A 72089-nucleotide genomic window follows, 5' to 3' on the forward strand; every position below is an offset into this window, starting at 1 on the left:
CAGTGGCTTTGGTGGGAGAGCTGGATATGAAGCAAGCATGGAGAGGGGCCTTTTCTGGGGCACACCAGGGCTATCACTGGCACGGGCTGGAGCTGGGGGGTGGGGTGAGCTAGAGTTGGAGCCTGGTATGGGGCTTCTCCTGAGGTGTGTGGGGGCTGCTGCCTTGGCGAGGGGTGGGGACTAGAGCTGAGCCAATCACAGGCCAGGGCTTCTTCTGGGGCATGCTGGGGGTGCAGCCTTGGTAGGTGCAGGCTGGAGCCAGGGGGGCTAGAGCTGGAGTCTGGCACAGGCCAGGGCTTTTCCTGGGGCATATGAGGACTACTGCCTTGACAGGGGTGGAGCTGGAGCAGTGCAGGGTCTCCCTCATGGGTGTGGGTCCTGACTAGATCACTTCTCTTCCCCTCCTATTCACCTTGGTGTATTTTTTTTTTTTATATCCTTAGTTATAGATGAGCCATTCTGCTGGTCTTCAGGTCATTCTCAGAGAGAGTTGTTCTATATGTAGCTGTAGTTTTAGTGTGTCTGTGGGAGGAGGTGAGCTTAGGGTCCTCCTACTCTGCCATCTTGGTCCTGCCTCTACCCCTGAGTTTCAAATTCTCAAAATATTCACCAAGAAGACACTAAAAATATGAATTATTCACTACCTTTATATGATGTCAATAGTGTGAGCAGCCAGTGTTCTCTGTTCATCAGCCAGGCAGCAATGGAAACATGGGAAAGGGTTGAAAATATTAAATTGCAAATATTTTCTAAGGAAAATCATAATTTCTCATGTTTATTCAGAAATGAGTATCCTGGAGTTCCAACAGTTCCTGAGGCTCAGCGTTATTTTGTCTTGTTGAGGATCTATTACGTACCAAGCTTTGTCACTCTCAGACTGTGAACTTAAGAACCGGATGTGTACTAGATGCTGTGGACTCTTACTTCTGGATCCACAGCATCTAGTACAAACATGTAAAAATAAAACTAAACCAGGAGTAGCATACAAAGAGAGTGAGTAACTCTGTTCACCATGGTTGGGTATGGATCAGGTTTTTACAGAACATATGCTTAAGGAAGTTGCATAAGGGCAGAATTTTAAAAGAGCAGTAGGAAATTCCAGGAGAACATAGGCATTCCAGGCAAAAAACATACTGTACACAAAAGCACAGAGGAGTAAATATTGCTTGAATTTGTGGAAATATAAATGGTTGAGGGTTAAACTGAAGTATCAAAAGATAAGCCTAGAGTAGAAGGCAAAAACCAGATCAAATGGCTTCATCTTGCTGAAGAGCTTGAGCCAGCCCTGGAGGTAGTATGGAGCCAAAGAAGGATATGAAATATTGGAGCGACTGGAAGTGGCATTTTAGATGGCTTGCTTTGGCATCACTCTCGCACAGGTGGACTGCAAAGTAGGTATGTCTAGAACCAGGGAGAACAATTCATGGTAGTCCATAGAGGCCAGCTGACAGAACTAGAGAATAGGAAGGACAAGATGGAGTTAGCTCTGGAGGGACAAGCTAAGAATACCCAGCAGAGTCCCTGTTCTAAGAGCTCGGTCCAGTGAGGAATTACCTGCACAGTTAGAAATATACTTCTTACGTGCAAGAAAAGAGACTCTGTCTTGAAAGAGAGATTAAGAAGTGGTTGAGACCATGAAATTAGCAGAGACTGCCACGGTGTAGATAGTGACAAGGACGTAACTCCAGCACTCATGAGGTCAGCAGAGGAAGATCACTGAGTTTAAAAGGCTGATAACCATAGCAACATTCTTGAGTGATCACCGTCAGGCTGTAGGAGTTAAAAACCAGGTGTGTCACCTCCCTAGCTGGCCCAGGCTTAGGTCTCCTGAAGCCTAAGCTTAACCTTGGTGGGAGACTTTGAAATAGTGGTAGTAAAGCTTTTAATAAACTCCACAGTACAAATATCTCATTGCTTTCCAAAAGGTATTTTCAAAGATATTTCTAGGTGTAACTTAGAAAATTCATTTGAAAATTTTGTTTTCATTAATCTTTACTTTTCTATTCTGTTTTTAGATGGCCTTCGTAAAAAGCAAAGGGAAAACGTTTCACTCTCGTGTAAACATGAAAACAGTTTTTTCCTACCAAATGAAGATTTCAGGGTCACTTGGTCCAGGGTGGACAGTGGGAATTCTTTGGTCCTGGCTCAATTTCTGAACTCCTCACAAGAAACAATTATCAATGAACCCCTACTTTCACGGAACAAAGATCTGATAAACCTGCATGACTTCTCTTTGACTTTGAAGGATCTTCGTCTTTCAGACAGTGGAGAATACCTGTGCAACATTTCTTCAAGCAAATATACTTTACTCACCATCCAAACACTGCATGTAGGTAAGTTACAAGTAGGGTTGCATAATGGGTTTCGGGTACAGCGTTAGAGATTGTGAACATCAAACAGGAAAACTAGGTTGCCATTTCAAGAATACCTTTGAATAGAATTTCTGAAAATACTGTCTACAGGGATGCTTCCAGTCAAGACAATCTCCTTCCTTCAACCACAGGCAAGTCTTGCATTGAAAAAAAAAAAAAGAAATTACTCCCAGAAGATTTCCTTTTTAGGGTTTCAGGGCTTCAGAAATGAAGAGGGAACCTATATGTTTTGTTACTCTGTGGGCTGAGCATCTTCAGTTCCTGCTTACCACTGTGCCTCAGGGTCTGGGTTTGGGGAGTTGAAGCTGTGTAGGTACAGGAGGAAGTTAGAATTTGGACTCTGCTGGATGCTGGGGAAGCATGGTCTGTGAATCTGGTGAAAACAGTTACCAAAGGGCATTTGAAACATTACGTGTATGCCTGATTCGGCTCATTTTTTTTTTTTTACCTCTATTGGTAGCTAACTGGTAAAACTCATTAATTAAAATATTTCTAGTCCAGTATCCATAGAGTCATAGACTGTGTACTCATGAAGTTGACTTTCAAGATGGGCTGATCACCCTTACCCTTAAGTGATCAACTTGACATCATGGGAGACCATGGCACTTCTCTTTCTATTCTTTATTAAAATATAAGTCAGTGGAACGTATGTTTTAGAAATATTTTTATCATTATAGTTATGAAAATTAGGAGAAATAACAGATTTGAAGGTTTGGAGATTCTATGTAGTGCGTTTTGGAGATAAGAATACAGAGTTGTCCTTGGGTCAAGGACAACTTCAAATAGATAGAAACTTCAAGACACTGAGTGATAACACTCCCTTTGCAGAGTTGCTACTTTGAGGGTACTGAAAACTGAGATGCAGATGAAGCTCCTGTTTTTCCCCAAAATAGGACTGTCACTTTTACATAAAATACAGTTAAGCTTTAATTCTATTTTCTTAAATGTTGGATTCATTTTGGAGTTTAGAAAAATAATCAGGAAGAAACAGTCTGAAGACCACATCTGGCCCATCTTTCTAATTAGAGGTCTAATTTTCAGTTTACACAAAGTGAAGCAGGATGACCATTCCATCTCTGTCAAAGAAAAGCTTTTCAGAACCTCTCATTCTGAAGTAAAATACCGGTCAGTTGAGACTGCAAGAGGGTTTGCCCATACTTCCCCCCAGAAAGAGGTCTATAGCAGGAACTACCCCATCAGGGCAGGGAACAGGAGAAACACTCTTTCAAGGAAACTTGCTGTTCTGTACTGAATTGCAATTTTCTGCTTGCTGCCTTGCCCAGGAAATACTGCAGTATTTGAAAAGGAGGCCCAGATAGCGGGGCTTATGATTCCTAGAGTCTGGATCTTCTCTAGAAAGGTTGCACTGAATTGAATGAAATTAAATAATTCTTGCTAAATTTTGCTGCTGAATCAATATGTGATCTTGGACAAATCCCTTTACAGATGGGGGAACTGAGGGTCATGGATAAAGTAAGAAGCTATACATTGCAGAATTTTCTTCAGGAGGAAAAATATGCCTATGAAAACACTTTAGGAAGTCAACATTTCTACTTAATTACTCCTTCTCTATGTGGGTATAGAATTTCAGGATGACAAATGTGTGGAGAGATTAATGTTTTATTGGTTGTAAAACATTAAGTAAAAGTATATTCATAAAAATTGACATCCATTATACAGAGCTGTTCATTTTAAAGAAAAGCCATAATTATCTTCCCCCCTGAATTTGACCTCTGTTCTCTAGTGCTTGCTCCTTACTCTTTGGTAGAACATGGATTATAAGATTAGCTGGTTCTGACTTTGGTTACTCAAGGTCTCCAAGTTTCTGGCGTCTGAGTTCCCCACTTCCTTTAATACCAATTATAACAATGCTAGTTCCAACCAAGATGCTGAAAAGAGTTCTGGCTCCTCCAGTTATTCCTGAGGAGCTCCAAGCACTATTGGTTATCCTGGTGGTCACCTGTCACCTTTTACTCAAGACCATGGCTCCTACTCAACTCTTCTCATCCCCTCTGCACTGCTCATCTCTGTCCCTCTAGGATCCAGCCTTGTCCAAGCCAAGGGTACACTGCAACCTCCCTTCATCCCCCAAGGAATACACTAGGCTGAGGCTAGTTTGTAGTCATAATTATTCCTTTGTAAAAGTGTGTTGATTATCTTATTACAATAAAAAACAATAAAGACTTAAAATACATAGAAGACTCATTGTCTCTCAAGTTTTCAGACTTTTTCTCTCCTGACTCTCATCCCCACTAGGCCCCAAATTGGTTAATATCACAGCTTTGGCAGGTTCCCCACAATAGACGCATTGAGGTTGGGAGTTATTATTTATGCTCATGAACAACTCTGGTCCAGACAGGGCTGCTGTTCATATCTTTAATGGGTCTTTTCACTAGGAAGAGTTTTTTCACTAATATGAAATCTGTCTCCCATCCAGAACGCAGAAATAGCTAGTTATAAAATTAGTAAACATACTCTACTCACCATCTATACATTTTCTTTTATTTTCTGGTAACTTTTCTTCCAGCTTATAGACTTTTTGTTGAAGCAAGTCAAGAAACAGTTGTCGGAACAATTTCAACATTGGTGGCAGTCATGGCGGCAATTTTGTTGCTTTTACCTCTAGCTGTTAAATCAAGAAGATGCAGATATTACTACACAGGTAATATCTCATGGAGGATTTGGTCTTGTGCCTGGGTGTTCAGGTAGAGGTGTATCAAAGATAAACACCTGCAGCTGCACACCTGCACTGCTGCTAGGCATGTAAATAGATCTGAATTTTCTGCAGAGCTGTTTTTAAACTTTTTCAAAAATTCTTTAAAAGGTGCCCACATTTCCACCTAACTATTTACTTCTAGGAAATTATCCTGAGTTAAATGGTCAGAGACACAGCAAGCTATATACAAGCACATCCATTGAATCACACTGCCAGTTTTTCATTGATTTTTTTTTTTTTTTTTTTTTTTTTTTTTGGCGGCACGCGGGCCTCTCACTGTTGTGGCCCTCCCGCCACGGAGCACAGGCTCCGGACGCGCAGGCTCAGCGGCCAAGGCCCACGGGCCCAGCCGCTCCGCGGCATGTGGGATCCTCCCGGACCGGGGCACGAACCCGCGTCCCCTGCATTGGCAGGCGGACCCCCAACCGCTGCGCCACCAGGGAAGCCCCATTGAATATTTTAATAATAACAGGAAATTGATTAAATGAATTGAAAGTCACGTGTTATTTAAGTTGTTTTATTTCTCTTTTTTCTACTAAAGAGAGAAAATTTAGATATGGCAGTAAAATAATACACAGGATGATCTGAATTATCTTGCATTGAAAAATAGCTGGAAAGAAGCCAAAACGTTCTTTGCCTTTGTAGAGAGGTACTACACATCTCTCCACCACACATCTGCCCAGGTACTTCTATTATGTCTGGACGTCCTTAAGTCCCTGGGCTCTGTTTTCGCTTTCTTTGAGTTTCGCCTACAGTTGCTACTGCTCAAAACAGCATTGTCCTTGATGGGCTATTTTATTTTAATCCTTGTTAAGTTTTTAAAAAAACTGTTTTCTAAGTTTTCTGCTAGAAAACTGTGTTACTTATAGCAGTTTAATTACTTGTAGTAATTTAACATGATACATTAAGATTCCATGGTCACAGGACTTCTAAAAAGACTTTGCTTTTATCAACAGAATTAGATCTATGAAAAGCTTGAATTTACTTATTTCCACATTCTACAGGTCAGAAAACTAGAATCCAGAAAGTTAACACAAATTCTAAGTAGGTATGTGAAACAGACTCTTATAAGCACCACCTAAGATGACCCAGCTAACCAGTGGCAGAGGTAGATCTAGGCCCCAAGAAGCTCTCCCTCCTTTCATAATCTCTCCGAGAAAGCTCTGAGTGTCCTGGGAGGTTTAAATAGATCCCATGTCCCTTCTTTTGATTGACATTTGCCTATTGCCCCCGCTGAAGTTAGGGTTATTTGATATAGCGGACACCATTATTGAAGGTAGGATGTTAAGGGTGATGGTGAGTGAGGATTTCACCAGTTGTAGCCCTGTGATTGTTTATACTAATAGGTCAGTCCCCTTACTTGTTGCTCCTCTTAGCTGCCAGAAGTAGAAAAAGATGGGAGGTTGCAGGTAGTCTAGTTTGTCCCCCACATGTAAACCCTAATATAATGATACTTGTGATTAGATTAGGTTCCAATTATAGGACAGGGGGCACTACATACTGCTCAAGAAGGATGGTTTAGTTTCTATATTGGAAGTGTGCACAAGTCCAGCACAAAGTACCTGGCACACTCAAAACTGGACAAAGGGGAGCACAGAACATAGTGCATTCCCCCAGAACTTTGCTAGAAAACCTGAACTTGAAGGGACAAGAAGAAAGAGCAGTGCCCAAAACCTGCAAGGAGAGTCATGGAACAAGCTGTGTTGTAAGGAGGGCGACCTTCACTCAGAGGACACAGATAGACTATAGGGAAGGAGCTAGAATAAGTACCTGATTTTGCCCTTCCCTCCCTTTGATCTCCACCCCAACTGGAAACCAGAGGGCAGAGAAGCCCTGCAGGTAGAACCCATCCAGGTCAGCTTCCCGTGGCAGAGAGCAGGATGGATCCTGATTCTGGAGGAGCAGTCCGGAGATATCAGAAAAAACCACGTTAGGGTATTGACCACTTAAAATAAAAAGAAGTTCCACAGTTCTGTAGTTAGGTGGGCTGAAAATATATTTCAAGCTGTTAAACTAAAAGTCACAAAACCTCCAGTTCCCAGGCTGTTGTTTCATATGACCATGGCTTGTATGTCTTCTTTTTAAAGTCCCTTTTCTATTACTCTGTTTTAAAATGCCCTTAGTATAAATTATCCTAGATTTTAGCAAGACCCAGAAGGAAGGCCTTCCTTGAGAAATGACATTATGTCTCTTTTTCCTATCCATCACCACCTTGGCTATTTTCCATTGTTTATATCTGGTAGGAATCAGGCCAACAATCTTAAAGAGCCAGGAATTCCTGGCCTGGTTGAATTGCCTTTATCCCTGCTTTGGAGGACCCTGAAACAGCCACAAGAATTTACTGCTGTCTGTTTCTGATGAGGTATTTGTACATTAAATGCATTTTTAATGCTGTTTGTTGGAAAAAAGATTTGAAGAGGGGAGTAACTAATGTGCTTCTAATAACTTAATTATACTGAGGAGGGAATAAGGGAGAATTTGGGTGTTTGCAAAGCCATGTTTTTTTACGTTCTGTTTTTTCTTGTAGAGGGGCATCCATCTACTGATCAGAGATCTAGCCATGACGGTACTGCAGAAGAAAACGTGGTGAGGCATTTCCTTTATCAAACTATTTATAGTATAAGGATGCTACCGTAAAAGGTAACTGAAGTTTTGACTGATTCACACATCATCATGCAGGACTTTTACACAGAAAAAAAGGCAGGAGGGATTGCAGGATAATAGAATGGGGAAAAAAATACACTTAGGCTTTTCCCACTGTAATTAAACATGCTCTACTTGCTTAAATAAGTGTGTGCTCTTATCATCTCCAACTGTTATTTGTAAAGATGATTTCAAATGGCACTATGTACCAATATACTTATTATTCTGATGGAAACATGGGATTGCATAGGAGTGGAAGGCAATACAGACAGATAAAGAAGAGAAAAGCAGACTATAATTTCTGCCCGGACTCAGACTGCTGACCTTCTACACTTTTCCAGCCACTTCTAGGTTCCTTCAGAACTTATAATTCACTTACGAATTATAGCTTGATTGCATACTTCCTTTTTGCTGCACACCTTTTATTATTTATGAGTTCCATTAATCAGAATAAATAACAGTAAAGAGTGGGGTAAACTTGTTTTTCTACTTGTTAAAATCTCAGGAACATCTAGCAGGAAAATTAAAATTAACTGATAAGACCCAGACTTCATAACTACTTATTTTATAACTGTCTCATGGATCTTGGATTACAGATGCAAACAGTAGCTTAAAGCTCCCTCCTCCCAAAAAACAAAACAAAACACTACCAGCATTACATACTTAAGATAAAAATGGTTATTCTGACATGAACAACGGTGATTTTGAGTCCATTTTTCTTGGTTCTAGGCTCTTTCAGAATATTCATTCAGTAAAGGAAGTGAAGACAGGAGTTGACAACACAGCACAAACATCCTTAATATCCAGTGATCTCACCTCCCCTTTCTTCACTGCGATTCCAGCAATGGCTTGTCATGACCCAACAATTCTGCCATTGCAAAGACTTGTGATAGTGGAAAGAGAATAATTACCTTCTTTCTCACGCCCTAAGAATCATTCATTCACCCCCCTACATGCATCAAGATTATAAATGCCTGGATGCCAAGGGTTCCAGTTCAGCTTGGAAAAGAACTATCCCATTCATTTACATTCCTGCTGCAATCAGCCCAGGAGGCTACAGTGAGGTTTCCTCCAAGAACTCAGAAGAAATGAATCACTAAGAGATGATTCAAAATCTAATTAACTAATGATGGGTGAGTGGTAGAAGCAGAAGTCACTTTAGTGAAAAGGTGAAAAACCAGAGCCTAGAAAACAGGCAATGGATTTGCTAAAGTATTGTACTCTAGTTTTATATGAATGGTTAATATCAGTTTAATCAACTAGATTTAGTATGGTGAGTCTTAGGGACCCCCAAAGAGTAAGAATGTCAGTATCTCTAAGACTACCCCGGGTGCAAAGGGCCCTATCAACTCAAGAATTGACATCTCTGGGATTGGGTTGTACCCTTCAACACCAGGGTTTGCATAGCTGATTCACTTTGTTATAAAGCAGAAACTAACACATGATTGTAAAGCAATCATACCCCAATAAAGATGTTAAAAACAAAAAATACTACCTGATCCAATTTTCTTTATCAGCTGAACTTCTTTCACAATCTCCTACTTTGCACATAGCTCTGTTGACTTCAGGTATTTGCTACAATGTTGTGACCAGTGTTCATCACAAACGGTAAAGTATTAAGGACGCTTAAAGAAAAACTTTAGAAAAGCACATGAGACACTTGGTGAGGAGAAAGCGCTCAGAATTGCTCTAGTCTACTTACGGTGATGAGGGTGATAAATTTAAAGACCAAAGCCAACACACTGAGGATGGTGGACAAGAAGGACTCTGTGTCCTTTGACGCCGCTGAGTCCCTGAAATTATCTTAGAGCCACCTGTGTGAAGCAGGTTGGATCAGAGAGGCAGACTGCTGAGAACGACAGAATAAGGCTTTATTATAGAGATTCAACATTATAGAACTGTGGGCACTGGTGAAGAAGTCTGCACCAGGCTCTCCCCTCTGCATCTGGTGCTGGGCCTGAGGTCGCTGTCGGTCAGTTGTGCCAGCGGTCAGGAAGGACAGCTGGACACGGACTGAGGATGGACTAGAATTTATAAGAACAAACTGGACCCCATGCAGTCTCTCAGGGCCTCCGAAGTCAACACTATGAGTGACCTGTAAGATGATAAGCTGGCGCCCACTGCCATGGAGCTGCATACCTGCCGGGCGAGGATTCTGAGAGGAGCTGAGAGAGCTGCGGGTCCACAGAGCTGTGGCCCATCCCAGCTAGCTCACCTTTTCAGCCTGGAGTAATATTTGCCAGCTATCACTGTGCCTGGGGCCATACAATGACCTTATGAGCACAGAAAGAACCCAGCTGTTCCTTCACTTCTTCCTCTCAAATCTGGTGCATAGTTCTCTTGTGACCAACTTTAATCCAGAACCACACAGGAAACGTACCTCCAGCTTAGCCAAATTGGTACAATACAAAGACAGCATACCAGCTATCACTGATCTGAACATCTTGAGTGGGTGTTGTTTCAGTATTGCACAAGTATGTAGCCTATATGTAGCCTACATGGTTGTCCAGCAGGAGGGTTTTACCTACAAGTGCAAAATGACCAACTATGACTATATGTAAATCACTATAGAATGCTAAGAAAAACCTGTTGTGTCCCACCATTAGTGGCTAGAAATATAGACTCACGGATGTAGAAAGAAGGCCAGCAGAGTTCACTAACTTCAGTAATAACCATTTACCAATATGCCTTAGTCCCCGTGGACCATAACATAGCTCATGTCTTCTGTGAATATTACTCATTAAGAAGCAATATGGACAAAGTATTTTTTTAACATCAGAATTTAAAAGATTCTTGCATCTATTTAATTTTTCATGGGAAATGTTTACTTGCCTCTGAGGAAAGTTAAAAAAAAATCAAAAAAATCCCCACTACACTTGGAAGCAACAATATTCCCTTTTATTATTTCATTTTCTGATCACCTTGTTTAAACTACTTTTGACACAGCATAAACATGTTTTTTAAAATGTCTGTTTCACAAATGAGTGGATATATCAAAACAGAGACTTATAGACACAGAGAACAAACTAGTGGTCACCAGTAGCGGGAGGAGTAGAGGGAGGGGAAGGGGATTAAGAGGTACAAACTACTAGGTATAAAATAAATGAGACACAAGGATGCAATGTACAGCACAAGGAATATAACCAACATTTTATAATAACTTTAAATGGAGTATAATTTACAAATGTCGACTCACTATGTTGTACACCTGAAACTAATATAACGTTGTAAATCAACTATACTTCAGTAAAAAAATTAAGTGTATGTTTCAAATGCAACTTAAGTTTCTGGCCATAAAACAGTACCTCCTTGTACTTCTCCAGCCTCTGTCCTTTATAAACAAGGACTGGTCATTCTTCATGAACCCGAAAAACAGAATATCAGCGTGTTCTGTGAGATTCCTGTGACTTTCATTAGTGCACCGCATACCAAGAACCAAACCCAGTGCTTTCCAGACGTAAGCAGGACTTAGCCAACTCTTCATTAGCTTCAAAGGGAGGCAGGGAATTGAGGCAATTATCTGCATGAGAGAAAGCAGACACCGGTAATTCACTGCAAGGGTGTGCTCGGTCACTCAATTTTTTGCTCGCCTTGCGTTGCCAGCGAAGGCAGCGCCCTCTATAGAAGACCCCATGAGGGAGACACTAGCCACATCACCGATTTGCTCCACAGACCTGATGCACAGTTCTATGAGAAAACCTTTTCCTTTGGTTTATGACAGTTGAAGGAATTTCAGGCTCTCCTCCTGTGAATGGAAAACAGTTAGTCACTGCACTGCCAAGGACGATTTTCCTATTCATCTCTGGCCTCTCAGAAGCAATTTCTGCTTCACTCATTTTATTCTTTGTTGGAAATAATTGTGACAAAGTCGAATGCATTACATCTGTTTCCGAGGCCCTTCGACCTCCTGCAGCTGAGTGCAATTGCCGCACGTGTGAAGTATTTCCCTAAACAAATCCATTACGTGGGGTTGCTGGGCAGCTTCTGCACAGAAGACCCCAATCTGAGGCCATAACACTTCTCAAACTGAGGCCAGAGTTCAAACCACTTAACTGGATCTCTCCATATAGGCCTTATCCCTGAGACAACTACTTGCTCATTGATAGGAAATTTCTGGAGTCTGCAAATGTCTCACATTTCTCATATTTGGATCCAAATATATTCAATATAACCAGCTAGTCTCTTCTTCAAAAGAGATCCTTCGCCCTCCCATAAGGTAGTATTTATTATTGGCTGCCCTATCTACTTATCTTGAATGGTTATTAGTAATTCATTTATAATAAATAAGAAAGACCAAGCATGTACCATGTTTTTAAAACTGAAATGGCGGTGCCTGTGCTAAGTACTCTGTAGGCATTCTGTGGAGGGTATCCAACCTTCTTTAAAGCCAGATCACACTTTAAAACTGTGTTTCTGGGAACAATCTCAATGAGGAAGCTTAGGCTACTCTAACTGCCACAGTATGAAGTTTGTGTCCCCGCCCACAAAATTCATAGGTTGAAATCCTAACCCCCATGGTGATGGTAGTAGGAGATGAGGCCTTTGGGAAGTGATTAGGTCATGAGGGTTGAGTCCTCGTGACTGGGATTAATGCCCTTATGCACAAAAGACCCCAGAGAGCTTCTTCCTTCTCTTTCTACCCTAGGAGGTTACAGTGGGAAGAGGGCCGTCTACAGGGAAGTGGCCCTCACCAGATACCATATCTGCCAGCACCATGACCTTGGACTTCCCAGCCTCCAGAACCGTGAGAAATATTTGTAGTTTGTAAGCCATTCAGTCTCTGGTATTCTGTTATGGCAGCCTGAACAGACTAAGATAATGACGCTGCCAAGCCTACAGTTTAGTGCTGTCACTCTATCACTTTACCTGGAAAATTAGGGCACTGGCCCCTACTGTTGGATCAGAACTAAAGTTTGGGGACCAGAGATGTAGACAGTCCCTTTCTCTGTTTTAGGGAAGATAGCTAAAAAGCGGGACTCTTGCATTTGTTCTCATTCATGGCCTCAATTTTTTTTTTTTTTTTTTTTTTTTGCTGTACGCAGGCGTCTCACTGTTGTGGCCTCTCCCGTTGCGGAGCACAGGCTCCGGACGCGCAGGCTCAGCGGCCATGGCTCATGGACCCAGCCACTCCGCGGCATGTGGGATCCTCCCGGACCGGGGCACGAACCCGTGTCCCCTGAATCGGCAGGCGGACTCTCAACCACTGCGCCACCGGGGAAGCCCCATGGCCTCAATTTTAAACGTGTCCGCCTGGGGTCTCCATATCAATATGATACAAAGTCACATACTTGCCCACAATAGAAGGAGTTCACTTAGAATTTCAAGCAGATGCATCTGTGCTTCTTTAATCATCTTTGCTCCCTGGACTTCTGACGGTTCTACCCACATGAATCTAGGCCCTGGAGCTCAGAGCCTGCACATTAACCTAGAATTAAGCATTTGAGAATCGTAAATACAGTGTGCATCCCACTCAAATGCTTAGTGCTTCATACTCCCTGGACAAGTAGAATTAATAATTATAGGAAAATTTTGTCAGAACCAGTTTGTTCTTTTTTTTTTTGCGGTACATGGGCCTCTCACTGCTGTGGCCTCTCCTGTTGCAGAGCACAGGCTCCGGACGCGCAGGCTCAGCGGCCATGGCTCACGGGCCCAGCCGCTCCGTGGCATGTGGGATCTTCCCGGACCGGGGCACGAACCCACGTCCCCTGCATCGGCAGGCAGACTCTCAACCACTGTGCCACCAGGGAAGCCCCAGAACCTGTTTTTTAATGTAGTTTTTTAAAAGCCTTTAAGAGAGGAACAAGAAATTTCCATGTGATGACATGAACCTGAAACACAAATGCTTTAAAAGTTAGAGCAGAGCTGAATATCTGACGTACCTTTTCTCCAAACTCTTTTGCTTTAATCTTGAGCTTATTAACTTGAGATTCGGCTATCTCTGCCCTTTACTTAGCTCCATTCTACTCATGTTGCTGCTTCTTATACTTGGAAAGTTATTGACTAGCTTCTGCTTCCTGTAAAAATAAAAAATGAAAAAAAAAAAGGAATCCCTGAGCCTACTAGTCATATTTTTGTTCTTCTCTGACATTAGAAAGTTGAAAAATGTGTGAAAGGAATCAAAACTTCTGAGTATTGAATGGAATATCATATATTGGTATGATATATATGGATTCAGATTCCTAGCAGGCACCAGATCCATTTTATAACTGTTGTTCCCTGGAAATTTAGAACATGGTCAGCACTTTCCACAAACTGGATGTAGTCCAGCTTTCACAGATTTGGTATGTGATAGATTTACCACAGTTATTTGTTTTGTAATCAGTTTAACATCCTATTCTGGGTAGAGGGAGCTTGTCTTTACAATTATAAGGGTCAACAGGTAATTATTAGACATAGCAGTATTTTAGCCCAAAGCATTTAAATAATCAATTCAAAACCCTTCAAGATATATTATTATTAGGCATAAGCCAATATATATGGTGCTCATAAATTACATTCCATGGAGCTATGGCTACTAACCAGGGTTGACAAGTACATTTCAAGAGATGGTAGTTTTGGCCACAGTTATGTCCAGGCACATCAGATAAAACGACTGTGGGCTGCATTTATGCTCAAGCAAGGTTTTAGAGTGAGGAAAGCCCTAGGGTGAGGAAGGTCTCAGGGTGATTACGCAACCAAAAATTTTCCATCTTTACATGATACCATGCTGTTATTTGGCTCATTTTTTTGCCATGCACATGTTTGGGCATAACCACAAGGTCAAGGGAGAGAGCTCTGTCTCCCTGAAGGGAAAAGTTGCACAAATTTTAACGATAGGTAATAATTCTAGCATGAGAAAAAAACAGAATGAGCAGACTTTAAGCTGAGCTGGTCCTCTCTGACAAGCTGCTCATCTAGCTTGGGCCACATACCTCCATTAATCAAAAGTAAATGGGGGAGAGGGGAAGATGACGGAAGAGTACGACGCGGAGATCACCTTCCTCCCCACAGATACATCAGAAATACATCTACACGTGGAACAACTACAGAACACCTACTGAACGCTGGCAGAAGACCTCAGACCTCCCAAAAGGCAAGAAACTCCCCACGTACCTGGGTAGGGCAAAAGAAAAAACAGAGACAAAAGAATAGGGACGGGACCTGCACCAGTGGGAGGGAGCTGTGAAGGAGGAAAGGTTTCCACACACTAGGAAGCCCCTTCGCGGGCGGAGACTGCGGGTGGCGGAAGGGGAAAGCTACGGAGCACCGGAGGAGAGGACAGCAACAGGGGTGCGGAGAGCAAAGCGGGGAGATTCCCGCATAGAGGATCGGTGCCGACTGGCACTCACCAGCCCGAGAGGCTTGTCTGCTCACCTGCCGGGGCGGGCGAGTCTGCGAGCTGAGGCTCCGGCTTCGGTCGGAGCGCAGGGAGAGGACTGGGGTTGGCTGCGTGAACACAGCCTGAAGGGGTTAGTGCACCACGGCTAGCCGGGAGGGAGTCCAGGAAAAGGTCTGGAGCTGGCGAAGAGGCAAGAGACTTTTTCTTCCCTCTTTGTTTCCTGGTGCGCAAGGAGAGGGGATTAAGAGCGCTGCTTAAAGGAGCTCCAGAGACGGGAGCGAGCCAGAACTAAAAGCGCGGACCCCAGAGACGGGCATGAGCATGAGACGCTAAGGCTGCTGCTGCCGCCACCAAGAAGCCTGTGTGCGAGCACAGGTCACTATCCACACCTCCCTTCCGGGGAGCCTGTGCAGCCCGCCACTGACAGGTTCCCGGGATCCAGGGACAACTTCCCGGGGAGAACGCACGACGTGCCTCAGGCTGGTGCAACGTCACGCCGGCCTCTGCCACCGCAGGCTCGCCCCGCACACCGTACCCCTCCCTCAACCCGTCCTGAGTGAGCCAGAGCCCCCGAAACAACGGCTACTTTAACCCCGTCCTGTCTGAGCGGAAAAACAGACGCCCTCCGGGGACCTACACGCAGAGGTGGGGCCAAATGCAAAGCTGAGCCCCTGTGAGCTGTGAGAACAAAGAAGAGAAAGGGAAATCTCTCCCAGCAGCCTCAGAAGCAGCGGATTAAAGCTCCACAATCAACTAGATGTACCTGCATCTGTGGAATACATGAATAGACAACGAATCACTCCAAATTGAGGAGGTGGACTTTGAGAGCAAGATTTATGATTTTTTCCCCTTTTCCTCTTTTTGTGAGTGTGTGTGTATACTTCTGTGTGAGATTTTGTCTGTATGGCATTCTTCCACCATTTGTCTTAGGGTTCTATCCATCGGTTTTTTTAAATTTTTTTTCTTAATACTTAATTTTAATAACTTTATTTTATTTTACTTTACCTTCCTTCCTTCCTTCCTTCCTTCCTTCCTTCCTTCCTTCCTTCCTTCCTTCCTTCCCTCCTTTAGACAATGAATCATCCCAAATTGAGGAGGTGGACTTTGAGAGCAAGATTTATGATTTTTTCCACTTTTCCTCTTTTTGTGAGTGTGTATGTGTATGCTCCTATATGAGATTTTGTCTGTATAGCTTTGCTTCCACCATTTGTCCTAAGGTTCTATCCGTCCATTTTTTTACTTAATAATTATTTTTTAATTTAATAACTTTATTATATTTTATTTTACTTTACCTTTTCTTTCTTTCCTTTTTCCTTCCCTCCTTCCTTCCTTCCTTCCTTCCTCTCTCCCTCCCTCCTTTCTTTCTTTATTCTTTCCTTCCTTCCTTCTTTCTTTCTTCTTTCCTTCCTCCCTTTCTTTCTTTCTTTTTTCTTCCTACTTTACTAATTCTTTCTCTCTACTTTTTCTCCCTTTTATCCTAAGCCGTGTGGATGAAAGGCTCTTGGTGCTGCAGCCAGGAGTCAGTACTGTCCCTCTGAGGTGGGAGAGCCAACTTCAAGACACTGGTCAACAAGAGACCTCCCTGCTCCACATAATATCAAATGGCGAAAATCTCCCAGAGATCTCCATCTCAATGCCAGCACCCAGCTTCACTCAATGACCAGCAAGCTACAGTGCTGGATATCCTATGCCAAACAACTAGCAAGACAGGAACACAACCCCACCCATTAGCAGAGAGGCTGCCTAAAACCATAATAATTCCACAGAAACCCCAAAACACACAACCAGATGTGGACCTGCCCACCAGAGAGACAAGATCCAGCCTCATACACCAGAACACAGGCACTAGTCCCCTCCACCAGGAAGCCTACACAACCCACTGAACCAACCTTAGCCACTGGGGACAGACACCAAAAACAACGGGAACTATGAACCTGCAGCCTGCAAAAAGGAGACCCCAAACACAGTAAGATAAGCAAAATGAGAAGACAGGAAAACACACCACAGATGAAGGAGCAAGATAAAATCCCACCAGACCTAACAAATGAAGAGGAAATAGTCTACCTGAAAAAGAATTCAGAATAATGGTAGTAAAGATGATCCAAAATCTTGGAAATAGAATAGACAAAATGCAAGAAACATTTAACAAGGACCTAGAAGAACTAAAGATGAAACAAACAATGATGAACAACAAAATAAATGAAATTAAAAATACTCTAGATGGGATCAATAGCAGAATAACTGAGGCAGAAGAACGGATAAGTGACCTGGAAGATAAAATAGTGGAAATAACTACTGCAGAGCAGAATAAAGAAAAAAGAATGAAAAGAAATGAGGACAGTCTCAGAGACCTCTGGGACGACATTAAACGCACCAACATTCGAATTATAGGGGTTCCAGAGGAAGAAGAGACAAAGAAAGGGACTGAGAAAATATTTGAAGAGATTATAGTTGAAAACTTCCCTAATATGGGAAAGGAAATAGTTAATCAAGTCCAGGAAGCACAGAGAGTCCCATACAGGATATATCCAAGGAGAAATACACCAAGACACATATTAATCAAACTATCAAAAATTAAATACAAAGAAAGCATATTAAAAGCAGCAAGGGAAAAACAACAAATAACACACAAGGGAATCCCCATAAGGTTAACAGCTGATCTTTCAGCAGAAACTCTACAAGCCAGAAGGGAGTGGCAGGACATACTGAAAGTGATGAAGGAGAAAAACCGGCAACCAAGATTACTCTACCCAGCAAAGATCTCATTCAGATTTGATGGAGAAGTTAAAACTTTTACAGACAAGCAAAAGCTGAGAGAGTTCAGCACCACCAAACCAGCTTTACAACAACTGCTAAAGGAACTTCTCTAGGCAAGAAACACAAGAGAAGGAAAAGACCTACAATAACGAACCCAAAACTATTTAGAAAATGGGAATAGGAACATACATATCGATAATTACCTTAAATGTAAATGGACTAAATGCTCCCACCAAAAGACACAGATTGGCAGAATGGGTAAACAAACAAGACCCATATATATGCTGTCTACAAGAGACCCACTTCAGACCTAGAGACACATACAGACTGAAAGTAAGGGGATGGAAAAAGATATTTCATGCAAATGGAAACCAAAAGAAAGCTGGTGTAGCAATTCTCATATCAGACAAAATAGACTTTAAAATAAAGACTATTAGAAGAGACAAAGAAGGACACTACATAATGATCAAGGGATTGATCCAAGAAGAAGATATAACAATTGTAAATATTTATGCACCCAACATAGGAGCACCTCAATACATAAGGCAAATACTAACAGCCATAAAAGGGGAAAGCAACAGTAACACATTCATAGTATGGGACTTTAACACCCCACTTTCACCAATGGACAGATCATCCAAAATGAAAATAAATAAGGAAACACAAGCTTGAAATGATGCATTAAACAAGATGGACTTAATTGATATTTATAGGACACTCCATCTAAAAACAACAGAATATACATTTTTCTCAAGTGCTCATGGAACATTCTCCAGGACAGATCATATCTTGGGGCACAAGTCAAGCCTTGGTAAATTAAAGAAAATTGAAATTGTATCAAGTATCTTTTCCGACCACAATGCTATGAGACTAGATATCAAATACAGGAAAAGATATGTAAAAAATACAAACACATGGAGGCTAAACAATACACTACTTAATAATGAAGTGATCACTAAAGAAATCAAAGAGGAAATTAAAAATTACCTAGAAACAAATGACAATGGAGACAAGACAACCCAAAACATGTGGGATGCAGCAAAAGCAGTTCGAAGAGGGAAGTTTATAGCAATACAAGCCCACCTTAAGAAACAGGAAATATCTTGAATAAACAACCTAACCTTGCACCTAAAGAAATTAGAGAAAGAAGGACAAAAAACCCCCAAAGTTAGCAGAAGGAAAGAAATCATAAAAATCAGATCAGAAATAAATGAAAAAGAAATGAAGGAAACGATAGCAAAGATCAATAAAACTAAAAGCTGGTTCTTTGAGAAGATAAACAAAATTGATAAACCATTAGCCAGACTCATCAAGAAAAAAAGGGAGAAGGCTCAAATCAATAGAATTAGAAATGAAAAAGGAGAAGTAACAACTGACACTGCAGAAATACAAAAGGTTATGAGAAATTACTACAAGCAACTCTATGCCAATAAAACGGACAACCTGGAAGAAATGGATAAATTCTTAGAAATGCACAACATGCCATGACTAAATCAAGAAGAAATAGAAAATATGAACAGACCAATCACAAGCACTGAAATTGAAACTGATTAAAACTCTTCCAACAAACAAAAGCCCAGGACCAGATGGCTTCACAGGCGAATTCTATCAAACATTTAGACAAGAGCTAAGACCTATCCTTCTCAAACTCTTCCAAAATATAGCAGAGGGAGGAACACTCCCAAATTCATTCTATGAGGCCACCATCACCTTGATACCAAAGCCAGACAAGGATGCCACAAAGAAAGAAAACTACAGGCCAATATCACTGATGAACATACATGCAAAAATCCTCAACAAAATACTAACAAACACAATCCAACAGCACATTAAAAGGATCATACACCGTGATCAAGTGGGGTTTATTCCAGGAATGCAAGGATTCTTTAATATACGCAAATCAATCAATGTGATAAACCACATTAACAAATTGAAGGATAAAAACCATATGATCATCTCAATAAATGCAGAGAAAGCTTTCGAAAAAATTCAACACCAATTTATGATAAAAAACCCTCCAGAAAGTAGGCATAGAGGGAACTTTCCTCAACATAATAAAGGCCATATATGACAAACCCACAGCCAACATAATCCTCAATGGTGAAAAACTGAAAGCGTTTCCACTAAGATCAGGAAAAAGACAATGTTGCCCACTATCACCAGTGGTATTCCACACAGTTTTAGAAGTTTTAGCCACAGCAATCAGAGAAGAAAAAGAAATAAAAGGAATCCAAATTGGAAAAGAAGAAGTAAAGCTGTCACTGTTTGTAGATGACATGGTACTATACATAGAGAATCCTAAAGATGCTACCAGAAAACTACTAGAGCTAATTAATGAATCGGTAAAGTTGCAGGATACAAAATTCATGCACAGACATCTCTGGCATTCCTATACACTAATGATGAAAAATCTGAAAGTGAAATCAAGAAAACACTCCCATTTACCACTGCAACAAAAAGAATAAAATATCTAGGAATAAACCTACCTAAGGAGACAAAAGACCTGTATGCAGAAAATTATAAGACACTGAAGAAAGAAATTAAAGATGATACAAATAGATGGAGCGATATACCATGTTCTTGGATTGGAAGAATCAACATTGTGAAAATGACTCTACTACCCAAAGCAATCTACAGATTCAATGCAATCCCTATCAAACTACCACTGGCATTTTTCACAGAATTAGAACAAAAAATTTCACAATTTGTATGTAAACACAAAAGACCCAGAATAGCCAAAGCAATCTTGAGAACGAAAAACAGAGCTGGAGGAATCAGGCTCCCTGATCAGACTATACTACAAAGCTACAGTAATCAAGACAGTATGGTACTGGCACAAAAACAGAAACATAGTCAATGGAACAGGATAGAAAGCCCAGAGATAAACCCACACACATATGGTCACCTTATCTTTGATAAAGGAGGCAGGAATGTACAGTGGAGAAAGGACAGCCTCTTCAATAAGTGGTGCTGGGAAAACTGGACAGGTACATGTAAAAGTATGAGATTAGATCACTCCCTAACACCATACACAAAAATAAGCTCAAAATGGATTAAAGACCTAAATGTAAGGCCAGAAACTATCAAACTCTTAGAGGAAAACATAGGCAGAACACTCTATGACATAAATCACAGCAAGATCCTTCTTGACCGACCTTCTAGAGAAATGGAAATAAAAACAAAAATAAACAAATGGGACCTAATGAAACTTAAAAGCTTTTGCACAGCAAAGAAAACCATAAACAAGACCAAAAGACAACCCTCAGAATGGGAGAAAATATTTGCAAATGAAGCAACTGACAAAGGATTAATTTCCAAAATTTATAAGCAGCTCATGCAGCTCAATAACAAAAAAACAAACAACCCAATCCAAAAATGGGCAGAAGACCTAAATAGACATTTCTCCAAAGAAGATGTACAGACTGGCAATAAACACATGAAAGAATGCTCAATATTATTAATCATTAGAGAAATGCAAATCAAAACTACAATGAGATATCATCTCACACTGGTCAGAATGGCCATCATCAAAATATCTAGAAACAATAAATGCTGGAGAGAGTGTTGAGAAAAGGGAACACTCTTGCACTGCTGGTGGGAATGTGAATTGGTACAGCCACTATGGAGAACAGTATGGAGGTTCCTTAAAAAACTACAAATAGAACTACCATATGACCCAGCAAACCCACTACTGGGCATATTCCCTGAGAAAACCATAATTCAAAAAGAGCCATATACCAAAATGTTCATTGCAGCTCTATTTACAATAGCCCAGAGATGGAAACAACCTAAGTGCCCATCATCAGATGAATGGATAAAGAAGATGTGGCACATATATACAATGGAATATTACTCAGCCATAAAAAGAAATGAAATCGAGCTATTTGTAATGAGGTGGATAGACCTAGAGTCTGTCATACAGAGTGAAGTAAGTCAGAAAGAAAGACAAATACCGTATGCTAACACATATATATGGAATTTAAGGGGAAAAAAATGTCATGAAGAACCTAGGGGTAAGACAGGAAAAAAGACACAGACCTACTAGAGAATGGACTTGAGGATATGGAGAGGGGGAAGGGTAAGCTGTGACAAAGCGAGAGAGTGGCATGGACATATATACACTACCAAACGTAAGGTAGATAGCTAGTGGGAAGCAGCCGCATAGCACAGGGAGATCAGCTCGGTGCTTTGTGACTGCCTGGAGGGGTGGGATAGGGAGGGTGGGAGGGAGGGAGATGCAAGAGGGAAGAGATATGGGAACATATGTATAACTGATTCACTTTGTTAAAAAGCAGAAACTAACACACCATTGTAAAGCAATCATACCCCAATAAAGCTGTTTAAAAAAAAGAAATACATCAAAAATAAATAAAAATAAATAAAAATTAAAGTTTAGCCCTTACATTAAAAAAAAAAAAAGTAAATGGGTGGGCTTCCATGGTGGCACAGTGGTTGAGAGTCTGCCTGCCCATGCAGGGGACACGGGTTCGTGCTCTGGTAGGAAGGTCCCACATGCCGTGGAGCGGCTGGGCCCGTGGGCCATGGCCGCTGGGTCTGTGCTTCTGGAGCCTGTGCTCCGCAATAGGAGAGGCCACAACAGTGAGAGGCCCGCGTACCCAAAAAAAAAAAAAAAAATGTAAATGGCTAGGAAATCCATGAGGTTGCAACTGCCTCAGGTACTTATCACTGCCTCGATTTCCTGCTTATAACTTTGTATGTTTAGCTGAAGATTATCCATCAGAGTCTGCATCCTGCTCATATTTTTCATATCTTCCTCTGCCTGCAATGTATAGGTATGTATGTGAAGGTGATTTGAAGGATTCAGCAGTATGCATTGGGTGTAGCCCCACATGAGGAAATGAGAGTAAGGAAATTTTATTAAACACCAAATTTAGAGTTATGATTTGAAAAATTGGTTTAACTCTACTCATCCCAAGTTGTAAGAAATTAATAAACACAGTTCAGAGTAATGACAATCATTTCTCCTGATCCACCAGAGAACTCCCAGCCTTTGCTAAAATGGAAGTTAAAGCCACTAGTTTCAATTTTGTCTTCAGCCCTCCCAACCCAGCCAAGCCACATCTGCCTGTGGTTTCTCAGTGCCCGCTTCCAACCCCAATCAAATCAATTCCTCCCTTGAACTTTCTAGTTGATCCTTGGCTTTGGATAATGGAACTATAGGAAAATTTAAGTTTTCTGGAATTCTGGTGGGGGCATCAGCAGAGATAGTGAGGGAAATCCCATAAGCTGTGGGGACTGTTTGGTGTGTTCTCATTGCTTCCACTGCAATCTAGGCTTGGGCTGGAGAGAGAAAATCTAGTGAGGTGGTGTTTCTCAACCATGTTCTGTGAAGCCCTGGGTATTCTGAGGAGAAAGCAGTGGAGAGACAGACATGTAGGAAGGCTCTGCACGTCACCCCCTTTACCACACCCTTTTAACTAGAGTATCTCCACTTTGGAGCTGTTGAATTTCACTGAAGAAGAAAGTGCCTCAACTGGCTGATGACGTTCATGGGTCCTACAGTACTGCAACAAACAGAAAGCGTTTCCAATTGGCAACCACCTGCTCCTTCCAGGGCAGTAGCAGCAGACTGAAATGCCTGGGAAAGCCAGTGGGTACCATCTTCACATGCCCCACCCAGGTCACCAGTATCTCTGAGAAAGGAGCTTATGCACAGGTCTGGTGCACTGACTTTTGTAACTAATGCTCAGAGGATACATCCCTTGATATCTTGTCTCCAGTGACCAGCAGGGCTTGTGTTCACAGGTTCAACAGGATGGTAGCAAACAAAGAAACAGTTCTTAACTGGCTGTCACCCCAAGGGTCAGAACAGAGGAAACAGAAATTCCCATCCCCCAGTCTTTCCTGGAAGAGGTATATTTGCATATTTTAAAAGCTCCCACCTGAGGGTATGGCTTCCAATCAGCCTGCATCTAGGTACTGACCGAGATCTTCCCCTTTGGGACACTGACAGCTCTTGGACACCCTCAACTACTGGGAGCCACTAAGAACAAAGAAGGCCACTTGGACAATCACAAAGGTTTCAGAGACAACAAAGAGCTAGGGTAGGGTTGAACGATAAAGACCTTCTCTTACATGAGACTACTCATTCAAGACTGGGAGAGGTAGTTGTTTTATCTGACGCATATAAACCAACACAGAGAGTAAAAAATATTAAGAAACAAAGGAATATGTTCTAAATGAAGGAACAAGATAAAACCCCAGAAAAGGATAAAGTGATTTACCTGATAAAGAGTTCAAAATAATGGTCATGAACATGCTCACCAAGCTCAGGAGAACAATGCATGAACAAAGTGAACATTTCTAAAATGAGAAAATATAAGAAAGTACCCCAAACATAAATCACAGAGATGAAGAATAGAATAACTGAATTAAAAAATATAATAGAGGCATTCAACAGTAGACTAGATGAAGCAGTAGAAAGGATCAGTGAACTTCAAGACAGGGCAGTGGACTTCATCCCATTAAAGTAGAAAAAAAAAAGAAAATGAGTAAAGACAGCTTAAGGGACTTATAACATCAAGTGGACCAGCATTTGCATTATAAGGGTCTCAGAAGGGAAAGAGAGAAAGAAAGCAGCATAAAAGTGATTTGAAAAAAATAATGGCTGAAAACTTCCTTAACCTAGGAGGGAAACAGACATCCAGATTCAGGAAGCCTAGAGTTCCCAATGAGATGAACCCACAGAGACCCACACCAAGACTATATTAAATAGTAAAAAGTTAAAGACAAAGAGAGAATCTTAAAAGTAGCAAGAGAAAAACAACTTGTTACATACAGAGGAAACTTCCATAAGACTATCAGATTTTTCAGCAGAAACTTTCCAGGCCAGAGGAAAGTGGCACAATATATTCAAAGTGCTGAAAGAAAAAAACCTGCCAATTAAGAATTCTCTAATGGCAAAGTTGTCCTTCAGAATTGAAGGACAGATAAACAGTTTTCCAGATAAGCAAAAGCTGAAGTTCAGCACCACTATACTGGCCATACAAGAAATGTTTAAGGGACTTCAAGCTGAAACAGAAGGGCACTCATGTGTAATAGTAAAGTATAAATCTCACTGATAAATATAGGTTAAATTCAGAATAATCTAATATTGTAATGGTGGTAGATAAACACTTATAAATCTACTATGTAGGATTAAGAGACAAAAATGGTAAAAATAACTATACTACAAAAACTTGCTAATGAATATACAAGATAAAAAGATGTAAATTGTGACATCAAAAATAAAAAACATAGGTGGGGAGAGAGTAAAACGTAGACCTTTAGAATGCAACAAAACTTAAGTTGTTATCAATTTGAGAAAGACTGTTATAAATACAGGTTGTTTTATGTAAGCCTCATGGTAACCACAAAGCAAAGCCCTATAGTAGATACACAAAAGATAAACATAAAGGAATCTAGCGCACCACTACAGAAAATTATCAAAGCACAAATGAAGAGAACAAGAGAAGACAAAAAGAATAAAGGACTTACAAAACAGTCAGAAAACAATTAACAAATGGGCAATAAGTACATACCTATCAGTAATTACTTTAAATGAAAATGGACTAAATTCTCTACTCCACACTGAGTGGCCAAGTGGATTAAAAAACAAGACCTATCTATCTGCTGCCTACAAAAGACTCATTTCAGATATAAGGGCTCACACAGACTGAAAGTGAAGGGATGGAAAAAGATACTCCATGCAAATGAAACCAAAATAAAGGTGGGGTAGTTATACTTATATCAGACAAAGTAGACTTTAAGACAAAGGCTAATAAGAGACAAAAGGGGTCACTATATAATGATAAAGGGGTAAAACTAACAATATGATACAACATTTGTAAATATTTATGCACCAACATAGGAGTATCCAAATCTATAAAACAAATATTAACAGGCCTAAAGGAAGAAATAAACAGCAATTAACATACGGGACTTCAATACCCCACTTTCATTGAAAGATAGATCATGCAGACAGAAAATCATTAAAGAAACATTGGCCTTAAATGACATGTTAGACCAGATGGACTTAGACATATGAAGAACATTTCATTCAAAAGCAACAGAATAAACATTATTCTCAAGTACACATAAAACATTCTCCAGGATACATGATATGTTAGGCCACAAAAAAACTCTTAATAAATTTAAGAGGATTGAAATCATGCTGAGTATCTTTTCTGACCACAATGTATAAAACTAGAAACGAATTACAAGAAAAAAATAATAATTTACAAATATATGGAGATTAAACAACATGCTACTGAACAACCAACGGGTCAAAGAAGAAATCAAAAGAGAAATAAAAAATTCCTTGAGACAAATGAAAATGAAAATACAACATATGAAAACTTATGAGACTCAGCAAAAGCAGTTCTAAGAGGGAAGTTCATACTGATAAATGCCTTTATTTATTTAGGCTGTGCCACATGGCATACAAGACCTTAGTTCCCTGACTGGGGATCGAACCTATGCCCCCTGCAGTGGAAGCATGGAATCTTTTTTTTTTTTTTTTAATTTTTTAACATCTTTATTGGAGTATAATTGCTTTACAATGGTGTGTTAGTTTCTCCTTCATAACAAAGTGTATCAGTTATACATATACATATATCCCCATATCTCTTCCCTCTTGCATCTCCCTCCCTCTCACCCTCCCTATCCCACCCCTCTAGGTGGTCACAAAGCACTGAGCTGATCTCCCTATGCTATGCGGCTGCTTCCCACTAGTTATCTATTTTACATTTGGTAGTGTATATATGTCCATGCCACTCTCTCACTTTGTCCCAGCTTCCCCTTCCCCCTCCCCATATCCTCAAGTCCATTCTCTAGTAGGTCTGCATCTTTATTCCCATCTTGCCCCTAGGTTCTTCATGACCATTTTTTTTTTCTTAGATTCCATATGTATGAGTTAGCATATGGTATTTGTTTTTCCCTTTCTGACTTACTTCACTCTGTATGACAGACTCTAGATCCATCCACCTCACTACAAATAACTCAATTTTGTTTCTCTTTATGGCTGAATAATATTCCATTGTATATATGTGCCACATCTTCTTTATCCATTCATCTGTCGATAGACACTTAGGTTGCTTCCATGTCCTGGCTATTGTAAATAGAGCTGCAAAGAACATTGTGGTACATGACTCTTTTTGAATTATCGTTTTCTCAGGGTACATGCCCAGTAGTGGGTTTGCTGGGTCGTATGGTAGTTCTATTTGTAGTTTTTTAAGGAACCTCCATACTGTTCTCCATAGTGGCTGTATCAATTTACATTCTCACCAACAGTGCAAGAGGATTCCTTTTTCTCCACACCCTCTCCAGCATTTATTGTTTGTAGATTTTTTTGATGATGGCCATTCTGACCAGTGTGAGATCATATCTCATTGTAGTTTTGATTTGCATTTCTCTAATGATTAATGATGTTGAGCATTCTTTCATGTGTTTGTTGGCAATCTGTATATCTTCTTTGGAGAAATGTCTATTTAGATCTTCTGCCCATTTTTGGGTTGGATTGTTTGTTTTTTTGATATTGAGCTGCATGACCTGGGAAGCATGGAATCTTAACCACTGGACTGCCAGGGAAGTCCCATTGCCTACATTTTGGAAACAAGAAAAACCTCAAATAAACAACCTAATTTTACACCTCAAGGAACTAGAAAAAGAACAGCAAATGAAGCCCAAAGTTAATAGAAGGAAGGAAGTAAGAAAAATCAAGGTGGAAATAAACAGAGACTAAAAAAAAAAGAGTAGAAAAGATCAAGGACGCTAAGAGCTGTGTTTTAAGATAAGCAAAATTGACAAGCCCTTAACTAGACTCACCAAGAAAAAAAGAGAGAGGACTCAAATAAAATCAGACATGAAAGAGGAGATGTTATAACTGATACCATAGAAATACAAAGGATCATAAGAGACTACTAGGAACAATTATGTACCAACAGTTTGGACAACCTAGAAGAAATGGATAAATTCTACAACATACAACCTACCATGACTGAATTGTGAAGAAATTGAAAATCTGAACAGGCCAATTGCTAGTTAGGTCATAAAATCAGTAATCAAAAACCTCCCAACATAAAAAGTCCAGGTCCAGACAGCTTCACTGGTGAAGAAGAATACCAATCTTTTCTAAACTATACCAAAAAATAGAAGAGTAGGGAACACTTCCAAACTCATTTTCTGAGGTCAGGATTACCCTGATACCAAAACTGGAAGAGGATATCACGAAAAAAGAAAACTATAGGCCAATATCCCTGATGCATATAGATGCAAAAATCCTCAAAAAATATTAGCAAACTGAATTCAACAATACATTAAAAGAATCATACACCATGATCAAGTAGGGTTTGTTTCAGTGATGCAAGGATGGTTCAACATCTGCAAATCAATAAATGTGATACACCACATTAACAAAATGAAGGGTAAAAATCATATGATCATCTCAAAAATGTCAGCAAAAGATATTTGACAAAATTTAACATTCATTTATGATAAAACCTCTAAACATAGTAGATATAGAGGGAAAATACCTCAGCATAGTAAATAAAGGTCATATATGACAAACCCAAACCTGTCATAATACTCAGTGAAGAAAAACTGAAAGCTTTCCCTCTCAGATCAGGAACAATACAGGGATGTCCATTCTTGCCGCTTTTATTCAACATAGTACTGGAAGTCCCAGTCAGAGCAGTTGGGCAAGAAAAAGAGATAAAAGGCATCCACATTGGAAAGGAAGAAGTAAAAGTCTCTCTATTTACAGATGACATGATATTTTGTATAGAAAACCCTAAAGACTTCAATAAAACTGTTAGAACTAATAAAAGGATTCAGTAAATTTGCAGGATACAAAATCATTATACAAAAATCAGTTATGTTTCTGTACACTAAAATGAACTATCACAAAGAGAAATTAAGAAAACAATACCATTTATAATTGCAACAAAAAGAATAAAATACTTAGGAATAAATTTAACCAAGAGGAGTGAAAGATTTGCACACTGAAAACTATAAGACATTAATGAAAGAAAGTGAAGAAGACACAAATAAGTGGAAAGATATTCTGTGCTCATGGATTGGAAGAATTAATGTTAGAATATCCATACTACCCAAAGCAATCTACAAAGTCAATGCAATCACTACCATAATTACAATGGCACCTTTCACAGAAATAGAATGGAACCACAAAAGACCCTGAATAGCCAAAGCAACCTTGGGAAAGAAGGACAAAGCTGAAGGCATCATGCTCCCTGATTTAAATTTCAAACATATTACGAAGGTATAGTAATTGAAACAGTATGGTATTGGAATAAAAACAGACATGTAGATCAACTGAACAGAATAGAGAGCCCAGAAATATTCATATATAAATGGCCAATTTATGACAAATGAGTCAGGAATATATAATGGGGAAAAGACAGCCACCTCTTCAATAAACGGTGTTGGGATAATTGGACAGCCATATGCAAAAGAATGAAATTTGACCGTTATCTTACACCATACATAAAAATGAACTCAAAATGGATACAAATTTGAATCTAAGACCTGGAATCATAAGACTCCTAGAAGACAACACAGAGGGTAAGCTCCATGACATTGGTCTTGACAAGGATTTTTTTTTTTTATTTGATGCCAAAAGCAAAAGCAATAGAAGCAAAAATAAACAAGTGGGACTACATCAAACTTTAAAACTTCTATACAGCAAAGGAAACTATCAACAAAATGAAAAGGCAACCTGTGGAATGGGAGAAAATATTTTCACATCATTTATCTGAGAAGAGGTTAATATCTAAAAAAATAAAGAAATTATACAACTGAATATCAAAAAAATTAAAAACCTGATTAAAAATGGATAGATGATCTGAATAGACAATTTTCCAAAAAAAACATACAAATGGCCAACAGGTACATCAAAAGGTACTCAACATCACTAATCATCAGGGAAATGCAAATCAAGACCACAATGAGATATCATCTCACACTAGTTAGAATGGCTATCACCAAGAAAATAAGAAATAACAAGTGTTGGTGAGAATGTGAAGAAAAGGAGTCCTTGTACACTCTTGGTAGGAATGCAAATTGGTGTAGCCACTATGAAAAGTAGTATGGAGTTTCCTCAAAAAAGTAAAAATAGAACTACCATATGATCCAGCAATTCCTCTTGTAGGTATTTATCTGCAGGAAATGAAATCACTATCTCAAAAAAGATATCTTCACCCCCATGTTCATGGCAACAGTATTTACAGTAGCCAAAATACGGAAGCAAACTAAGTATCCATCAACAGATGAACAGAAAAAGAAGATGTGGTATGTGTGTACACACACACACACACACACACACACACACAGGAATATTACTTAGCCATAAAAAAGACGGAAATCCTGCCATTTGTGACAACATGGATGGATCTTGAGGGCATTATAATAGGTGAAATAAATCAGTCAGAGAAAGACAATATATTATCTCATCTATATGTGGAATCTAAAAAACTGAACTCACATAAATATGAGAACGGATTAGAGGCTGCCAGGGGGGTGATTGGGGGTGGGGGAAATGGGTGATTGTGGTCAAAAGGTACAAACTTCTAGTTATAGGATGAATAAGTCCTGGGAATGTAATATAGAGCATGGTGACTATAGTTAACAATGCTGTATTGTATATTTTAAAGTTGCTAAGAGAATAGATCTTAAGAGTTCTCATCACAAGAAAAAAAATTTGCAACTATGTGGGGTGATGGGTGTTAACTAAACTTGTTGTAATAATCATATTGCAATGTAAACATATATCAAATCATTAAGTTGTACACCCCAAAGTGATAAAATGTTATCTGTTATATATATATATATATATATATATATATATATATATATATATGAAGGAAGGGAGGGAGGAAGGAGAGTTTGGTTTAACCAACTCTTTGTGTTGTCTAGAGCACTCCTCCCCCACTCCCACCTTAAAGTATAATCTGATAGTAGATAATTAATTACTAATGTTAAACTTCCTAAGGCAGGGGCCAATATATAAGAAATAACCTGACTGGGGAAATGAGATATCCACTTTATAAATAAAATCCCTCTTTGTTTTAATCCGCCTAGCTCTCTACCTCTCAGGTTTAAGAAACTTGAAGACTCATAGAATTATGTGGTCATAGGGAATTCCAAACCCAATAGAGGTTTAACTGCTTAAAACCAATTTACTCAGGTGAGTAAATTTACAGTGTGGTAAAGGAGGCCACACAGAAGAAAACTGAAAAAGGCTAGGTGGCTGCTGATATTAATGTTCCCCCCACGTGGGGAGGCAAAGCCTCTGTTAGGTTTAGGTTCACATCTCAGCTCCCTCCAAGGCATTAAGTAACTGTGGTTGCCATAGTTGTGCAGGGCTCAGATTTCCCTTCAAGAAAACAACCTGCCACTCAGCTGTGAGGAGTGCAGGTACCTGAAACCCTCCAACTGCAGTGCCTTTGGGATCTGCTGTAGCATTTATACTGAGATCACACACTTCCCAAGCATCCCCAGCCGATAGTGGGGCACAGCCAAGTTACCAGGAGCTGGCATTTTTGCCCAGCATCGGACTTCTTACAGCAATCTATGTGCTGGAGACTTGCCCAGAGCTGCACTGCAACCGGAGGCTCCTTTTATCCCATCCTCCTTCCTTCACCCTTTCCTTTCACAGGTGTCAGACTCGCAAGGTGCTCTGAAAGCTTCCTCTGCCTCAGCCTGCTTGCTCTCCCCTCTGCTCTTCCCAGGTGTTACCTCCAATAAATCTCTTGTACTTTAGCCCCATCCTGGCATCTGGTTCCTGGAGAACACACCCAAGACTAAATTTTTTTTTCTTATCCCTAGAAACGAAGATACTATATCCATATTTAGATTGGTAAGGATTAAATAACATCTACACACAGATCCCTGAATATAGGAAGCAGACAAAGGTAACATGGAGCAGGTGGATGGAAAGGTGGGAGGAGGAGAGGAAAACTGTCTTTACCTTCTATAACGAGTACAGGTTCCTAATCCTATGTCCTGCTTTATAGCATACCTTTTTAGACACTGGGGAGAGGAAAATAGGATGAATTTCCAGATGCTAGAGGGACATATTGGGGAAGATAAATGCTCAGTGGGGACTGGCCATAGAACTGTTGTGGATGGGGTGACACTTGATTCCCTTTTCCAATACAGTATGATCTTCCTGGAGGATTTTTCCTAGGAAAGGAAAACCGTATTTATGTCCCTTTCAAAATGACATTTCACAATGGCATCTACAATGTACTGTCACTAAACACCCTGCCTCATAGTCCTGATGGTTATTTTGATGTTAAAGGAGAACAGATTGAGTTGACTCAACATCTACCTTGAACATTTCAAAACCAGGCATTGATATCAAAGAACGTGGAGAGCTCTCTAATGTCTCTTTAAGCTGACAGGGTCTAGCCTGTTATCTTGCATAAAAAGGTACTCAATAGGTATTATCTGACTTGATGGCAGAAAATCACTGCATAATTGAATAGATATACTCTAAACATTGGGCAGACACTTGGAAGAAATCAAGAAATACACCACCATACTAGTACAAGGGAAACACTAAGATTATGGCTACCAAGAAACAAAGATAAAAATACAATAGAATAAGATTGTATTCCTTGGGACAACAGAAACCAAAGAAAGTATAGCTTTGGTGCATTGTTGTATGATGAACCTGTTTACAGAAGAAAACTGTAAGAATAATCCATAGGAAAATAGAAAGAAAAAGCCAGACATAACTAACAAGCAGCATTTTGCTTCCTCGTGTTTTATCCTTGCTCAAAAAAAGAGTAGAATAGCACACCTTTCATGTTCCCCAGGTGTTTACTTCCTCAGCCACACATTCCATGGGCACATTCCCCAGTGTCAGACTGACCCGCCTTAGAAAAGAACCACTTATTCAGCAAAGAAGAACTGTGCAAATAGCTCATTTCATTTCATCTTAATTAGCCTAAGATGATGCTTCTGAAGCGTTCTGCTTTCTTATCAACACTATCCTTCCTACTGCAAGGAAGGAAGACTTTGATGTCTTTGACACCAACTCAACCTCAGGGACCAGCATCAGGACCAGCAGATCTTGCGTGAGTGCTGTCCAAGTTGCTGTAAAGCAGGCGCCTAGGATGGGTTTGCCTTTTCATTGGAACAAGCCGTACTGTGCAGCGGAGAGGGCTAGAAAGTGACCTTTGGCATCTGTGTTTAACAACTGAAACACGTGCACTTACACTGTGCTAGGAAGGTGCTGGGCCCAGAGTGGTGAGCGAGACTGTGCCTCTGCTACCATGGAATCTCTGGTCTTCTCCATCTGAAGAAAAGGGAGGAAAGGCTAGAAAATGAAAACACAAGTGAAGGAGTACGTTGTTATTTTGGCAATACATTAGTTACAATACAGTACTCTAAGAAGTCTGCCCACCTCTTTTCAGTTATTTGCTTAGACCAAGGCTAGTCTACAGGGAAACAGTCAGAAAGCTGCAGGGGCCTCTCAGCATTTGCTGTGTTTCCACCTGGCACCAGCACCAGATAGAGTCCTCGGTGGCCTGGAGTGTTCATGCGGCCAGAAAACAAGAGTGGAAATGTCCCCTGCTCCAATTAAGCTAGCGTCCGTCCCATGCAACCTGCTGGCTGAGTCACCCCCCCGCCCCCTTCCCCGTCTCTGCCAGTCACTTCATTTACACATTGTTCTCACTCAGCCTCTCACAGGAAGACGTCTTTCTGAAAGTGCTTGCAGACATTATGTGTGAAAAAAACAAGGAGAGTATAAATAGCTTTTCCCTTCTAATTGCAACTTGCTGCTCACATTTTGCTTCCTGAGAGCTCTGAAAAGGGACTACCCCAAACCAATAACAGCACAGGAGCCCTGGAAGGGCAGGTTGATGTCTCCTGCTGAAGGAGACCAAAGATGGAGAGCGAACTACAGAACACCTAGGGGGTCGTTTCAGACTTGAAGGAGCCCAGGGTAGAGTGCAGCCAGGGGAACAGGGAGTGGCTTTCTGGAGTACCTGGTGCGTCAGCTCTTTGATGCATCGCTCAAACCTGCGGGCTCCCCACTGGGCCTCCGCGATGCCTCGGACTTCGCTTTCCAGTTTACCATCCAGTTCACGGACCTGCAAGCAAACCACGGTCTCAGATTACAGGCGGGCAGCCAGCAAGCCAGGCGGGCATTGCATTTGCCTGTCGGCACGAGCGTTTGAAATAGTGCCACCATCAGGGAAGATGGGTGCCCTCTCATTCTGGCCGTGGTGAAACAGGGCAAACTCTCTGGGAAAACCGCCTTGCCAAAAGTGAGCTGGCTGAACTATGTGAGCTCATAAAAGGGCTGTTTAGACTCAAGGATGTGAAAGGCTAATCCATGCAGAGGTGATAAACTTCCCCTCTTGGATTACAAAATGACACACACGTGTGTATTACGAGTGTACGTAGTGTATATAGAGAGAATAAGCTATATATAACACTCTTTAAGAATTCAGCCAATGTACTGCCTCATCTTAAGCTACTTTCTCCATGTTAAGCTCTGACTCTCTAAAGAAATCCGACTGTGAGTTTCTGTCACACATATGTCACCCACAGCCCCATAGCCCTGCCTTGTGGGAGAGCTGTAGTGCAGATGAACAGCTGGCCTACAGCCTTTCAGTTATACAACCAAGGTTAACATAATATTCATTCAACAAATATTTGTTGCCTACTATGCACCAGACACCAGGGCCAGGGATACAGCAGGGAACAAAACAGACAAAAATCTCTCCCCTCTATAAGCATCCATTCTAAGGAAGGGAAACACCAAATGAAACAAAGTAAAATACAGACTATGTTAGATGGTGATAAGTGGTATGGAGAGAAATAAAGCAGCACACGGGTTAGGGGGTTGAAGGGGGAGGGTGTGTTTCATATGATTTTGCAATCACACCAACTATGCAAGTTGCATTCAGAAGGTCTAGCTTTTATCTCTGTGTTCTCCTCCTATGAGTAATTGTTTTTATTAGTCCTTGTTTTATTCTGTCACCACTTCTTTTTGAAAATACAAGCAAATGTGTACATGTCTTCATATTTCCCCTCTTTCTTGCACAGAAGTTTGTATACCCTCAACATCGCCTGTACCTTTTATCATCATTATACCACTAGCCATGATCTCCAGGACATTACAGAGCTCTTCCTCGCTCCTAATCAGTGTGATTATATGGATGTACCATAAATGTGCATTGGTATTCCATTATACGGATATACCATAAATGTGCAAAGGCAATACTTTATTTTTCAGGGGCCCTTCTGAACCATGAAATCCCAGTCAAATATTCTTTCCATCCTTATAGCATTTGTCACATGACACATGACGGTGTCACTGAAATTGATTCAATAATTTTAAAAATCCTATTTTCAAGCTAGGTCTTCCTATTTATTTTTGAGCTCCCTAAAGGCAGGTACTACATCATTTCTGTCAGGCCTTACTATATTTTCACCAAGTCTTTTTTGATCCTTGATTTAGTTATTTCCCTCCCCTTTCTCTGGCTGTTAGGAGACGGGCATTCTCCACAGAGGAAATAACAGGAGCAAAGGCACAGAAGCAAGACTGCGAGGGTGTGTTTGGAAACAGTTGGTCTCCCTGGCTGTGGGGAGCCCTAGAGCTGGTGCAGGTGAGCGGGAGGTACCGCATTGTCACTTAGCAGGATGGCGGATTGCACCCAGTCCAAGAAAAGTCCTATTTAGTGGCCCAAAGTCAAAAAGAGTGAAAGAGTATACTGAGCTCTGACACTGTCAAAGATCTGAACATGTTACAAGCAAAAGTGAGGAGGGAGGCAGGGACTATCTGGTGTGATATTACGGGACAATAAGGCTTCGAACTGGGAGTTGTCAAGACCCCATGATTATGCAGGTGAACTCCTACCCTGGATTCGAGTTTCTGGCTTTGCTTTCTATTCCCTATCACGGCAGTCTGCTCAGCGTCATCCAGCCTTTCCTGTAAGTCTCTGTCCGCTCCATGTTCTCTCTCATCCTCCCCAAGCGGGCATTGGTATCTTGCTCCTTCTTCAGTTCTTCTGACACGTTTGCTACCTAGAAAAGAAGGAAAGGGACTGAGACAGTCCAGCAGCCAATCAAGCTTAACATTTCTACCCACAGTCTTCTGCTCCTGATGTGACTGGGTGCCATGCCTTGCCTCTGCGTACTCAATCTTTTCCTACCACGCTCTCCCTAACCTCTGCGGCCCTCGAGTTTGTTAACCAGAAGGCAATCACGATAGCAGCAGCTACTGGAGATTAGGGTGAGGGGTGTGGAAACAGACCAGAGATGAAACACCATGTGAATATTATTATACAACACCTGTATTGAAAGAAAGATGACCAACTGAAGGTACAGCTTTTAACTGAGTAAAGCACCACGACGCGTCCTGTAACATCATGCACCAGGAAACACGTGGAGTGCCTATGAGAACCTTTTTCACGTCTCACTTCTATAATTCTGTGATTCGCAACTACAAACAAATTTAGGCTCCAGGAATTTGGTAGCAACTGAGGCTCTCAGTGCCAATAATCTGGCACAAGGAGGGTTAATTCTTGTGAAGCCCACTCTTGGCTTTGGCTATGTATACTAAGGGCTTGGTGTCTTGCTGCAGTTGTTAAGAACTGTTTCATGACTCTCTCAGTGCCTTTAATGTAAGAACACTGCCCTCCCAGACAAAGTTTCTCTGTCTATCAGGTTACCAACCATCTGTATAATTTAAGTGTGAGACGTCTGTGTAGATGGTGGGGGCAAAGAATGAATGACGGAGGTAACTGGGTTCTGCTATGTGGGGCTGGAACTCACAGCTGAACTATTGGAGGATTAAAGCGAGGAAAGAGGTAGTGAGTTCATTTCTCAGCATTGCCAAGGAAATCTTATAAAGGTGAGGTTATGCAGATAGAGTCTTCCTAACGTGTGACTGCATATACCTACCAATCAGGAGTAAAAGCTCTTTTAATTCCTTTCTATCTATGTGGATTTTCGTGAATGTTAAGCATATTATTTTTTCCTTGGCCAAATGCTTTTAAGCTTTCACACACCTCTTTTCCATCAGAAAGCGTCTGCTTTGATACAAAATGGCTGAGTGCTAGGCACGCTTCCCCATTCTTTTGGATTCTATAGTGAGCTGGTAGCTAGGATTTGGTGCAAAGGTTTTGTTTAGCTCCCCAAATGCTAAATAACTCAGTAAGCTTTTCCCTCCTCTTGAATTTTAAAATGACTAATGTAAAATCGAATTGAATATCTTGTCTCCTCGATTCCCATACACTTTTTAGCGAGAGCATCAGTTTTCATTCACAGGGCGAGGTCAGGGCTGCTGCGTGTGTTTGTGTGTCTGATGGACTACACAGACCACCTGATGGGGATGGAGTGGGTGGAGGCTGGAATCAAGCCCAAGCTCTGCTCAGCAAGCACTGGCATTTGCAAGGCTGGGTTCTTCACACACAGACTTCTCCTCACCTCCCTCCTCCATGACATTTTTTTTTTTTTTTTTTTTTTGCTAAGTATTGTCTTCTGCTTGTCATGCCTTTTGAGAGAAGTCTGCATCTACCCACAGTGGGGGTCCAGCAGGTGTCTTTTTCCAGTTCCCACAAAGGTGCAGCCAAGGCAGCCAACCCTGAGCTTAGTCTCATTCAGGAAAAATACCACTATCAACAATTTTAAACTTGCAGATAAGGAAGGAACACCAATCCTGAAGCCCTCCTTCACCAACCTGACTCTGTTACTGAAGCAATAGTATGGGCTGTAAAAAATAAGTGAAATAGGGACTTCCCTGGTGGCGCAGTGGTTAAGAATCCACCTGCCAATGCAGGGGACATGGGTTCAAGCCCTGGTCCGGGAAGATCCCACATGCCGTGGAGCAACTAAGCCCGTGCGCCACAACAACTGAGCCTGCACTCTGCAGCCCGTGTGCCACAACTACTGAAGCTTGCATGCCTAGAACCCATGCTCTGCAACAAGAGAAGCCACTGCGATGAGAAGCCCACGCACCGCAATGAAGAGCAGCCCCCGCTCACTGCAACTAGAGAAAGCCCATGCACAGCAATGAAGACTCAATTCAACGCAGCCAAAAATAAGTAAATAAATAAATAATTTTTTTAAAAAAATAAGTGAAATAAGCATTCTTTGCAGATCATCATAAAGCTATTACGGACCCCAGGAAAAATAGCTATGGGTAAGGAAACACAAGAGGAATTGTTTCTAGACACTAGATATATTGATTCGCAAGTGGAAAGTGGATTAACTTTTTTAAAAATCTCTTGCTTTCATAAGATTTTGCCTATGGCAATTCAGCTGCTCCTTTTCACTGTGTGGACAGGGTGGAAGGGATGAGCCAGCTGGCCTAATTTTTCAAAATGGGGACAGAGGCAGAGGGGTCAGCTAACTTCCCGCTAGCTATATGGAGAATCAATGGAATCCTTTTTGTCTGCAGCTTAGCACCTGCCCCTTGGCTACCGCTCCCATCAACTCTGAAAGACAGGAGTAAGCAGACAGTCAATGGACCCACCTCAGTAGGTGGCTTCTTGGCCTTCTCTTCTGCACTTTGACACCCTCGCATCGCCTCTTCAGCTTCCTTCTGCATCCTGGCAACATCAACCTCCAGTTCCTTCTTCTGGCTGAGGAGACTCGTGTTCTAAGGAAAAGCAACATCCTCATTAGGCAAGTTGAGATCATTGGTGCAAAGGCAAGCTGGTCTGTTCAGGACATGCAATGGGAGGGGCTCTGGCCAGAACTGTGTTTTCCTCTCCTCAGCCACACTCATGAAGCCATACTTCCAGGCCCAGGAGACCACATTAGACTTGAATGCAAGGGATCTCATCCATTAGAGGTTTAGTACTGGAGAGATGACAGCCTGAGTCAGAAAGGAGAAATGGACCCAGACAACCTACAAGCCCCAAACATGTGTTTGGTTTTCAGCTGGCTGAGGAATATGTTTTTCTGCCTTTTGCTCTTTGATGGGGAAGGAGCAAGTGTCCCAGAGCAGAAGTCAGGGTCAAAAGCAGACATGTGGAAAGCAGGGGTTTAGGGAATAAAACTCAGTTTCCTGCATGCTGCTCCAGGGGAAGAACATCTTCCTCACTATCTACCTCTGCTTCTATTAATTTTGCAGTGAGGGGGTGGGCAAAGCAATTTAGATGAGCCTCATCCCCCAGGCCTGAGAAACCTCCATTACACTGGAGGATTATTTGTGTTCCTTGGCTGACGCTGCCCTAATCCTTTCCTTCCTGGGTTGTGACATTAGAGGCTGAAACTCCTTTTTGGTCTGTGTTTGTAGCACAGTTTTTCTGAGGGTGTGAAATCTTAGCATAGAGAATGTATTTAAAAGGCATAGCCTTCCTATTTTTAATTTCTCTTCTGTTCATTCACTTTTCCTCTAGCTAGTACCTCTCTCAGTGGCAAGATTAAGCCTTTGGAAATAGGAAGAGAGAAATTCCAGCCTCACAGGTTCTACCCTACTTCCCTGATGGCGTGAAGCATCTTCATCAAGGTTGCCTCCTCTGTCCTTATGGAGAGCCAGGCTCTGTGTGCCTCAGGCCTCCCACTGCCATGGGTGTGGCCTGGAGGGATGAGGGTATTTCCTGGAGTATGCTGGGATGCTCACTGCACATAACTCCATAGGAACTCTTTCTTTGTAAAGAAAGGTACAATATAAATGGTGATTCGTTTATACCTAGAATCATTTAAAATCTGCTAGGGAGTTGATGGTTAAAATCATTTCAAGCTGAATGATTGGTTCGGTTTGGGAAGCAGCAGGTGAGGGAGTATTGTGCAGAAGAGCAATCTAGATTGTCACAGCTCAGGTTTGAAAAAGGACACATGCAATTAGACAAGGATAAGTTTGGCCTCATATGTTTGTTCCAGGCTAGAAATCTGGGGATGCAGAAGGTTCTAGAAAATACTCATTGTATGTCAATCAGAAGATTGACGGTGTTCCAGTAATTGCAAGGGGGCCACCAATGGCTAAGGTGGGGGAGAAGTCCTTTGTGAGCAACACGTCACCTAGGCCAGAGCTGCTCAAAGGGTAGTTTCTGCACTGGCAGCATCACCTGAAAACTCGTTTGATTCCTCCTACTGCAGAGATTCTGATTCAGTGGGTCTGGGATGAGGCCTGAGAATGTGCATTTTTGTGTTAGTTTCTCTTGTACGCATAAAGTTTCAGAAACTCTGCTCTGGAGATCAGGGCTATTACCTAATTTTCTTTCTTGTTTTTCAAATCTATCTCCTTCTCTCTATGTCTGCTTTTGCTCTGGTTGATGTCCTTATCTCTCTCTAGGCTAGTGGTTTTTCATCATACTGGGACCCACTGGTATCTCATCAGTTATAACATGCGTGGCAAATAATTTGTTACCAATAGATATTAAGTACTACAGACAGTGAATGATTTACTTTTTTTTTTTTGAATGATTTACTTTTTAAAAATTCAATATTCTACTTTATAAGATTCCCACTCATTGTATTTAGTTAAGTTTTCTTGAGAGATAAAGAAAATATTGAAGTAAGTTAGCCTGTTGGGAATTATGCATAACGTATAGCCTATTTGTTTTCTACCACATGGTATCCTAATAGGATCGTGTCATGCACATGGGCACAAACTGTAGGCACAAACTAAATGCACTGCCTTCCAGCAGGTACATCTTTGGTTTATATTAATCCTTCCTTTTATCCAGTGTTTCTCAGTGGGGTCACAGTTGGCATTCTGGGAGGGGCAATTCTTTGGGATGTTGAGTTATCCTGTATCTTGCGGGAGCATTAGTATCTTTGGACCTTGCCCACTAAATGTCAGTGGTACTTCCCAGTCTCTATGGCAACCAAAATGATCCCACAGATGTTTCTAAATATCCCAGAGCATGGCACATCTGCCCCTAGTTGCATTAATCCATCCTTCACAACAATCACCAGAGTAAACTTCCTAAAACGCAAATCTAATAACTTCCCTCCCAGTTACTCACAATTCTTCAGCAGACCCCCATTAGCTGCATGACAGAATTCAAACTCCATCAGTCTCAAAATCAAGATCCCTGGTGACCTGGCTCTACATGCCTCTCCCTTAGCATCAATTCTGCTGATCTCTCCTACCCTCTACTGTATGCTATAGTAAGTATATCAATTTTCCTTAACATCCTAAATTCCCTCTTTTCCCCGTGCCTCTGCCCTTGACTTTTCTCTCTGCTTGGCTGACTTCTTCCATGTCCTTCATGACTCAGATTAAGCGTACTGTGCATCTACCTAAGTCTAGGATCATCAGGGAAGGCTTTCTGTAGGGGTGTGCTTGCTTTATCACTACAATCCCAGCAGTGCACTGCAGTGTGTTAACTTAGATCTCCACCTTTTTAGGACGATGGAGATATTTTGCATCTGTCTATACCATGCATACCTGTTCAGCTTACGGTGGGTGCCCTAAAAATGTTTATCCAGCTTTTGTCCTAGCCACTATGGCTTCTCCTGATTCCATGAGAATGGCAACGATTTAAGAATTCTTGCTTTGTGTCACTTACATAACCTTCCATGAGAAGCCAGAGTCCTGACAGTTCATCATATCTGTCAGCAGCCACTCAGAATTGTTTGAAATCTCCTGGCTCTGAAGCAGGAGCATTTATTTCGAATCCTGGGATGCTCGGGGAATACATGGCTTAGCAGGAAGAGGAGACGCAGGCAAATGATTCTGGAACACTAGCGAATGTTCCTCTCTCTCTCCCCAGCATCCTAGCTATGAGTACCCTGACAGTTCATTCTTCTGGCAGGGCTTAGTGTTTTGGTTCAAATTGTGTCCCTCCCCCAAAAAACATATGTTGAAGTCCTAACCCCCAATCCTCAGAATGTGACCTTACTTGGAAATAGGGTCTTTAGAGAGGTAGTCAAGTTAAAATGAGGTCATTAGAGTGGGTCCAAATCTAATATGACTGATGTCCTCATAAAAATTTGGAAATTTGGACAATGACAGATACAGAAGGAAGATGATGTTAAGACACAGAGAAAATGCCACGTGAAGGAGGTGAATTGGAGTGACGTATCTATAAGCTACGGAACACCAGTGATTGCCAACAAACCACCAGAAGCTGGGAAAATGCAAGGAAGGACTCCCTGCAAGATTCAGAGGGTGCACGACCCTGCCAATGCTGTGATTTCGGACTTCTAGCCTTTAGAACTGTGAGAGATTACATTTCTGTAATCAGTTTGGGAACTTGGCTGCTGCAGCCCTAGGGAACCAATGCACCTGGGGATGAATGAAGGCTGAGACTGCCACTCTGCTGCCAAAGGCTCTCCCTGCTTCACCGGCCACCTGCAAGGCTCCACGTGGCAACCGTGTACCGTCCTAGGCCAACCAGTGTGGATCCATTGCTTCCCACCAGCTGACATGGCTAATGGCGAGTTTACGGGCCCCACCTGGGTGTGGAAAAGATTGATTTTTTTCCTGTGGCTTTCAGGAGCTCTTCCTCCGCCAGCCTGCGCCTGCATTCTGTCTGCTCATGCGAGGCCCTCAGCTCCTCGAGTTCAGCCTGGAGAAGAGCGTTGCACAGCTCGGCCACCGCCATCTGCTGCTTCAGCTCACTGTTCAGGCATGTGCTGTCCTCCAGCTGCGCCTGAAGGTCCTGTGAGAGAAAACACGCACGGGGTATGCGGACCCCTGGCAGTTCAGTGGGACCTGCGCTTACGCATGCGTGCTCTGAACAAGCCCCAGCAATTCAACGTAAGCATCTTCCTGCTCTCCCAAAGGATTAGATTTGTTGTCCTCACGTTTATTGCTCAACACAACCTGCCACTTGGTTTGGTCCCATTAGCAGAGACATCCCTGCCTCACCCCTGCATTGCAATTGAAAATACCTTGATCTGGATCTGAAGCTGGCCCAGGGATTTGGTTGCCTCTGACACCTGGCGGTTGACACGGCTGAGCTGGAGTTCCGTCTCAGTGAGGTCCCCTTCCATGCTCCTCTTCAGCCCAGTGGCCTCAATTCTGCTCCGAACTTCAGAATCTAGACTCGACTGCAGGGAGTCAATAGCACACTGCTGCTTCCTCCTAATTTTAGAATAACATTCAGGGGAAAAATCATACACCCAAATTAAGAAAGGTTACCTGCTTTGTACACACAACTGTTTAGAAATCAGAAAAAATTAAAATTCAAGAAAAATTCTGTGTAATTAACAAAATGAGTCTAAAGGGTCTTCATTTGGAAACCATGGAGATGGAAGGGTTAGGTCAGTGAGCATTTGTCCATCATAACAGACTAATGTCCAGCATTTCTAGACCAACTTCCCGGAAAAATCAAGAAAAGCACCAGAATCTTTTTGAGGTTCCTGTGGGGCAGTCTTCGCCTTATCTAAGACCCCCTCCAGGACGGTCTAGGTTCCCTAGAGTGGCTAAGGGTGAAGGAAGGATGCACTTTCAGACAGGCATAATATTTAAATACTTTCAACAGTGAAACATGTCTGAACACAGCAAGAAAGAGCCACCCAGGTTGGAATAAGTCCTGATTGCCAGCAATCCTGCTCTAACAGCCTGTGACACCAAATTCCCCTAGAATAGCATGGTTATCTTTCTCCAGGAGTTTGGGAGTACAACCAAGGATAGGCTGAGAGAACCAACTGCTGTGTAATATTGAATTACTTCAATATGCCTTTATAACAATGAAAGGTCCATGCTGAAATCATTTTTGCAAAGTGACAGAAGCTTACACAATAGATGTGTTTTCAGAGAGACAATGAAAAACTGTGGGGAACCCAAGGCAATCATTTCCTAGCACTCTTGCAGTAAGTCTGGGACCATGTGACTGAATGCTGACCAATGGACTATGGGCAGAAGTGTTTCCAAGCCTCACACATACAGCCTTTTACTTGTGTGATCCTGTGCTCTCTCTTCCCCATCTAGAGCAAACTTGGTGGCCACACATGGATGATCTGGCATCAGAAGATGGAAGGAACCTGGGCTCTTGAGTGACTTGGGATAGTGGCCCACTCTCCATCCTATCCCACGTTGGACTCTGACACAAAGCAAAAATAAGCTTTGATGATTTTAAGCCATCAAGATTTGGTGGTTGTGAGTCAGGACAGTGTAATTGTTATAACACAGGCCCTGTTAAGCTCACCCTATGAAACAGGGCCTAGTACTGGGCAGATAAGACAAGACATACTCATAGAGCCCATCAGCACACAAATAGCAGACACATATTCATCTTGAGTCAGAATTAGGTTCCGCACTGAGTTGTCTTTGAGCCTGTATTCCGATCTCTGAGGCCAGCAGCAAGTCACACAGCCTACAGAGGAGTAAGAGTGTGGTCAGAGTTTCCCGTTGGGTGACAGGTGGAGGTGCCTCTTTTTGTGACCACCCTCACCCCATGGATGGGGCGGAGATTTCAGAAGTAGTTATGCAAATGTACAGGAAAGAACTCTTTCTGGTTCCAGAGTCAGCACCCCTCCTTTGCCAGCGCCATGTCCTGGCTCCCACATGCTGCGGCCAGCCTCTCCTGCCTATCCTTAGGTCCTGGGCTTTTGTTCTGCTCCCAGATCAGAATCCTACAGGAATGCCAGCATGTAATGTTACTAGAGACTGTTATGGCTGAATTTTGTCCCTCCTCCCCAGCCAAATTCATATGTTGAAGCCCCTAACCCCCAGTACCTCAGAATGCGAGTAAATTTGGAGACAGGGCCTTTAAAGAGGTGATTAAGTTAAACGAGGCCCTTAGGGTAGGCCCTAATCCAATCTGACTGATGTCCTTATAAGAAGAGGAAATATGGACACACAAAGAGACACAGGGATGGGTGTGCACAGAGTAAAGAAAATGTGAGGACCCAGCAAGTTGGCCACCTGTGAGCCCAGGAGAGAGGTCTTAGGCCCAGACTCACCAGGAATTTGATCGCGGACCTCCAGCCTTCAGAAATGTGGGAAAAGAAATTTCTGTTGTTTAAGCCACGCAGTCTATTTTGTTATGGCAGCCCTAGCCCGTAATGCTACAGTGACACACACTGAGCATCACTGAAAGCTTTAAGACACTGCTCTGTCTTACATAAGGAAACTCATTTTTGTCACAGCTGACTCTCCTTTTGCAGGAACACTAAGGCGTCTCTAAGCTGGTGTCAAAATCCTCTGCACAGAGATATATTCTACTTAGGCAGACAAAATGAATGTTTCAAACTGTACTTTTTCCACCGCTGTTTATGAAACTTCATGAGTGCCTACAGACAAGTAGAAAGTGCTACGGTTTAAGAGGCTTGTGTATAACACAGGCCTAGAGAATGGCCACTAAACAATCAGTGCATTCCATGCAGAGTCAAGAAATCTTTAAAATGAAAGCTCCTTGAGTACGTTTCTTAAGAAAAATGAAGCAGTCAGGATCAGGGCAATATGGTAAGAAGTTCCTTTTCTTTCTTTCCTCTTTTTTTCTGAACTGTGAAACACAATTTGAGGAAAGAAACCAAGTGCAACCAAGAACAAAACCGTTCTTTTTTAAAACCTGAAAAAGTTAAGGATTTAAATTGACAGTCAATTCAATCAGTAATATTTTTCTCTTGCCATGTTGCTTGTCTATATCAGGGAAATTAAAGATTTTCCTTAATTCTAATACATGCGATTCGGCTTTAAAGTGATTAACAAGATATTTTGCTAACTAAATGCCATGTCTGAGTTTGAGCTGCTACTTCTTGAAGTCGCACTAAAATATTTTACTTAGAAATGAGAAGAGATTTAAACATATTCTTCTGGCAGAGACTCAAACAATACAAGAAATTAAGTTGGATAGTACATGTAAATTGAGACCATGTGGCAAAGTTCGCTATTACTGAACTCAGAGGAGTGAACAATATGGAAGGAAAAGATGACGGAATGTTACCAGGTACCTGAGGCCATAGGCTGGGGGTGGGCAAACTATGGGCTATGGGCCCAGCCATGACCATTTACTTTCTTATGGTCTATGGCTGCTTTCAAGCTACAATTGCAGAGTTGAGTAGCTACAACAGAGACTCTATGTCCTGCAAAGCCAAAAATATCTACCATGTGACCCCATACATCTAACCCTTCCACAGATGATCAAACCAAAGCAAACAAGCACATTTCGATAGAGTAAGCCATTTCGATACCTCATTCCCAAAAGCTCCTTCCACAGCACCTCGCTGGGTGTGTCCAGGGAGAGCAGAATGCAGGCCAGGGGCACCCTGGTTCTGGGTCAATGAGAAGACTGCCACACATTTCAGCATTTCCTTGAATACCCTGAGTTGGGAGGGGGATGTATATAGTCAGTAGCCCCAGAAGATTCAGGATGCAACTGACCAACTTGTTCTCGACCCAGTCTGGGGCCTTGCAGCATGGCCTGACTTAGACAGCAGTCATGGCCGCCAGCCGGCCTTCAAGGAGCCATGATGTCACTCTTCCTTTCCTGTGTGGACGAGGGCAAGGATCAAAGCCGGCCATCAAAGCTCCTCCCCTCCTTCCAGCAGTGACTGCACTGTCACCTGCCTACTTCTAGCTCTGCTAATTATAACATTTGTAGGGAAACAAAAAAGCCCTAACACTCCATAAAAGTTTGGGAAGCCCCGTCTAGAAGAGCAGGCACAGCGTCTTGCCAACATGAAGCGCTCAGATATCTGTTGAGCAAGTGAAACATACAACTCGTGTACCAGCTGCTCATTCTTTCACCACCAACCGGCTTCCAGCCCGGCTCATACAGGATCAGTCCTCACCGAATGGAAGAGCAGCGGGCTGGGTGGCAGAGAATGAGTGAATGAGTTACCCAGTTTGCAGCTCTACCAAGGTTTTGCCTCTGCCTCTGCGTCTCTCTCCTGTCCTCCCGGTCCCTTCAGCTTCTCGGGTCCTGCTTCACAGGCCTCCTTCGGTTTCTATGGAGCTTCCCAAGGATTATGTGAAAGAGGACCTTGAATCTCATCTTTCCCTCAGGCAATATTTCCCTTGAGTTCTGGATTTTACCTGGTTTACCCTTGATTGCTCAAAATCGTCTGCTTTGCTAGTATTTCCCCCTGGCATTCTCTTCAGTTTCCTTAAGATCCCATCTTCTCCTAGCCCTGAAGTCAGATTAAACCCTTGGATTTGACCGAGGCATTGTGATCCAATCTCCACGGGCACAGGGCACTCGCACCGAAAGGGTCTGCGTGGTATTTGTGATATTTTGTTAAGATATGCTCATCTTTCCTTTCTGGATGTACCTGTGACAGTTATTATGAATCATTAACTAAAACTCATGAATAGCTTATTCCTCCCTTCAGCCCGCCCTTCTTTTTTCAGCCCCTTCGCAGCTCCTGCCTCGTCTTCAGTTCTTTCTTCTCCCAGCCCTAGCTGTTTGGATCTCCAGCTTCCTTTGCACTGAAATTATTATAATTGGGGAACAGCTCTACGACATTCAGATGTATCTGACAAGATGCAGACTCTCAGGGTTCAGTTGTACTTAGCTGGGTTTATTAATAGGCACAGGTTTGACGTTACCTGAAACGAGGGGGGGTTTTTTGTTGTTTTTTTTAACTGCGCAAGGAGACATTCGTTTTTGTTCCTCATGGAAGAAAGTAGGGCAAATATCAAGGCCCAATGTTTTTGCCCTCCATCAAAAACAAAAAATTCTTTTACACACGGACTCAGAGCCTCTTAAGTAGACCAGAATTCACCCCTACAGTCAGTCCTACAGAGGAAAATGCCAGTGAGTGAAAGCAAAGATAACTCAAAGCACACAGAGGACCAAATTTGGCTTGACATCCTCATTAAAAAAATGACCCCCATGGGAGTTTTGTCTGAAGATGGGCTATGGGTAAGAGGCCAGTTCAACTGAACATGGTAACTTTTTCTTTTAATTGTTTAACAAACACGTTAAAAGCAGGTTGCCAGTTGAACCTCAGACTCAAAAATGCTTTTCCATGCTGACATACGGCATTGACTTAAGGGAACAGATCAGATGCATAATACAATCATAGCTAATTCCATGTGTTTATAATTGTGCCTTTGATCTAGAGTGTGAAGTGCTTTGCCAACATCAGCTTACTGATCTTCCTCACCACCTTCTGTGACATGGATGGGGCTGCTTTCATCCCCTCGCTTCACTGAGAAGCTAAGACGAGATCCTGCAACCCAGGATTCCTGTTTAATTCAGTTTCCTGACCATTAAGACTCAGCTGCTTCAACAGGGATTCATAAGCAGCTTAGCTCTTGGCTTCGGCCCCTCTCCAAACAAATGGCTACAGGTACAGGCAGGGGGGATGTGGAAACTTCACTCTGATCTGACATTAATTTTAATGCCCAGCATCACATCTTTTAGTTCTTTTCCTCCACTGTTTAGCATTACCAGTCAGTGTCTTGAACGCTCAAGAAAGCAGCTTGTTGTAGGGAAACCCAGACAGTATACACAGTCCTTGTCCACATACTTATTCTTTTTTGGTGTGTTATCTTGAGCCTTGTATGCAAGTAGAAGCTGCTCAAAAAGAATTTTATAAGGGCTTCCCTGGTGGCGCAGTGGTTGAGAGTCCGTCTGCCGATGCAGGGGACACGGGTTCGTGCCCCGGTCCGGGAAGATCCCACATGCCACGGAGCGGCTGGGCCCGTGAGCCATGGCCGCTGAGCCTGCGCGTCCGGAGCCTGTGCTCCGCGACGGGAGAGGCCACGACAGTGAGAGGCCACGTACCGCTAAAAAAAAAAAAAAAAAAAAAAAAAGAATTTTATAAGAAAATCATAAAAAACTGATAGTAATCGTGTAGAGGTATTCCTTTATATTAACAGTGCTGAGCTTACTAGAAAGATTCTAGTGTTGGGTTAGACTGGCTGTTTCTTTGGTAATAGTCCAACAAGGGTCATAAAAGCAGCCAAACACAGTGGGTTCTGTTCAGTTAAGGATTCTAAAATATGCAACTGTTGCTCAGCAAAATAATTGTAAATACCTACATTTTTCTATCTCTTCATCTTTCTCTGAAAGCTTTCTTTCAATTTCCGCTTTAGTTTCTGAGAGTTCAAGCTGCAGACGAAGAATCTTGCTTTCGTTGCGTTCCAGAGCTTCCTGAAATATATAAATAAAAAGCACTTAATTCAGCCCACTTTTGGACAAAAGTTTTTTTTTCTCTAAACGTATATCATTAATGGAGCTCTCTTTAGAATTGCTAGGAATAATCTAAGGTCAAATCACATCCCTGAAGACTGGAACAGGATGAGAGAAAAGTGATTACTTTTGTTTGTCACGTCACCTATAGATCTGATGTTCTGAGGGCCTTCAGCTGTAGTTCAAGAACTGGAATCTAAAGCATTTTTAAAATAGACATTTTCAATCTTGTCTGTGACTATATTTCAATTTTTAAATGTATTACCCTTGACTTTTTCTAATGTTTCCATCGTTGGGATGAATCAATAAAAGCATCAAAACTAAAACAAGGAAGGTGATAACTCCTACGTGGAAACTTTTATTTATTTCTGGACATCACAGGGGGATAGAAAAAAAGTTGAAAGCATTCAGAGAGCAAGAAACAGGACAGCACTCAAATAAAGGAATTTATGATGTACCTGGCACATAACGCTTGGTGTGAGCCATTATCACCATAATTACTACTATTATTTCAAATGGATTGCTTTGACAGGCAGGGAGATTTCCTGCCCCCTTGAGTATTTAAATATAGGCAAGGCACATACTGCCAGGGATGTTATAAAGGCGTTTCAAGTTTGAAAGTGTAGGTTTGATTAAATCTTTAAAGCCTGTTCCAAAGATAAAATTCATATAGAAGAAACAAACAGAACACTGGAGGATATTGAGGAGGATGTTTATAAAGGGCACAAGGGGTGACCACCATCTATTGGTCAGTTAACCATTGGCAGACAGTCCTGAGGGCAAACGCAATTTTTCTAGCCCCTTCTGAGGAGTGCTTAGCACATACCATCAAAAGTAAAAGGTAAAACTGAATAGCAATTTCAAAATAAAAATAAGAAAGATGTTGGGACTTTAATATGGCTTACAGCCTTGCTGCTGTTCTCTCAATACTAACTTCAATATAATAGAAAATAAATAAAAAATAAATGCTGGTATAGCAATTTCCTCCGAGGGAATGATGCCCTTCCTTCAGGGGGAAACTGTCACCTCTAACCCTTTTGAATGCACTGAGAAAGTGAAGCTTTGAAGGTGACCCGGGATAATTTGAGTTTTGTGACTTCAAAAATAATCTGATAATGTTTTTCATAAAGGCTCACTCAGGAAAAGAAATAACCCAGTTTTACAAATACATGTCCAAGCTGATGAAGTATTTATGGATGCAGCTGAAGACAAAACTTGAGAAAATGTGAATAGAATAGAATGCCATCTAGTGCTACTGAATGGTATGAGCGCTGTGGCCTTAGTCGTCTCACCTTCAACGGGCAGCTCAATTTAACATACAAAGATGTTAGTCTATACGTTATATAGGACTAAAGTTGCCCCGCCCAATCACAGCTCTCATTGGCTTCTCATGTTGCTTGAAATTTCCACCATAAAAGTTACTCCTTTGGGTTAAGGTGGTGGCTTTAGAAAGTCCCTAGCCAGGGTGGCCAGAGAACCGACAGGGAACAAAAGGAACAAGTGAATGAGACAAAGGTCATCCACTTTATGAGGACCGGCCTTGTTAGGGGACACCACACTGCCAACTGAAAGGATTCTACATAAAATGTAGAGGCCTCAGAAAACAATTTGCATAAAAAGACAGCTGTGTCAAGAGCGGTCCACTTGACACATCTTCTGTCTGGTAGATTTCTTACAGAAATGTGGTGGTGAGATAAATTGATCGGACATTGCTTGACTCAGAGCAATCCTCTGGGGTCTAATTTTTTCATTATCACACCTTTCAAAAGGCCCGTGCCTGAAATGGACTTGCTGTGCCTTTTAAAAATGATTGTCTCTGTTGGAGGGTGAGTGGGTGAGGGATGTATTTTTAATGTGCCTGGGTGCTTAGTCAAAGGGTAGGTCAAGAAAATGAAATTCAGCTGCGAGAAAAGAGGTTTTGTAGGCCTTGTTGACTACTTAATGACCGTGACAGGATAACTTCCTTCTGAGTTCACCCTCTTTGGCAAAAAGATTTTCTCAGGGGTCCTTTCAATCACCAGCACACACCTAGGGATCAAGTCAGAGATTTTTCCTGAACTTTTAATCCATAACACTGAAAACACTCCTGTCAACCCACACAAAGATGAGCTTTCAGCAATAAATGTTTGAGAACATTGCTTTGAATTCATTTTTCAAACTACCTAAAGTTTTTTTTGCAAGAAAAAAAAAAAGTGTGTCGACTGATTTTATTTAAAGAGAGGGGAAGGTATGAGGATATTTAGCTATTCAACATTCAACAAATATTTATTGAACCGCTACTGTATGCCAGGCAATGTTCTAGTCCAGTGCTTCTCAAATGTTAGGGTAAATATGAACCACCCAGGGATCTTGTTAAAATTCAAATTCTGATCCAACAGAGCTGGAGAGAGGCTGAGAATCTGAATTTCTAACAAGCTCCCCGGTGATGCCCATGCAACCAGTCCACAGGCCACGTTTAGGGTAGTGAAGGTCTAGGTACAGGGGATAAATTAGGGAACAAGATAGACATGGTTCTTGTTTTCTTTATAATCAAGAGAGTTGCATCCACGATTGTTTATCCTGTTCCCCTAGCCTCGATTTCCTCATTTGTACAATGAGGACAATAGTTTGCTAGGGTGATTACATAAAATAGTGCATACAAAGAGCCAGGCATAGTGCCTAGCAGGCAGTTAACCCCTGAATAAGGGTCAAGGGTTATAAGCGTGTTCTTGCTGTTGTTGTGACTAGAATGCAGGTCTTCTGCACTGTCACAGTGATGGAAGCTTGCTTTGTTCCCTGGAGGTAATACCTCGGCCTCTTCCGATGCCATTTGGACTTCAGTCTTTTCTTGTTCAATCTACTTCTTGACCTTTTCCATTTCACTTAAGTTCTTCTTTCCTACTTTCAACTGATTTTTCAGATTAGAAATCTCTTCTGGAGAGGGATGAAAAACAAAGTTAGTGAAAAGAACCAGTCTCAGATCCATGATATCAGCCAAAAGAGACTGTTCCCAGAGGCCCACTGGGACCCTGGTCATGCCATCCTTGGTAACTTGATGGCAAGGCCACCGCTGGCACATATGGGACGTTTGTTTGAATTAGAAAAAAGAATCCCCTCTTCAAAGCATTCTTTTGGCATCTGCCACAAAGTTGCCTACAACAGCTGGTAAGGATGGTGTTTCTTAGAGTATTGTGCATTGAACAACCTGTGCGACTGTACATGGCGGTCCTGCTTGTCAGAGCCATGTCAGATATTGCCCGGTGGGGCTCTAGGGCCCAGCCCTGGAATCACTATTCCAGTGGAAGAGCTTAGCTATCAACACTGGTGGCGGCCACTGTGTCAGCTGTCGCTCAACACCAGAATGGGAACTTACAGCATAAGCTGGGTCACTGTCTGCCAGAAGCCAATGCGTGAACTCTCTGATGAACACACGTCTCTGAAAGAGCAAGGCAGCCAGAAGTGACAAAACCTCCAGCACCTGACACTGTTACCGTCAGTTCCGCCTGTTCATGAAGGAAGCCTCTGCAGCCTAAGAGGTGTGGAGCAGGGCCAAGTGCTCTGGGAATACCCACAGTCCAGAGGCAGTGGAAGGAATTCAGGAGCTTGACCACTCCTCTGGCTCTGAGATCCCCAGCTAGGATAGGCTGTGACAAGAATTTTTTAGTTACAAAAACAAACCCATGAGATGGCAATTCTCATGTGAATAATAAATCCTTCTCTGATAAAGCCTCTCCACAAGAGGGGCTCCCAGGAGCAAACTCAAGGCAGTGGTTCTCTATTCTGACCATACCTTAGAATCACTCAGAGAGCTTTTGAAAAAGACTTCTTCCCAGGCTCCAGCCCAGAGCAAGTATGGTCCCCACACGAACAGCACCAGCTTCGCTTGGGGACTTCTTAGAAATACAAACTCTTAGACCCCCTCCTAGACTTACTGGATCAGAAACTCTTGATGGTGGGGCCCAGCCAACCGTGTTTTAACAAGCCCTCCAGGTGGTTCAGATGCCATGAAAGTTTTCTAACTGTTCCAGCACCTCTCACAGGCCCAGTCAGTGACCTGCTCATGGACTAGGTAGGTCAACAGAGAAAGCAAGTTTCATTTATGCCTCCAATAGTAATGAACTTACTCCCAGGGCATCTCAGGGTTGGAATGCACATCACTGTTGGTGCTGGTATAAGTTGGCAGCCTCTTTGAAGGGCTGCTGGGCAATATCTCAGAAATTGAAAACTCCTTTAATTCTGCAATTTCATTTCTAGGAATCTACCCTACTGAAATATTTGTACACGCCCCCATTGTACACGGATGTACAATATAGGATTATTTATAATTGTGAAAAATTTTATCTAAAATTAATAAGGTCTAGTTAAACGTGTTAGTCAGCCTTATCATAAAACACTGTGTCGCTAATAACAGTCACTTGGTAGGGCTCCAGCTACAGGCACATGGGAGGTGGCAGAGCCCATAGTTAAGTGTGTATATGCCGGAATCAAGCTGGCTGGGCTCAAACCTCAGATCTGCTACTTATCAAATGCGAATTTGGCCAAGTTCTTAACCTGAAATGACTCAATCTAATCTGCATTTTACAGATAAACTAACACATAAGGCTGTTCTGAGACTTAAACAATGAATAGTTATATATAGAACAGTGCCTGGCACGTAGTATGGGCTATAGAGATATTTGTTAAATTAGAAAATAAGTTAATAAATGGAAAAAATAAAAGGTATAGAATAACGTGTAATTTAAGTAAAAAATACCTGTACGCATATTATGCAGGTTATGGATATAAAGAAATTCTTAATAGGCTTCCTTTGCGGACAGGAACTGGGGCTAAAGTTAGGAAAGTACTCTTGTGTTTAGAACGCCTTTAATGAAAACAGTACCTGTAGTTTAAAAAAAGAGACAAAAGCCAAAGTTAGTATTCAAAACGGAAAAGTTAAGACCCAAGCGAGGCCAGGACGATGCTGAGGCTTCTGCGCATCGAGGCAGCCTTGCCCTTGGCGCAGGGCCCTCCCGGGGCCCCTGCTCCGGTTCCCAGGGCAACGTACCCTTCAGGTTTTTGTTCACCCTCCGGAGGGTCCGCTGACTCGCGGCGCTCTCCTCGTAGGTGTGCCTGAGCTTGAGGAGCCGGGCGCTGAGGGCCCCCGGCCTCCTCTGCGGGGCGTCTGGCATCGCCTGAGGCTACTCGTGCTCCCGCCTCCAGCCCTCCAGGCACTGGTCGAAGTGCTGTTGCCGCTGGTCCAGCGCAGCGGCCGCACGGTGCGCCTTCCCACGATGCAACAGGGTGTCCCCGAACTCGAGCTGCGGTCAGAGCCTGGCCCTCTCCAGGGAGGCCCTTCTGGCATGGGCCACCCCCATGGCTTCGGCAGCCTCCTGCGACCGAATTGCCAGCTTCTTCCTGAGAAGGGGAGGTCCAAAGGGCGAGTGAAGCCACAACCCTCAGAGAGCTCGTGCAGTGTGTCCTTATTAAACACAGCACTCGGGTACAAATGGGGGGTGGGGGGGCTCCTGAGGGTGGCTTCATAGTCTGAAGGGGAAGGAGCTTGTGCCTGACAATGACCTCCTTGTGCCTGTGGAAGCCAGATGTCTGCTGACCACCACACTCTGGCTTCTGTGTCCCCATGTCCTTTATTCCCTCCCCACCCTTTGCCAGCCGGGACTTGACACTCAGAACCTCTGAATCCCTGTAAGTACCTGCTTCCCCTGAACCTTAAGTAAGCAATACAGACTTTATCGAAGACTTCATAAGAAATGGGAGAAAGAGAAAGATGGCACTGAACACCCAACAGTAAGCAACCGTTAAAGGTCTTGGGGCACGTCTAGTCTCTAAAGAGCTCCTTGGCTTTATTGCTTCCAAGCAGCGTTCTTTGGCTCTCTCCTGCTCAGTCTCCCCCTCTCATCATGGGACTCCTAAACATGCCCGAGTATCTTTTCTCTGAATTTCTTCTCCATCTCAGCTCCTCTTCCCAAATTTATATACCCACATCCATCCCAACGTTATGCTCACTTATCAGGTCCTACTGCTGTCGGGGGTACTTTAGCCCCTGTCTGTCCTCCCTCCAGAATCCTCTGAGATGCAGTGGCTTATTAAAATGCTTCCTCTGCCGTCCTTACAATGCTCATACGCTTCCTTATGGATGCAAAGTGTTCTCTTGTTCCCATCTCCTGCAGGGACACTGGCAGTCCCATTCTTACTCATTCATCACACCTCTTAGATGAAAGGTACTGTATGTACCAAAGCTTTTTCCAATCTCCAGTTATTAAACAGAAAAAGATCCTCAGGAATTAACATGTTCCACACAGCAGCCCAACAGAGCACTGTGCTCATAAAGCCCCCTTTTGGTGGAATCCTGCAAAAACCAGTCTGTGCTCTAAGAAAGACCTGGGCTCTAACAACTACTCCTAGCTCACTGGCTTTCTAACCATAGTCACTTCACATCTTTGCTTCATTTTTCTTAACTGGTAAGAAGAGATTCTTCTGTACCACATGGTGACTATCATTAATATTACTGTATTGTGGGCTTCCCTGGTGGCACAGTGGTTAAAGAATCCGCCTGCCAATGCAGGGCACACAGGTTCGAGCCCTGGTCTGGGAAGATCCCACATGCCGTGGATCAACTAAGCCCGTGCGCCACAACTACTGAGTCTGTGCTCTGCAGCCCATGAGCCCCAACTGCTGAGCCTGTTCTCTGCAACAAGAGAAGCCACCGCAATGAGAAGCCCGTGCACCGCAATAAAGAGTAGCCCCCGCTCGCCACGACTAGAGAAAGCCCGCACACAGCAACGAAGACCCAACGCAGCCAACAATAAATAAATTTATAAAAAAATAATAATACTGTATCTTATATGTGAGAGTTGCTATGAGAATAGAGCCTTAGCGTTCTCACCATAACGACACTAAAATGGTAATGTAGCGGGTAAAGGAGTGTTAGCTAATCAGGCTGTGGCAAAGATTTCTCAACATGTGCATATAACGAATTATCACATTCTACACCTTACCTGTACACCCTACACGATGGTATATGTCAATTATACCTCAATAAGGGAGAAAAAAAAAGGAGATTCTGATGCTTTATCCCACCTAAAACAGGAGTCTTGTAAAATAATTACACACATTTTAACTACTTTAGAAATGCTCAGTTGGAACCAGAAAATAGGAATTTCACTTTGGGTGACCAACTGCTGGGGGACTGAGGGGTTGTACCAGGACACGGGGCTATCAGTGCTCAAACTGGGCAAGTCCAGGGCAAACTGGACAATTGATCACCTTCATTTGATGGATAACGTTGCTCTACATTTACTACCAGCTACAATTTTGCTGCTCAACTTGCCAACCATAAGCAGCTATGTAGTTTCCTAGAATACGCAAGAAGGTGTACGAGATGAAGAAATCAGATTCCTATCCTTGGGGAACTCAGAAGCGGTAAATGGGGTCTCAGGGGAGCTTGATTCCACTAAACTAAGTCATCATGTGAATCCCAGCCTGGAAATCTAAGTAGACAGATCCTCAGCTTTCCAATTAAAAAAAATGGAATCCTAGATTTTTTTTTGCAGTTCCACGTCCCTTAGGGGTTTTAGTGGGAAATCATAATACAGACAATGCTTTATTTATTTGATGTTCAGCTAAGTTTAAAGCAAAAAAAAAAAAAAGTCTTTGGATATTATCTCATTTGCCCATCATTTCTCTTCAGTTGTCATGTACTACTGGACCACAATTTGTTAGTTCCAACAAATCCATGTGGTCATAAGTAACCTATATACTTTCCCTCTTTTCTGTCCCTCCCTAAGAAACCTTCAAACAGAATGACTGGTAGACACTTTCACCAGAATTCTTCAATTATTAGGAAAAAAAAATCTTACTTTAGAAGCAAATGCCATATTTTGGATATGAGGCGCCATTTCAGTTCAAAGCCCCACTTTTCTGCAGTCCAGAGTTTTGAACACATTTACTGCAGGTATTTTTAGTATCTGTCATCCCAAAGCCCTTTTTAAGTTACTGTGGCTACAGAGACAGATTGCTTGGTACCCCTTCAGGGACAGAACACAGCAGCTGTTCAGCACGTGCACAGCAATGCCTTTCAAAGATTTAGGTGAAGAACTGAAAAAATAATATTTTTGGTTGATGCTAAAGAGAAATGTATTGATCTGCCCTGAATTTCTGCCAAGCTACCAAGCCGGGGATACACTCTTTTGAGTCAACCTTTAATGATTATAAGCTGGGGATGGTTTGACACTTTCTCTCAAAGACACACAGTCCTTTGACCTCTGAGCAAAATGCTTTAGAACTACATCCTGGTACTAAGTCTTGATTCATGTGGGCCCCAAACTTCTGTAGTTCCTGAGAAGAACTTCTAAAGCCTTTATGTAGTGTTGGCTATAAAACCGATATCCTAACCTTAGAGGTGACCCCAAAGTGTTTTCTTTTCAAAGAAACCTTTGTCCCATAGGCAGGATGACAAATCCTAATACGTTTCCAGCTGCCCCTGTCCACCTTCACAGACCACTTTGTAGTGTACAAGTTGTAGACCAGAGACATGATGACTTTAAGGTACGGAGACATGTACACACATGGACTCCATTATTTTGGCGTTCCAAATGAAACACAGGATTTTCATGCTAGCCTACTTTCAAACCCTAGTTCAAAGTCACATCTATGAAGACTTCCCTCATACCCCTAGAAATAACCTCTTTTTTTCCCCCAGGACTTCTCTCTAGTCTTTGTCACTCTGTATTATAATTTTCATTTTTGAACCCCTCTAGAGCATGTGCTTCTTGCCAGTGGTGGCTGTTTCAGCTTTGGTCTTGGGTTAGTTCACACACTTGGTGAGGATTAGCTTAGTGTACACATGTGGCCTCGAAGACACAGTCACTGTTCTCAGAGTCCTCTGTGCAGCCCTGCCCCACTCACTTGGCATCCTCCAAGTCCTCAGTGCTCCGGATGGTGTCGTCTTCATACTTGGTTCTCCGCTTAACAATTTCAGCATTGTCTTTGAACAGGGCCCAGAGAAGCTCAGCCTTGGCCTCTTGTTCTTCCTGGTACTGCTCTCATAGCAGGTCACAGTCACGCTTGGCCGACTTCACGGCCTGGGCCAGGGCGCTCTGTAACTGCAGGGGACACAACACATGTTACAAAAAGGCACCACGGCCATTAACAAACAATGAAAGGCTTGGAGGTGACATCATCTTTTTTAGATAAGGTTAATAACCACCTGTCACAAATGCAAGCCGAACCTGAACCTCGTAAGATGATACCAGGGAGAGAATTTGGGACAAGAAGAGAAAGGAGAGAGTATCTAAGTGCTGCCATTACAACAAGGAAGAGGGTTCTATTTAGGGAAATGCCAGCCTGACTATGTGGGCTTCAACAATAGACAGGCCTGGAGTTCTAGAAATAGTGCAGAATGCAACGGTAGCAAGAGGAACGCTCACCATCATTTAGGTAATCAGATTTATATTTAGCAATATACAAGAGTTAGATCTTGTTTGGACTAGAAAGGACCAATGAGTTTTGTCTAGCCTTTTCATTCTATTCATAAGGAGAACAGAACCTTTTATTTCACATGTAAATCCCTAAAAACTTTAAAGCAGTACTATCCAATAGAACTTTCCATAGTGATGAAAATATTCTATATGTACACTGCCAATATGGTAAACACTAGCCACGTGGCTGTTAAACACTCAAAATGTGCCCCAAACAAGGTCAAATTCAGTCAAAACTGAATTTTAAATTTATTTAATTTTAATTAATGTCAATTTAAATTCAGGTAGCCACCTGTAGTGTAGTAGTGGCTGCTGTATTTACTGGACAGTAGAGCTCAGTTTAATGACTACTGTTGGCACTTAAGGGGTGGTCTGGTTAACCTAGCAACATCATTGCCAAGAGATAACCTAGTCTAGTGTGAAGAACCAGGGTCGCTGCCAGTCCTCATGGGTCCTTAATGTAAATTAGGAAACAGGATCTTCTTAGGTAGATGCAGCTCTGAAAGCACAAGGCTTGGTTAATGGCAGCCTCAGGCAGACACCTTTGGGCAGTGAATGAGGAGCAATAATACATAGCGACCCTAAGAAGGACACAGGATTTGGAATCTGGGAAACTTGGCTTCAAATTGCTACCCTTCTTCTTATTTAATATATATTTATTGAGCGCCTGTTCTAAGCAATAGTGTTAACTGAAGTAAAAGAGATGGAGACAAAGCCTTTGTCCAACGGAGCTAAAAGGAGTAAGAGGATATGTAAAACCAACATGTACAAAAATGACTAAATAAAATTGCTGACTGCACTGAGAACATAAAACAGATTGACATGATGAGGAATGTTTGGTTCTTTCTCATCATCCCCCAAAGGCCTTGGGGAAGGGCCTTCAAACAGTGGGAATAGCAGCTACAAACGTCCTAAGGCCTGAATGATGACAGCTTGTATAAGGGGCAGCAAGGAGGCCAGGGTGACTGGAGGGGAGTAAATGACAGAGGCAGCTGTGGAAGGTAAGGTCACAAAAAGAGGCCGGAGCCAAGAAAGGGGGCCTCGTATGCCAGTTGGAAGCCACTGGGAAGTCAGCCAGAGAGATCTTCTAAACTATAAATCTAGTCATTTCACAACCTGCTAAACTTCCTTCACAGTATACTACCAGCTGTATGACCTTGGATGAGTTGTCTTCTCAAAGCCTTGGTTACTTCATGTAAAAAAATATAATTCTACCAGTTTCATATGACTTATATATATGAAGGTTTATATGGCATGAGAGAAGCGTCTAGCATGATGTCTGATGCACAAATCATGACAGCAATTTGAAAATGTACATATGATATAGAAAATAAGGAGAGTGGAAGGAATAAAATAAAACATTTAAAAACTGAAGTCTGAAGAGTTGCAGTGAGATTATATGCAAGTGAAGTCTTTTGGGGTCTTAGTAAGAAAGAGGCCTTGAATATGAACTAAGAACAGACTTGAATACCAGGGCTCAAAAATCCATCTCTCATCTTAGTCACTATGCTTTAACATTAAAGAACCACTTTCACTGTGGTCACCTGCGAGCAACATCATATATTCTCTTGGGAAGAAATGACTAATATTTATAATATATCGACAATTTGAAAATAATATTGAGCTAATCCAGCCCCATTCACTTTATCCTGCTCTTTTATTTAATTCCACTTCTTTGTGCAATTCAGAATCAAAGACCCATAAAGAACTTTGCCGACTTTCTGTTCTAGCAATAATGCGAAATGAAAATGCATACTTTGCTCTAAATCTGACAAACTAGAGAAGTGATCTAAATTACTGAGGATGTTCCTTCAGTGATCAGAGTCCTTCCTGGCACGTATAAGATCCAACACATCTTTTTCCATAACTTCTGGGGCACTTTCCCCCCTTCTTTTATATGAGAAGATATTCAGGCTGACCTAGCAAGCACTATTTTTTTTTTTTAACATACAGTCAAGCTCCTGTTGAGAAACAATAGATGCATTACTTTGGTCTCTTCTGCCAATTGCCATTTCAGGTCTTGAATCTGCAGAGTGAAGGTAATATTTTCCCTGGAAAGTTGGTTTATCAGAGCTTCCTTTTCTTCTAGCCTTTTTAGGAACTCACATACAAAAAGATTTCACAAAATAAGTTAATCATGGTCTTCTTATCTACTGCCTCTCCCACTTAACTTGTTGGCTTAAGAGCAACTAATATGATCCACATATTTTTGATATTTATAAAGAGTCAAGGGTCCAGTTATCAGCAAACCATGGCAATGATCCTTTCCAGAACTCTCGAGAGTGAGCTACCATTTACTGAGACTCTTCCATAGAGCAAGTACTTTATATATATTACCTAGTTTAATTCTCATAGCTCCTTGATAACATAGGTATTATGTTACCCATTTTTCAGAAGGGAAAATATGGCAACTGACTTAAACGTGATTGAGACACAAACCTGGTTACCAGCTATGCAATGGACATAGATTCAAGTTAAGCTCTTAATCCTGAGGAACGCATTCTTTCTTCTGTGCCATGCTCCCTTGTGTACTATATGTGGCTCTACACATTTCTGACCATATGATCTTTAGATAATTACAACTTCTTTGCCTCATTTGTAAATTGAGGATGGCGATAAAATATTGTTAATGAAAATTAAATGAGTGTGAATGTACTTTGTAGACCGACTTTCTAAATAAATATTACAAAGCGTCATTAAATGGTACAGAATGTGACCAAGAGAAGGGTAAATTTTATTTCACTCTAGTCTACTTTCCCAGCTCAGCTTACTTCATTAATGATAGGTGAGAAATGCCTTGGTTACTAGAAATGGTATTAAAGCAGAGCCAATGCTGATCAAACGCAGTTACTTCTATTATGCAATTAGTGCAATAATAAAAGCCCCAAATATTTATGATTCCCACCCCTCTTGCTACAAACAAGTTCTAAAACTCTCAACATTATAAGAGTGTTTGGGTTAGAACAGCAATTCCCAAACTTTTGGGTCTCAGGAGCACTTTATGCACTTAAAAAATTTTGAGGACCCCACAGAGATTTTGTTTATATGAGTTTTATATTAACAGTGTATTCAAAATTAAAAGAGGAATTTAAGGTATGTATTTACTCATTTTAACATAATAAAAATCTTAATGACATGTTAACAGAAGCAACGATTTTTAGAGGGAAAACTATGTTCCAAAACAAACAAAAAAATTAGTGAGAAAAGTAAGCTTATTTTATATTTTTTTAAATCTCTGGCTTAATAAAAGTCAGCTGGTTGAAGAATCCAACTGTTCTGGTTGAAGCATATGAAGAAATCCAGCCTCTCACAGATAAGTAGTTAGAAAAGGGAGATGTGTTTTCATAGTCTTTTCAGATAATTGTGACTATTGTTTGATACTGTACCAAAACTCAACAAATAGAAGTTTCTTAAGGGTTAATGGTATAATCCATATAAATGAATTTTTTATTCTGTTACATTAAAGTTCATGCATCTGTCTTAAACTTTGAATGGATCTTTTACCTACACATGATTTTGCAACATCAAGCAGTGGTGATTTGAAAAGTATACGTTTACTGAATTATGCAGATTTTCCAAATGTTAACACATTTCATCACAGAATATTAAAAAAAATCATATCTGTTAACATCACCACTTATCTCATAAGAAAAGCCTTTAAGGTTCAGCTCAAGATGGGGGAGTTAGAAGATCCTGAGTTCATCTCCTCCCATGGACACACCAAAACTACAACTACGTATAGAAAAACTATCTCTGAGAACAGCCTAAAGACTAGCAGAACAGATTTTCTACAACTAAGGCTATAAAGAAAAGGCCATGTGGGGAATGGGTAAGAGGGCAGAGACATGGTCTAATCAGAGCCCACACCCCCGATAAGGCAACTAATAAGTGGGAGGGATATCACAACTGTGGAGGTCCCCACTGGGGAGTGAGGGGTCCAAGCCCCACATCATGCTCCCCAGCCCAGGGTTCTTGCACCGGGAAGACAAGCCTCCGTAATGTCTGGCTTTGAAAACCAGTGGGGCTTAGGGCCGGGAGAGCCAGAGGACTGCGGGAAACTGCAGACAATGCTTGTGTACAAACTCACTTGCTCCTGGTCCCAATAGAGAGGCAACAGCTTGAAAAACACCTGAGTCGTACAAGAAGGAAATTCATTGACTAATATTAGGACACATTTTGGAGGGGCAGGGATCTGGCAGAACTTTCTCCAGTGGCAGAAGCACTTGTGCGCACCTTTTTATTTTTTTAACTCTTCTGCTACCTAGCTGGCTGGGCCAGGACTGGTGGGCACCATTTCTGTTACTTTCAGTCAACCTAGCTAACACAGTGTACCCTGCCCCAACATTCCCTAGAGGACCCAACTTGGAAGGCCCCTCAAAAGCCACTCCATGTCCACTCCATCGGGCAGGTGGCATGAGCTGGCACTGGTGCCCCTCCAAAGTGGCTCTTACCCCATCCAACCTGGTGAGCCACCTTGGCCAGCATCAGCACCCCCTCCAAGAAGCTCCCACTTGGGGGTCACCCCAAGTGACCCACAGCACACCTACAGCAGTCACAACCAAGCTATGCAGCCAGCCAGGCCTGGGGCCAGCCCCCTCAACCAGTGTGCCCACAGCAATTGTGGCCCAACCACAATAAGAGGGTGCATGAAGCCCAAACAGGGGAAACCCCGGGAAAAACTGGCTCTGGTGACCATGGGGAATTGTGCCACACATAAGGCCACTCTCTCAAGACTAGGATATGGAGCTGATCTACTTAATATATAGAAACAAACACAAAGAGTTAGGCAAAGCGAGGAGACAAAGGAATACTTTCCAAGTGAAAGAACAAGACAAAACTCCAGAAAAAGAACTAAACAAAATGGAGATAAGCAATTTATCAGAAAAGAATTCAAAGTAATACTCACAAAGATGCTTACCAAACTTAGGAGAAGAAGGGGTGAACTCAGTGAGAACTTCAACAAAAATATAGACAATATAAAAAAGAACCAATCAGAACTGAAGATTATAATGACTGAAATGAGAACACATTAAGGGAATCAACAGCAGATTAAAAGATCCTGAAGAGCAGATCAGCAATCTGGAAGATGAGGTATTAGAAATCACCCAATCATAACAGCAAAAAAGAAATCTCTCTTTTTAAGAGAGATTAGTTTAAGGGACCTCTGGGACAACATCAGGCATACTAACATTTGTGCTATAGAGGTCCCAGAAGGAGGGGAGAGAGAGAGAGAGAAAGACATAGAGAGAGACAGAGAACATATAGAGGGAAAATACCTCAACATAATAAAGACCATCTATGACAAAAGCACAGCTAACATAATACTCAATGGTGAAAACTCAATGGTGAAGATGGCTCAAAGATCAGGAACAAAACAAGGATATTCGTTTTTGCCACTTTTATTCTACACAGTACTGGAAGTCCTAGACATAGCAATCAGAAAAGAAAAAGAGATAAAGACATCTAAATTGGAAAGGAAGAAATAAAACTGTCACTATTTGCAGATGATATGATACTATACATAGAAAACCCTAAAGACTCCATCAAAAAACTATTAGAACTAATAAACGAATTCAATAAATTTGCAGGATACAAAATCAATATACAGATTCAGTTACATTTCTGTACACTAATAACAAACTATCAGAAAGAGAAATGAAGAAAACAATTCCATTTACAATTGCATCAAAATGAATAAAATACCTAGGATTAAATATTTTTGTTTGTTTGTTTTGCGGTACTCAGGCCTCTCACTGTTGTGGCCTCTCCTGTTGCAGAGCACAGGCTCCAGACGTGCAGGCTCAGCGGCCAGGGCTCACGGGCCTAGCCGCTCCGTGGCATGTGGGATCTTCCCGGACCGGGGCATGAACCCGTGTCCCCTGCATCAGCAGGCGGACTCTCAACCACTGCGCCACCAGGGAAGCCCCCTAGGATTAAATTTAACCAAGGAGGTGAAAGACCTGTACTTGGAAAACTAAGACACTGATGAAAGAAACTGAAGATACAAGTAAATGGAAAGATATTCTATGTTCATAGATTGGAAGAATTAGTATTGCTAAAATATTCCTACCCAAAGCAATCTACAGATTCAATGCAACCCCTATCCAAATACATTTTTGGCATTTTTCACAAAAGTAGAACAAATAACCCTAAAATTTGTATAGAACCACAGAAGACCCAGAATAGCCAAAGCAATCATGAGAAAGAACAAAGCTGGAGGTATCATACTCCTTGATTTCAAACTATGCTACAAAGCTACAGTAATCAAAACTTTATGATACTAGTACAAAACTAGACACATAGTTCGATGGAACAGAATAGAGAGCCCAGAAATAAACCCACACTTACATGGGCAGTTAATTTACAACTAAGGAGCCAAGAACATACAGTGGGGAAAACACAGTCTTCAATAAATGATGCTGGGAAAACTGGAAGTTAAATGAAAGGAATCAAAATGGACTATTTTCTCACACCATGAACAAAAATAAATTCAAAATGACTTAAAGACTTAAATGTAAGACTTGAAACTATAAAACTCCTAGAAGAAAACATAGACTGTATACTTTTTGACACTGGTCTCAGCAATATGCTTTTGTATCTCTTTCCTCAGGCAAGGGAAACAAAAGTAAAAATAAACTAATGGGACCTAATCAAACTAAAAAGCTTTGGCACAGCAAAGGAAACCATCACAAAATGAAAAGACAACCTACTGAATGGGAGAAGATATTTGCAAATGATATATACAATAAAGGGTTAATATCTAAAATATACAAAGAATTCACACAACTCAATATCAACAAAACAAAAAGTCTGATTTAAAAATGGGCAGAGGACCTGAATAAACATTTTCCCCCCCAGGGAAGACATTCAAATGGCCAACAGACACATGAGAAGATGCTCAACATCACTAATCATCAGGAAAATGCAAATCAAAAGCACAATGAGATATCACTTCACACCTGTCAGAATGGATACATCAAAAAGACAACAAATAACAAGTGTTGGTGAGAATGTGGAGAAAAGGGAGCCCTCATGCACTGTTGATGGCACTGTAAACTGGAGCAACCACTATGGAAACAGTATGGTAGTTCCTTAAAAACTTTAAAAAATTTTAAAACCTTATACAATCTATCAGTTCCACTTCTGGATACTTACTGGAAGAAAATAAAAACACTAATTTGAAAAGATATGTGCACCCCTATATCCATAGCATCATTATTTATAATAGCCAAGATATGGAAGCAACCTAAGCTGTCTTTCAATAGATAAATAAGGAAGATGCAGTGTGCGTGTGTGTGTGTGTGTGTGTGTGTGTGTATGCAATAGAATATTACTCAGCCATAAAAAATAGTGAAATTATGTCATTTGCAATAACGTGGATGAGCCTAGAGGGTATTATGCTAAATAAAATAAGTCAGACAAACAAAGACAAATACCTTATTATTTCACTAATATGTAGAATCTAAAAAAAAAAGGAACAAACACAACAATACAGAAACAGACTCATAGATACATAGACTCATAGATACAGAGAACAAAGTGGTGGTTGCCAGAGGGGAAGGTGGTGGGAGGGTTAAGTGAAACAGGTGAAGGGGATTAAGAGGTACAAACTTCTTATTTTAGTTATAAAATAGGTAAGTCATGGGGACATGATGTACAGTATAGGGAATATAGTCAACGGTACTGAAATAACTTTGTATGATGACAGATGGTTACTAGACTTATTGTGGTGAGCAATTTGAAATATAAATAAATGTTGAATCACTATGTTATATACCTGAAACTAATATCATATTTCACGTCAACTATATTTCAATAAAAAAGGAAGAAAAAAGAAAAGTCTTCAAGAATTGATAGCCATCAAGCTTATGATGGTACCTAACTGTTTTCCGAAATCTAATTTTACCTAAAAGCTCCACTTTTATTATTGGCAACAAATATTGTCAGCTGTTTTCCTTGTAGTGACAGGCTCACTTTGTTCATTTTTGAGAAAATATCTAAGTCTGAATAAGCATAGTTTGTCAAATGTTCTTTCAAGTAAATATGATTCTTCCTGAAAAGATTGCTAGTTCAACTCAGAACTTGCACAATCACACATCCTACTTCAGTATGAAATGGAAGTGCTTTATGCATACTTTTTGTTTCGTCACACAGAATATTAAAAAGATATATACTCAGGGTTGAGATGTAGTATAATTAATTTTTACTGTTTCATTAAAGACATTCTTAAGTAAAACTGACTTTTTTTTATTTTAAACTGTTGAGTATGGACCAGCGAATACAATGATTATAACTACAGTGTGGTGCTACTGCCTCAGCTTGTGATAAGGCTCCAGCAGTTTTAATCGGCATTGCTTTTGCACCATCAATAACAGCAGCAAAAGAATTTAAAAAGCAAACAGAATCTTAGTATTAGAATGAAATAGTTCTAACCTCTTACTTAGTTCCCCTAAAAGAGTCTTGACAATTGCTGGGGTTGCATAGACCAAAACTGAGAAGCTCTGGGTGATACATCATATTTAAAAGTTTTCTGGGGAAATGCCAATCCATTAGGGCAGCAGTCCCCAACCTTTTTTGCACCAGGGACTGGTTTTGTGGAAGACGATTTTTCCACAGACGGGGTCGTGGGGGATGGTTCAGGTGATAATGCAAGCAATGGGAAGCGATGGGGAGCGGCAGATGAAGCTTCGCTCTCTCGCCCACCACTCACCTCCTGCTGTGCGGCCTGGTTCCTAATAGGCTGTGGACCGCAGCCCAGGGATTAGGGACCCCTGCATTAGGGAGTTAAGACAAACATATCACATATTTTATAGAACTAGGACTCACTTAACATGGCTTAATTGATCACATTTACTATTGGTCTCCTTTGAAAGCAGAGTATAATCAGTGGACAGGACAGGCCATGAGAAAGAAACTTTGGTGATAGTAGCAAAAAAAGCAGCAAAAAATCTGGAGCATAGACCTAGTGAGAGGAGGGGAGGTTTGGATAGGTATATACCTAAAATTTAATTTGTACAAAAGCCAAAAGGTAAAGCTAAGAATAAAGGAGGAAATAAAAGGTCCTGCATCCTAAGCAGAATTATCATCTCAGATCCACTTTCATTTCACTCACCCACCAATTTCCTCAACAAAAAAGTGAGTAGAAAATTAATGCCAATAGGTAGAGAGGTAGGCAATGCCTATGAAAAAACTTGTATACAATACTACCTTCAGAGCTGGACAAAAAGGTATACTCCAGCTTAGTCTCTGAACTGAACAGTCCCCACGCAGACTACATCCTAAATGGCACAGAAGATCAAACTGGGGGTTTTGTAATGAGGCCAAGTGTGATACACCCTGTCACCAGCATAAGAGTTCTACTTCGTGTCCCTGCTAGAATCCAAAGCTCTTTCCTCTTCTAGATTTCCAGGTTTGTTATTTTGCCAGTTCATTCTAATTTAGCTTTGGCTCTAGATTAACATCTAGAAACAGAGGTGTCCATAGGCAGAAGGATAAACGGTTTTCACTCTCGCTTTAAAGTGAGTGCCTCTGGGCATCAAGAACACATTGTTTATTTTCATTGACCTAGGAATTCTATCTTTAGGAATATATTACTAAAAATAATTCTAATTACAGACAAACAGCTAGCCACATGCTGTTCATAGCAGACAAGCAAGTTACAGGACAAGATGAAGTAACCATTGTCCATCTACTTGATGGATTCGAAGCACTCTTGTAAGTGACTGAGTATGCAAGATACAAAAAAGCTCATGACAAACTGAAAATGAAAAACCTCAAATAGATTGCCACCATGTAAAATATAGGAAAAAGATCTCACTAACAATAGTGGTTGACAGTTAAGAATAAGTCAACGGAACACTGTTCTACTTTCAATTGATCAAATGTTTGTGGATCTCCAATAAGTGGCAGGCATTGTTCTAGATGACTGACAAAAATCAGTGATCAAAACAAAGACCTCTGCCCTTGTGTAGGGTACATTCTGGCAGGTGGAGACATGACAAACTTATTTATTATGTCAAGCATGTAGCTTCTTTGAAGGTATTAAATGCTATGAAAATAGAAGCACATGGAGAAAACTGGTTGAGAGCACTCAAATGTCACCTTCCCAACAAGGCCTATCCTGACTCCTCCCAGATCTATTTGATTAACCCTCATCTTTAAGTCTTTGCTGAAATAGTCAGGACAAGGGGAAATAGTCAGGGCAAGACTCTAGGGTGGGAGTGTGCATGGTATGTTCAAAACACAGCAAAGAGTTCAAAGTGACCAAGGCAGAATGAGAGAAGAGAAAGTAGAAGAGGTCAGAGAGATAATGGGGCCCAAGCATCTGACCCTTGTAGGCCATTGTACAGACTATGGCTTTTTTTTTTTTTTTTTTTTGCAGTACGTGGGCCTCTCACTGTTGTGGCCTCTCCTGTTGTGGAGCACAGGCTCTGGACGCGCAGGCTCAGCGGCCATGGCTTACAGGCCTAGCCGCTCCGCGGCATGTGGGATCTTCCCAGACCGGTGCATGAACCCGTGTCCCCTGCATTGGCAGGTGGACTCTCAACCACTGAGCCACCAGGGAAGCCCCAGACTATGGCTTTTACTGAGTGTAAAAAAGGGGTGTGGGTTCATACTACCCAAGGCAATCTACAGATTCAATGTGATCCCTATCAAATTACCAGTGGCATTTTTCACAGAACTAGAACAAAAAATTTTTAATTTGTACGGAAACACAAAAGACCCTGAATAGCCAAAATAATCTTGAGAAAGAAGGACACGGCTGGAGGAATCATGCTCCTTGACTTCAGGCTATACTACAAAGCTACAGTAATCAAAACAGTATGGTACTGGCACAAAAACAGACATATGGATCAATGAAACAGGATAGAAAGCCCAGAAAAAAACCCACACAATACGGTCAATTAATCTATGACAAAGAAGGCAAGAATATACAATGGAGAAAAGACAGTCTCTTCAAGAAGTGGTGCTGGGAAAACTGGGCAGCTACATGTAAAAGAATGAAATTAGAACATTCTCTAACACCATACACAAAAATAAACTCAAAATCGATTAAAGACTTAAATGTAATACTGGATACTATAAAACTCCTCGAGGAAAACATAGGCAGAACACACTGTGACATAAATCACAGAAGTATCTTTTTGCATCTGTCTCCTAGGGTAAAGGAAATAAAAACAAAAATAAATTAATGGGACTTAATTAAACTTAAAAGCTTTTGCACAGCAAAGGAATCCAGAAACAGAAGAAAAAGACAACTCTCAGAATGGGAGAAAATATTTGCAAACAATGCAGCCCACAAGGTATTAATTTCCAAAATATACAAACAGCTCATACAGCTTAATATCAAAAAAACCAACAACCCAATCAAAAAATGGACAGAAGACCTAAATAGACATTTCTCCAAAGAAGACATACAGATGGCCAACAGGCACATGAAAAGATGCTCAGCTTCACAAATTATTAGAGAAATGCAAATCAAAACTACAATGAGGTATCACCTCACACCAGTCAGAACTGTCATCATCAAAAAGTCGACAAACAATTAATGCTGGAGAGGATATGCAGAAAAGGGAACCCTCCTACACTGTTGGTGGAAATGTTAACTGGTGCAGCCACTATGGAGAACAGTATGGAGGTGTCTGAAAAACTAAAAAAAGAATTACCATATGATCCGCAATCCCACTCCTGGCCATATACCTAGAGGAAACCAATGTTCATAGCAGCACTATTTACAATAGCCAAGACATGGAAACAACCTAAATGTCGATCCACAACTGAATGGGTAAAGAAGCTGTGATGTGTACGTATGTATGTGTATATATATATATATATATATATGTGTGTGTGTGTATGTATACATATATACACATACACACACACAATGGAATATTACTTGGCCATAAAAAAGAATGAAATAATGTCATTTGAAGCAACATGGATGGACCTAGAGATTATCATATTAAGTGAAGTAAGTCAGAAAGAGAAAGCCAAATATCATATGATATCACTTATATGTGGAATTTAAAAAAATGATACAAATGAACTTATTTACAAAACAAATAGTAGACTCACAGACATAGAAAACAAACTTATGGTTACCAAAGGGGATAGCAGGGATGGGGGAGGGACATAAATTAGGAGTTTGGGATTAACATACACACACTACTATATATAAAATAGGTAAACAAGGACCTACTGTATAGCACAGGGAACTATACTCAGTATTTTGTAATACCCTACCATGCAAAAGAATCTGAAAAAGAATACATATATATGTATAACTGAATCACTTTGCTGTACACTTGAAAGCAACACAACATTGTAAATTACCTATACTTCAATTTTAAAAATAAATTTAAATAAATTTAAATATAAAAAAGAGGTGTGGGCTCATTACTGAAAATTAGGAAAAATGCCTATTTCAATGAGGTAAATGTGATGAAGAGGCATGTTTGTAGACTGTGTGGACAGCCCCTACCATCCTTTGATCTTGAAAGCTGCTCCAGTCAACTGCATGTTGCATTTTCCCTTCAAGGAAGAGACCTGGGCGGGGACTCCCAAGGTGGTACAGAGGTGATCTTTCCCAGACAAGAGCATGTCTGTGGACAAGGTAACATCAAGGGCCTCATTTGTCCCCTAGAATTTTTAAGTGCCCACTCAGGCTCAATAACTGTTTCACCATTTCAGTGGTCTCTCTACCAGTCTGTGGGATTGAGACTCATAAGTGAAGCATCACTGAAAGTTTACTTACCATTTTCACTCCGTAGCGTTGTTTTCTGTGCTGTCAGATCATTTGCCAACTGAGTCACTTCATCTAGTTTTGCATTTTCTTCATTCAAGTGCTCTCATACAGACTACAGAGCTTCTCAGCATCACCCTATGAGTTGAGAAGGAAAGACTGGACATGGTTTATAGAGACCATGCTGAATTAGCTGCATAAGGAAGGAGGGGAGGGGTGGCTCCTGGGACCCTTGTGCTCTCCTCTGCCCTGAAAACCACAGCCAGCATTGGGAAACCATGTCTTCTAATTTAGGAAAGCACTATACACTCAGGGTCTGGGCCCCTCAGAGGCCCAAACTTTTCAGATTATAGGTATTAATGGGGAAATGACTCTTTGGGTATCGGGGACCCTCTCTAGAATTCATTGCTTTTCTGAAGAAGAAAACGTGTCAGTGATGAAGTACATATTCACTTCCTGACATTGTATTATATATTTAACCATCTTTCTTTCCTGCTAGAATATGTTTCATGAGGGTAGAGATTCCATCTAATCACAGATTATGCCCCCAGTGCCTTGAATTGTGTCTAGCACGTATTAGGAGCTCAGTTAACAAGGGGGTAGGCTCAGAGGGAAGGGAAAGGAAAGATGGGAAGAGATGGAGGAGGAAGGAAGGAAATCCAAAGGGCTGACCAAGAAGGATAGGAGAAAGCAGATGGATCTGAGCTGCAGTAGCACAATAACAGAAATTTAAACTGTTAAAACAACTGGACCCTCCCGATCACTAAGGCTGCAGGCTCCTGATTACCCTGTTGAGTTAACATTTCAATCCTAAACTCTAACTCTCAGAATTGTTCATGTTTGAAGAAATGGATAGGCCATGTGGCCTTTGCACTTCTACCTGGTTAAGTAACCAATCTAATCATCAGACTCTTGCCACACTCTGGAAACTAATGCCAATACCATGAAACCCAATATTTTCAGGACAAAGAGCTGCCAAATGTAAGACGGTGCTATCCTCTTTACCTAGCTATAATTTGCATTCTCATTATTAATATGGTCAGAAGTCATAAAATGACACTGGT

The 72089-nt window shown here is 41.5% G+C and overlaps 2 protein-coding genes across 2 annotated transcripts in view; one reads left to right on the plus strand and one right to left on the minus strand.

Moving 5' to 3' along the window:
* HHLA2 (HHLA2 member of B7 family) overlaps window positions 1–5574 on the plus strand; it is a 15547-nt gene extending 9973 nt beyond the window's left edge. Inside the window, exons 4-5 of the mRNA XM_022596694.2 lie at window positions 2016–2333; window positions 4900–5574. Of these exons, the coding sequence (XP_022452402.2) occupies window positions 2016–2333; window positions 4900–5081 (500 nt within the window). The 3' untranslated portion in view covers window positions 5082–5574. The remainder of the gene's footprint in view (window positions 1–2015; window positions 2334–4899) is intronic.
* A 27915-nt stretch (window positions 5575–33489) lies between these two features.
* On the minus strand, window positions 33490–51637 carry LOC149749314 (myosin-15-like). The gene is given in 9 exon segments (XM_089909889.1): window positions 33490–33924; window positions 35700–35782; window positions 35785–35866; window positions 38319–38444; window positions 41641–41653; window positions 42197–42402; window positions 42635–42827; window positions 48674–48789; window positions 51617–51637. Coding segments are annotated over 9 exon segments (1275 nt in total).
* Window positions 51638–72089: the final 20452 nt, after the last annotated feature.

This window comes from Delphinapterus leucas, chromosome 4 (genome assembly GCF_059928025.1).
Source record: "Delphinapterus leucas isolate spDelLeu-1000000601 "Yukka" chromosome 4, BTC_Dleu_Yukka2, whole genome shotgun sequence".
In the NCBI taxonomy this organism is placed as follows: Eukaryota; Metazoa; Chordata; class Mammalia; order Artiodactyla; family Monodontidae; genus Delphinapterus; species Delphinapterus leucas.